At 48.3% G+C, this 64,810-nt stretch overlaps 1 protein-coding gene across 1 annotated transcript; it reads right to left on the minus strand.

The window, feature by feature from the left end:
* Window positions 1-7,435: 7,435 nt before the first annotated feature.
* DRGX (dorsal root ganglia homeobox) lies at window positions 7,436-36,405 on the minus strand. The gene is made up of 7 exons (XM_029915934.1): window positions 36,329-36,405; window positions 35,330-35,445; window positions 31,194-31,291; window positions 30,159-30,260; window positions 27,066-27,244; window positions 26,870-26,985; window positions 7,436-7,701 (listed from the first exon to the last, which is right to left on the minus strand). The coding sequence occupies exons 2-7, from the start codon at window positions 35,361-35,363 to the stop codon at window positions 7,436-7,438; spliced, it is 795 nt and encodes a 264-aa protein (XP_029771794.1). The 5' UTR covers window positions 35,364-35,445; window positions 36,329-36,405.
* Window positions 36,406-64,810: the final 28,405 nt, after the last annotated feature.

The raw sequence follows: 64,810 nt of genomic DNA on the forward strand, positions 1-64,810 counted from the left end.
CTCTATGATTGCATGTGTGTAGCAGTTTTGAAATAAGAAAACTATGATGATAGCAAACATCAGTGGCTGCAGGGCTTAGGGGTGGGGGGGTGGGGACAATCTCTGGAGTGATGAGCAGTTCTGTACCCTGACTATAGTATGGTCGCAGGAAAATATAAATCAGATTTCAATATCCACCCTCCTCCCAAAAAATTAGCACATTTAAAACCGGAGAAAATTCAGGTAAGGTCTGTAGTTTATTGTATTGTATGTCATTGCACTAGGGTTATGGGAACTCTGTCTTTGGGGTACAAAGGGTGATAGGTACAAGGGAATACACTGTTTTGGCAACTTGCATGGAAATCTAAAATTATTTTATAAGAAAAAGACTTTTTAAAAAATATGCACTGAATATTTGAAGAATTTGTGAATATTTGTATCTCTCCGGAGACAGAGCTCATTCTATAAGGTGTCTATAAGGTGTAGTTGCCACGTGACCTCTGTCTGCAGGATGTTCATGCCTTCTGAGGTGCACTTGGGGAGAAATCAAGGCTTTTCTATACAGTATACTTGGTGTCCCGGGTTCACTGCCCTCTTGCAAGCCCTACAAGGGCTTCTCCCTCAGACCACAGGGTTCTTCCTCTTCTGTCTGAATCTCTTCATCATCATCATCATCACCTACAAGAGCTTATGGTCCCCCTTTGCAGCAGGAACCCCCGAGTGCCACACAAAGTGCCCGGCATCGTCTCATCCCACCTGATTTTCACTGCCTGTTTTATAGATGAGGAGACTGAGGCTTGGGGAGGGCAAGGGACTTGCCAACCTCCCAAAGTCAATGGGTGGTACAGGGATTTGGATTCAAGAACAAGTCCGTGACACCCCAGCTGGGTTCCCACGCCCCCCTACCGGCCACCTCAGCTGCCACCTGCAGGCTGGCATGTGGCAGCAGGTGCGAGACGAGCCAGCAGGGACAGGGCACTAATTCAAGGCTGCCAGAGGAGCAGCTGTTCTCTGAATCCCGGCGGCCTGGGGCCATGCTGCTCCTATGTTCCCCGGTAGATAAAGTGCTCCACTTACAAGAAACTCTCTCCAGGCTGCGGGGCCATTAGCTCGCTGACTCCTGGAAAAACCATTTGGCCAGTGCTGACAGATATGGCCATTACACCGTCATTCAGCCTCTCTCACTGCCCCATCTAGACCTTGGGAGAGGGAGGGGCTGTAAGCCATGCAAAGCTCAGGGGAGGGTCCATGAGATTCACTTCCTGGCCACCCGTTTCCTCTCTGCCCTGAGGCTGCCTTTTGCCAGGCTGGAGTTGCTGCAGCAAAAGAGGAGTCAGTCAGCATGGTTTCAATGTGCTACCAATGACCTTATTGTCCTGAGAGTTGTTCACAATCTGCCTTCACATGTATTGTTTCCCTTGACCTGCACAACAAGCCCACGGAATTGAAATTAGGATTATTATTTCCACTATACAGATAAAGAAACTTGGCACAGAAAGGTTTGGCAGCTTGCCCAATGGCACACAGCTAATAGTGTTACCTGCCCCACACTGCTATGACCCCACGGGAGTGTTACCTGTTTGGGGAACTCAGCCTCAAAGCAGAGTCCCCAGAGCCAGGGGTAGGGCAAGGGCTGCTCCTCTCTGCCAAGTGGAGACAAGAGGCTGTTCCCTAGAGCACCTGCCCCATTGGCAGAGCCCAGGCAGCCCTTGACCTGGTAGGTCCCCAGCTCAGGTCAATTATCCTACACCTCCCACACACTCTAGATCCTTTGCTCAAGCTGGACGGGTGCCCCAGGCAAGGCTTCACAGCCATGGCACCGCTGGCAAACCTCCTCTCCCTGCCAGCAGCACAGGCATCTGAGGATAGGGGTTGCCATGACATCTGGGCCACCCAGCTGATCCAGGCCAGCGTCCACAGCCACAGCCCATGCACTGACCATGTGTCCGGGTCCCTGCCACAATTCTGGAGCCCAGAGGCAACCAGCAGAGTCCAGGGACCCAGCAGCAGGTGCCCGAGTCCTGAGGGAGAACACTGAAGCGCAATAGCCCACCTCCTGCACAGTGTCAGGCTCGGAAGAGAAGGTGTTTTGCCCAGTGGGGGCCAACCGCCCAGCTCAGAGGCCTGAGAGCAAATGGCAGACAGCAGCAGCAAGTGAAGGTTCAACTCCAAGGCCCAGCCTCCAAAGCGCTATCCTACAGAATGCAGAGAACACTCTTGATACTTCTAGGGTACCCAGGTGATGCCAAGAAGCCTTGCTTTGTTTTGAGGCAACTCAGAAAAAGGTGGTTTAAAAGTCCATGTCCAGGCAAGAGGCAGCCCCTTCCTGGTGGGTTTAGGGATAGATTCTGGTCCTTTCTATAGGACTGAGGTAGCATCTGGGCCTGGCTTGGCCAGAACAGCTCAAGCTAGGGGAGAGGATGTAGCCATTTCTCGTGAACACAAAGACGGGAGATCCCTGGGGCCTGCCAGCCAAGTCTCAGCTCTCTCTCCACCTGGGACAGCACTGATTGGTGCTGGGCCTCCAGGGGGTCCAGATTCAGAGTCCAGAGCTTTGTCATCATTGGGGGGGGGGGGCGCAGTTAGACATGGTCAGGCAGCTGGGGATGGCTCAAGGAGACACCTGGAATGTTCCACAGCCCTGGCACCCATGGGCTTCTTGGGTGTGGGGCCCAGATACCTTCTATCCCACAATGTTTCATGTTGTACATGAACTCATAACCAGGGTGCTTGGCAAACTCCTGGAGGGAAAATCACCAAACACTGGGTTCTCTGAAGACTGTCTCTGTCCAAGAGTGGGACCCAGAAATGGAACTGTGTTATCACTTTTCAAGTAAATATTTAAGTCTCTGATAGCCTCTGTCTCATCCTTGGGTTTTTTCTGCCTCCACTGGGCTTGTTTCTGCCACACCCAGGCCCTTCCTTTCCTCCGGTGTGGTCTCCCAGGAGTGGGCATACTTCAGATCACCTACCCCATGTCTGAGAATGGCGTCCCCTCCCCAGGGCGTGACCAGCCAGCCACAATTAGCCACACCTGATAGGACCCGGGGTGGATGCCTGGCCGAAGCCGGGTCAAGCCGATTCATTCTCTCAGGAGTCTAGCACAGGCTCTGAAACTACAGCAAACTCTGCCTGGGGCCCAACCTGAGCGAGTGTGACAAAGCAGAGAGGGAAGACCAGCAGGGGGAAGAGAGAGAAGCAGAAAGGAGGGAGGGGTAATGGGCCCTGGCCCTTGGTGCCTGTCCCACTAGAGTCCCAGGACTAGAGCCTCTGTCATACTGAGCTACATGGCGTATCTTGTATCCTTTTCACAGTCACTTTTTTTTAATGTTTATTTTTGAGAAAGAGAGCATGTGTGCAAGCAAGGGAGGGGCAGAGAGAGGGAGAGAGAGAATCCCAAGCAGGCTCTCTGCCATCAGCACAGAGTCCAACACAGGGCTCAGTCGCACGAACCTCAAGATCATGACCTGAGCTGAAACTAGGAGTCAGATGCTTAACCGACTGAGCCTCCCAGGTGCCCCCACAAAGTGACTTTTTGGCTTATACTGGCCCCAGTGGTTCCTATTACTTGCAACTGAAAGCCTTCACTAAGGCATTCTCTTTTCCAAGATCCCACCCCTGCCCCCTACACCCGCCCTCTGGCACCACAGACTCCCACACAAGAGCTCAGGACCCAAGACCCTGCTGGCGAGATGCCAGACTCCTGGCCTTCAAAGGGCCCACAGAGGAAGTGGGGATTGCCACGCCTACCACCTGAGCAAATTGTGGGCTGCGGGAGGGTAAGACCTCCAGGAGAAGGCATGTCCTCAGGCTCAGAGAGCCAGCCCACCCTGTTTCCTTCTTAAGACCATGAGCTTTTTGCCTGAAAAAGGTCTTCAAGCCCTCGAGATGTGCAGGGCTTGGTGGAATGAGAGCTGGCATTTATACTGCACTTCCTCTGCGCCAGGCACATTCTAGCACTAAATTCATGTCACCTTCAAAGAATGCCATGAGGCTGGTGCCATCCCCATTTTATATACTGGCGAACCGAAGCACCCAGTGGTGAAGTGACTTGCCCACAGAACACAGCCAATGAGAGCTGGGATTGTGAACAAGTAGAAGGAAGGCTAGAACACTTGACTCAGGTTCTAAATTCGTACATGTTTCACTTCTTCCAGTGAGGCCAGAAAATTAAGATGAGAACTTCCATGATGTGGAAGGGTTGGCCCCTTTGTGGGGTCCTTCTTGCCCAAATAGTCATTTGAGGGTCCTGGAGGTTCTGGGCACCATCGACACTGGGAATCCCTTCTAGGCAGTGCCCTTGGACAGGCTGGCACAGGTGGAAAGGCCAAGTGTGCCAGCACAGGGGCAGATACAATGGGGCCAGGCTGACCTCTGCACCTGCCGGGGCTGGGTGGCAGGCTCTCCCTTCCACAGGCCAGCCCAGGACAGAGCCCAGAGCTAGCGAGCAAAGGCAAAACAGAGTGGCTTCAACCCTCCACCTGCCAAACTTGCAAGGACAAACTGGCCCCACTCACACCTCAACTGCCCTCTTGGGCCTAAAAGACAGAGCTCAGTTCATTGTGGCAGGCAATGAAGCCACGTTCCCTCTCTTTCCATTGGTAGTTACCACTAATGTAACTGTGGAGAACTTGTCCAACCTTACTGTGCCTCGGTTTTCTTGTCTGTGAAATGGGGGCAGCAATACTTACCTTATGGGTCAGTCATAGGGACCTCTGTAAAGTTCCCAGACAAGGAGATGGCAGCGGAGTTTAATAAACGGGGATTATGAATAAGGGAGATATACACAGTTGAGAGGCCAAGCCCTGGGTTTTCCTAAACAAAGCACCAACTGAGGGATGAAGAAGGGGTCTCTGAGCCCTGTGTCCCATGCCAGGGCCACCCTCATTGTTGATCCGTGCCCCAGCATCATCCTCCCCAACGAAGAGGGCTGCTAACCCTGTCATGACGTCAACTCCTTTCCTGTAACCTGCAGGGCATCAGGGAAATTTCTTCAAAGGGCTTCAACTGATAAATGAGTAATACTAATAATCAGTTAATCAATCCATGGGGCCTATGCCTCCTTCTCAGACAGAAGCTCTGCTGCCTTGTTACAGTCACACTATGAACTTCTTCAGGGTTCCGACGACGGTCATTCTCACTGCCAGAAAGGAGACTTCACCCAGGACAGCCCTGGAGGGGATCCAGCGAGGCCAAGTACATTCATCCGTCTGTGTGTCCCAGGACAGAAGGACTGATGCCCACAGGCACTGGCACTCAAGGGAGGCTCTGGCCTGCACAGAGGCCAGGTCTCGGCCCAGCGTCTGCTAAAAGGCTCCTGGGCCAAGGCCTCAAAGCCGGCCACCTGTAAGTGTCGGAAGGATCTCCACTCGCACGCTGGCCAAAGTGAGGGAGCACTCCGCACTCCGGCCTGCTGCCTGGGGGCCAGGAGGAACAAAGAGAGAACCTGAGCTTTTCATGTCTTTCCTTTTTAACTCTTCTAAATTTATTCGGGTATTTAAACAAACAGAAACTACATCATGCATGGTTACTTTTTGCCTTTGTACAACAAAACTAAGTACTCGGTATCTCTGCAGAGGTCTGGTGCTGATTTTTTTTCCTTTCTTTCAGTAACATCAGGCAGACTTTTCGATGTTATCCAGTTTTGCACAGTCACTAGAGTGTCGCATCATGAATTATTAAATCAGTGCTTCGTGGTAATACATAATTTCTTATCAATTATTCATGCTAATGTGTGTGTAGTTTACTTAATTGTGTTATTGACGATCAAAAGTAATTTCCTGAAAGTCCTCAAGGACACAAAATTTAATCAGCGTAACTACTTTTCAGATGCAATGCTGTTAAGTATTCTTAATTTGCTCAACAGTTCACTTATTTATGTACCTTTCTGGAGGAAATACGAGTTTAATCAAACAATTAGATTGAAGAGTTAGTGTACATAAGGGCTTGCGTTTACATCGTTCAACCGAACATTCGTAATTACAGGGAAACGGAAGCGACTCTGCCGCTTTTTGGCAAATCGTTTCATCTTTGTACTCAACAAGCAAAATACAGCAGGAAGAAGGATTTGATTTTTTTTTTTAAGGAGACAGTGTATTTTATCAAAGGCTTTGCAGAGACGAGGCACAATACACTCAGGAGTATTAGTGGGGGGCTCTTGGGGGGCAGTAAAAAGGGGAGCAGGGTGATCCAAAGGTAGAACATTTTGATTATAATAACTGAGAGGAAAACAATTGTCATAAAAGCAATAACGGTTTTCATGGAAACGCCATCAGTAAGCCATCAAAGACTGCAACCTTTTAGGTACCAGACCCCCCTGCCAGGGGAGTGGACAGAGCTCATGCTATTGCACATTTTCCCCTGGATCTCTTCAAGTTCACTATCCACACGAGAGAAAACAACACCCATTAGATCGAAACCGAAATCTCTGTGAAATTTGGCCCTTGGGAATTAGTTCCATTCACGCCACAAGGAAGCCCTCTTCCCCATGCTCCACTTCTCCATATCTACCATTCTCGTCTTGTTTCCTACTTTCTTTCTCCTTCTGTAAAAATAAATAAAAAATAAATAATGCCACCGGAGAGGCCACCTCCCTGTTCTGGGGACCTGAGGAAAGGTAGTTCATCCGACGTGTACTCATTTCAGAGATGTTCGTGGGCAATGTCTTCCTTCCCCAGGGCTGTCGGCATGCCCCCTGGATCAGAGTACTGCTTGCCACCGGCCAACTTCCATTCAACCTGGAGGTCTGGTCCAGAGAGACAGGGCCCACGCTCACCAGGTGCCTGCAGTGTCACGATGGTGGCCCCAGCTTGTGGAGCTGGTGGCCTGTCTGATTGGCCCAGCCTCCCTTGCAGGAAGTGCCCAGTGGCCACCCTGAGCCCCTCCTCACCTTACATCTCACCTTCGAACCCAACCTAGCCTATAACCAGTACCGTTCAACAGGGGGAAAGGGGGAAATGCTGCTAGTCTTGATGGTGGGCAGTGAGAGTTGGTTGACTCTTAATGTAACAGCACAGCCCCCCTTTAGAGCACAGGACTTAGCCCTGGGCATCTCTCCAGGATGGCCCATGCCGCAGTTCTTTGGGTTGGTAAGACCTTCAAAAGCAGCCCAGGAAAGGGTCAGGAAGGCGAGGGGGTGAGTAACTCTACTTCCCTCTGAGACTTCTGGGCCCAGATGGAAACCCGAATGGTCTCACCACAGAGTGGGCTCTGGTGCCCACGACTTCCATCTGGACTTGTCACCAAAGAAGCCAGGGCAACACAGCCCTGCCAATAGGACTCCAGAGGCACTCTCCAGATGCCAAGGAAGCTGTGGGTCTCACTTCCCTTCCTGAGTCCGCGAGGAGGCCCTGGGCTGCAGGCTTCCCTTTGCTATTTGGAGAGTTTTCCACAGGGGCTGAGGCTGGGAGGAGCAGGGGGCAGGGGAGGGCACCTCGGGCCTAGACCCTCAGGATCCTCATACATTCTTCTCCCCCTCGCTCTGTTCCTTGGCGGGAGGGTTCTTTTCCTGGCTGCCATCCGGGGGCGCTGGCTTGGCCGCGGGGCTGGGGCTGCTGCTGGTGGAAGGCAGGAGGTTGGCAGACTGCAGGACGGCCTCTGAGTGCTCGCGAGCCTTCATGCGCAGGGCGGCCACGCTGGCCGTGCGGTTACTCTGGCAGCCATAGGTAGGAAGGAACGACAGCCCCATGGGGTCTGGGACACAGCAAGAGCACAGTGGGCCCCCTGAAAGGAGGAAAAACAACAGGCTGCCATCACTGCTCACATTCTGTCTCCAGGGGACACAAGGTAGGGATAAGGGGCCACATGATTCCATTTGGTCAGGACACCACAAGGAGAGGTGACATGACAAGTACTCAGGACCCCAAAGATGTGCAGCACAAGGGATCCAGTTGTCAGCCCAAGGGATTAGCAGAGCACAGGGGACACCTGACCAGTCCTGCTTCCCTCACCAACCAATGGAGTGGCCTTGGGCCAATGTCTTGGCTTCACATTCTGCAAAATGGAACGATACCTACCTCACAGGATTGTTACAAGGATCCAATGAAGTAATCCCATATTCCCCCTAAACTATGTGTCAAAGGAACCCTGAGGACTTACAGGGGCACTGCAGGGACATTTCGATCTTTAAAGACAAAGGGAACCCAGCCATTTTTCCAATGGCTACTAAGTTGTTGGGACATTAATACTTAGTGAGTTGCTTGGACCTAACCACTGAATGAACAAAACTGCTAGGTGTTACTCATGGCCCAAGAGAGTCATGAAAAATTAACTGAGATGCTCAGGGCACCGTGAACTCAGGTTTGAGGACCTCGGAAGGAATCAGTTCGGAAAGCACTTAGCATAGGTCCAATGTGTGGAACGGGACTTAGGAACAACAGGTTGGCCCCAGGCCTGCTGGCCAGCAGCACAAAAACCATCCCGGGATACAGTGAGTACATCCCTGCCATGTGCAGTCTGAAGATAGCACCTCAGACTACCAATAGGCCATCTTCAACTATGCGTTTATTCAACAACTACCCCATGAGCACCCAGCATCGTTCTAGAGCCTACTGACAATCAGCAGGAATAGACAGCAAGACCCGACATCATGGAGTGCAGCTCTAGTGGGGAGGCATGTCGGAGCCCTCGAGTCCCTGGGGCAAAGACAGGCGGTGGCATGTGCTATGGAAACCATGAATGGAGCACGATGTGTGGCAGAGATCTGAGCACAAGTAGCCAGAGTGACGGCCATGTGAATGTCCAGGAAAGAGCACGCAGCCAGGGAGAAGAACAGTGCAAAGGCACGGACACAGGAACTGAAGTGACCTGTTCAAGGAGCAGCGGCGTGCTCAGACTGACCGAAGCCAGAGACTGCAGGCAAGGGCAGTTGGCAGATGCGTCAGGGTCATCAGGGCCAGGCCAACCCCCGGGCTGTGCAGGATGCAGCACAAGGAAGCCTCAGAAGCTGGGAGTAGAGTGTTGCAGGCTTATCCACACCAGGGATGGGGTGGGGAGGCTAGTGGGATAGTGCTATCCTAGGGGAAGGGGGCTTGGCTCAATGTGGCTGGAGGGAAGGTGGTAAGGAGTGGCCAGATTCTGGTTTATATGAAGGTTACAGTCTGTGAAGACTGCTCATGGACCATAGGAAGGTGATGGATAGGAAGGAAGGGTTCACACATGATGCCTAGATTTGGGCCTGAACACCCAAATGAATGGAGGTGCCATTTCTAAGATGGGGGCAACCAGAGAAAGTCATCTGTGTGTGTGAGTGTATGTGTGTCTGGATGTTTGTGGAGGAAGAGGATAGAGAGAGTCTGGCTAGAGAATCCTGCGGTCCTGTTGTCCATCTGAGTTCCAGGGAGAGAAGTAAAGAACACTCAGCAGCACTAGCACCACCCCCGTCCTTAAAGGACACCCGTGGGCTCCAGCTGCCCTGCACAGCAGGTATGGGGACACGAGTCATATAGACTTTGCGCTGAGCCTCGGCTGTTGGAATGACGCATATTGAGAGACTCTCTGAGCTCCCAGGACAGATCAAGTGGTGTAATCCTGTGTGTAATCCTGTAGGAGACACACATCCCCACAGCCTCTGTGCCTCTCCCCACCCCTAGTCATCCCAGGCCAGAGCCAAAGCCAGATCCTACAAGGTGAGCAAGCGATGGACCACCGTGGCTCTGCCAAGGACAGTTGGGATTTAATGCCTGTCCCTCAGGCCTGAGACCTGAGTCAGCCATGGCCACGGGCCCATGTGGGTGGGCCAACCACTTCTCCCCTTCTAACAAGGAAGGGGTCCCAAAGCCAGTCCCTCATCTTTTTCTGAAAGTGCTCACCAGCTTTGTAAGAAGCAGCATTGGACATCAGGAACTAAAATCCGTATTTGTCAAATGAACCCAAATTCCTCCCAGCAGCCTCCAAGCCCTTGTGGGATCCTGTCGCCGCTGCCCTCCCCTCCTTCCCATGTGCTAGACAGGCCTCCCTTTCAGGTGCTCACAGTGGCATCACAGCAGAGCCTTATGCAGAGCTGTATTATGCAGAGCAAATGCCCATGTGCACTGGGCATGGCTCCGAGGGTGCCTCATGCCTCTTGGCTTCAGAGCAATTCTAGGAGGTAGGCTCTGTAATTATCCCCTCCCATAGATGAGAAGACTGAGGGCGAATGATAAGTGGCCGAACTGGACCTCACCAGGCACAGGGCCTGCTCCTTAACCATTGGGTCCCTCTGAAAAGAGGGCCCATTCCTCAGCCTGTGAGTGAAGAGACCCTCTCTCTGCCTTGGAATGCTCTCCTCACACCTCTCTCTTTCTTTAGGGCTCCATTTGACCACCACCTTCTCAGGGATCCTTCAGGTCCTCCCCATCCAAAGTAGGCTCCCTGGTTACGCTCCACTCTGCTCAAATCGTCATAGCATTGGCCACAGATGTGGGTGGGCTGATGACAATTTGTTCACATGTTTGTTGTCTGTCTCCCCGCCTACTTCCTCCCCTGTAAGACTGCAGACTCCCAAGGGGTCAGGTATCTTCCTGTCTCATTCACCACTCAGTATACACCTAGAACCATGCCTGAAATTGACCTGGAGCCTGCTTCAGATTCTGTGTCTCCCCCTCTCTCTGACCCTCTCCTGCTCACACTCTGTGTGTCTCTCTCACTCAAAAATAATTAAGTGTTAAAAAATTTAAAAAAAAAACCAGAATGGCATTTCCCGGGGACTGGGAAGAGGGGAAAATAGGAAGTTCTTATTCAATGGGCACAGAGTTTCAGTTTGGGAAAATGAGAAGTTCTGGAGCTAGATGGTGGGGATGGTTGCCCAACACAAGGAACATACTGAATACTTTTTTAAAAATTTGTTTTAACGTTTATTTTTGAGAGACAGACAGAGTGTGAGTGGGGGAGGGTCAGAGAGAGAGACACAGAATCCAAAGCAAACTCCTGGCTCTGAGCTGTCAGCACTGAGCCCTCACCGGGCTCTAATTCACGAACCGCGAGATCATGACCTGATCTGAAGTCAGATGCTTAACCGACTGAGCCATCCAGGCGCCCCCATATTGAATACTTTTGAATCGTACACTTAGAAATAGTTAAGATGGTAAATTTTATCTTCTACATATTTTATCACAATTTAAAATAAAGTAAAGTAAAATAAATTCTTAAACATAAAACTGTAAGAGCCAAAAGAAAGTTTAGGTCAAGGTGATCAGGAACATGAAGAAAGGAGGAAAGAAGGAAGGAGAAATGAAAAATGGAAGAACTGGGGTTACTTAGCTGAGCTGACCCCAGGGCACAGTGGATACAAGGTAACTGTCTTTATATCTCCCTTGGTGTAGAGGGTGAAATAGAAGCAATGGGCAGAATCATGGGGGGAAAAAAAAGGAGTTTTTCTTTTACCTCTGCTTATGCAGAGGACTTGCTAGGTTCCTGGTCAGCACACCATAAAGGTCCCCTGACACTACATTAGAGAATCTTCTTGCACGTATAGGCTATTGGATGAGAAAAGGTTTTAAAATCCCCCTCAACAAAGCAAGAGGGGTTTCAGAATATGAAGTGAACTATAAAGTTGAGTTCTTCCAACTTCAACATGTTTTCAGATTTTCAATTGTTTGCATCAAACTTAAATGATCCAACAACCAGACTCTCTCTCAACGCTTATAACCATTTTCTGAGAACAAGTGATTTCCACAAATAGAATTCTCATAAAAATAACTCTTGATTTCTTCATGATTCCACAGTGTCAAGAGCATCACCAGTTTTCCCCATATGCCTCCGGCCCAAACAACCTCAGCAACCCGCCCGGATGGATGCTGACTGAAAACCACAAGTGACAAAATGGGGATTTGTTCAGATGGCAGGTGAACACATGGTTACCAAGTAAAACCCCAGATCCCAAAGCACTGGCACCTTGCCCCTGCACAGCCATACCCCAGCCCCTCACCGAGTGCTTAAAGTTTCTTTCAAGAGCACTTCTCACATAAATTGTTCGGTTTACAAGATTGCCACAAACCAGAGAGGTGTGGCTGCTGGTGGCAGACATATCGATGGATAACACTGAGAAAAGAGGCAACAATTTATGACAGCTAAAAAAGTCAAAATGCACAAAACCTGGAGCCGATTAGTACAGGGGTGAGCAGGCAAGGTGGTCCACCTGGGGAGGGCCTGATGCCTCTGTACGACAGTAGGGACCATCACAGAAGATGAGGACTGAAAGTCTTTAGGAAAACTGCACCAAGCCTATCCATCACTGTCAGTGATGGGGTGACACTGAATGAACCACAGGAGGGGCTGAGCACCCCCACTTTGTTACCTCTGAGACCATTGAGATGTCTACCCCACAAGGAAGTCGTCCATTATCAAGATTCCATAAAATGAGAATGACCATAGGTCATCTCTGGGGTTTCTCAGCAGCCTGCTGAGGTGGAAGAAAGTGGGCCTGGCCCCACCGTTCCCCAGTCGTGGGGCTTCTCACCATCTTTCCATACTTCAGCTTCCTCATCTATGAGAGGAGATGAACTTGCCTGTGAGAGACATTCCATGATGCAGCTGATACTAAGGCCTCAAACAATGACTATTTCCAGAACCTATACTAATTAAAGGGTAATTCTAAGTCACAATTCATGGTTTCTTCCAATTACCGATTCGTTTCAGCCAGCAGCTGAAGAACACAACTTGTGAGCATGGCCCGGGGGCCCCAGGATGAGCAGTGAGCTCTGCCACAGCCAAGGATGTGCAGGAGGCACCCCACCAGCTCTGCTGCCCCACTCGCCCACCCCCACGCTCACCACTGCTCCCCCAGAGACCGGGCTGTCCTGCCTCCTGGCTGGAATTGTTCCCATCAAACCAAAAAGTAAAATAACTTATTCTGCCCACAGAATTGTAAGGAGTGAGACAAAGTTTAAAAGTGTCATCTTTTGGGGGCACGTGGGTGGCACGTAAGTTGAGCATCCAACTCTTGATTTTGGCTCAGGTCATGATTTCAGGGTTCATGAGTCTGAGCCCTGTGTCGGGCTCTGTGCTGTCAGCAGGAAGCCTGCTTGGGATTCTCTCTCTCCTTCTCTCTCTCTGCCCCTCCCTTGTGCAATCTCTCTCTCTCAACAAATAAATAAACTTTAAAAAAAACTTTAAAAGTAATAAAATAAAATAAATAAAGTGTCATCTTTTAGTTTCTAGATTTCCAGAGTTAAGGCTCTAGGGTTCCCCCCCTCCTTTCTTAAATCTATCTATCAAAAAGCTATAAATCATGAATGGGCTAAAAATTAAATTTGTTACAAAGAAAGTCAATCTGGTGGGGCATATAGTCACAAAAACTGTGACTAACCTCATGGTCCAACACTAGGGAATTGACAGGAGTTATAGTCACCCACATAGAACACACTAAAGCCCTGGCAAAATTCTATTGTAGGAAGACACTTAGTGCCATGAAAAAAATAATAATGAAACAAATAATGAAATTTTAAATTTAAAAAGCAGATTGAGAAACAATAAAAGTCAATATGATCCTACTTTGGTATATGCAAGTGCATGTATGCATAATACACATGTATATGCACATTGTATATACATGTACGTGTGTATGTACAGCAATGTGCCTTATCCATGTGGGGTCTTGGGTACAATGCAAATATAAATGTACTTATGAGTAGAAAATATTGATACATTTAAGCTTTTAGGTTTAAAATTTTTAATTTCTAAATAAGCTATAAAACACATAAATTCATTAGAAATACACATTTATAGATGGGAGGAAAATAAATGCACCACTGTTAGATATTCCTGCCGCTTGATTCTGGGGACTGTTTATGAATGAAATTTATCTTTTTCTTTGTGTTTGTATTTTCCACTCGTTCTATACTAACCAGGTATTCCTGTCATAAAACTGGTGTCCTTCTTGTGACTTGTGATTTCCGGTCTCCCTCCATTCAGATAGTGAGAACAGACGTTCTCCTTTAGAACAGAGTCCCACTGAATTTGCCGAGGAATAAGGGCTGTGTCCTCAGCACCCCAGTGCACCCCCATACTGCTAATGGCAGGTCTGCACTGACCAGTGAACATGGGGCAGAGGAAGAACCATGGAAAACCCACTGGGAACACTCCATCCCTTTCCCGTTCTGTGGAATTCGAGGTTAGCGAGTCCCTTTGCATGGAGTATGACCAACTTGTCAGCAAGTGAACCCCCTAAAAGGCTACAACCCCTCCCCTCTAGTCCTACCAACACGAGCCCTCACCAATGTCTGCGCAAGAGCCATCTGGCCCCTAAATGCAGCCTGAAAATGGTTTTGTTTGGAGAACATACTACCTCCTGGACACTAAATTAAAACACACAATTAGATTTCCATTAAGTTACAGCAAATTCTGCTGAATTGATCTAATCGGCCTACATTCCTATATGACATCATGCTTTAAAGGCTTGGCCTGAACATAAATACTTAATGTAATAAATACAGTCTGAAATATTTGATCTCCTTGGCAGTTTAATTGATCTACAACAGAGACTGACAGGAAAAATTAAGTTAGTTCTGTCTCATCTCTGCCAATAGCACATTTTCATCAAAAAGGCACGCGAACTACAATGTCGGTTACGTGTAAAGCCCTTGCACACTGATTTCTTGTGGAATGTTCAGGGTAAAGGTAACAGAATTGAACAAGGAAATGAATATGTGGATTTATGAGACGTTTAACACAAATGCTGTGGTTCATGTCTTTTTCTGGGTAGATGATAGAAAGATGATAGATAGATAGATAGATAGATAGATAGATAGATAGATAGATAGATAGATGATAGATAGAAAGAAAATGTAGTTTGTAATCCATAATATCAGTTCCTTGTCATTCTCAGGAGTTCTTGAGTGGGAGGTGTTTGTAGATGCCTACCATATTTAAGCACAGATTTTTAATGGACAAGGTCAATCTCATACCCAAAAGTCTTCTAACTCAGACTCCCTGAAGTGCTTTCTCCTATCTTTGTTTTAAGGTTTAAATTGCCTTTTACCATGAGTTGTGTTTATTTGTATACCCAGCTCACCTCCCAAACTTGCTGTAAGCACCCTTCTCCCACTCTCACTCCTACACTCCAGATGCCAGAACTCAAATGTCCTATTTGGGTACAAGGTAAACATTAGGCATTTGAGAAGGAAGAAAGGGAGGGAGGGTCTGTCTTTCCTGACTGAGCTGACATATTTTAGGTCCTCAGAGTTACCGTCTCCCAGGTTATAATCTTCCTCAGCACTTTGTGGAAAGAGAAGACTTGGTCATGGCAAAGTTGCTCAATCTGATTAATGTCAAAACCCCCAGGTTAAGTTGGCAGGTTATTCTGCTAGAACTGATGCTAAATCCCACCCCTGTCTGAACCCCACCTATCACTTGTACACTCGCTCTCTTGACATCTGCTCATTTACTCATCAAGCGCTCCTTGATGAGAGGCAGCCCAGCCAAACATTCCTGGGGCTGTGAGAGACTCAGAGTCAGCGCTATGGTCCCCTTTCTGCATGGATATCTTTGATGCAGCAAACAAATAATTACAACACCCAGCTCTAAGGACCCTGGCACAACCAGATGCCCAGATTCTGGGCAGCCCGATGCCATTTAGCACTACCCTCCCTCCTTGAAGCAGCATCCAAAACTCTGGACAGGCTGCTTCTCCCGCTGCCTCTGGGCTCATGCCAGAAACCTTCTGCTCAGCTCCCTGCACTCCAGGGCCCCATTGATTAGCAGGAAGGGCAAACCCATCAGCACCCATAGGAAATGGCTTCTGGAAAGTGAGTTGCAGTTTTTAAAGCCAGAGAATGACAGCAGGTGCCTGTAAAAGGAACAGAATCAATAAAGGGTGTGGGGAGCTGGCCAATGGGACACCTGGGTCCCTGACTTGTCCTACGTCTGACAGATGCACTATGTGACCTTGGGCAGTCCTATCACCTCTCTGAGCCTCAGTTTCTCCACTATATCCTGAAATGGTAACATACTCATTAAGAAGATTCCTTATAAATCTTAAGTGCTGGGATTCTCTACCCCTGTCTTCCTGATATCAATTAGGCATGGAGAAGAGTAGGGTTGACCCAACCACTTGCCCCATAAGGACTGACTATCTTCTACTCCCCAAGTTTCCCTCCTCCCAAATACCTATACCCTTGCAAACAAGCCAGAGGCACCTAGAGGGCTGTGTTTCTTTTCTGGAGCTGCACACACCCCAGACCTCATAAACTGTGTCTGAGAGGTTGAGAGGCTCTCCAATTGAGGAGAAAATGCTTGCAAGAAATAAGACCCAGAGGTCCAAAACCAAACCCTAATTAGATCCCAAGTGACTTCTCAGCCTCATCAACATAACCCTAACAATTCCCAGCACCTATCGGATGCTTGGATGTGCCAGAGCGCAGATACACACCCTACTGACCATAAGCCCTATTAGGTACGGCCATCATGATCCTCACAGGTGAGGAGACCAGGGTCTGCCCTAAGTTGACCCTATGATGAGAGAAAAGTAGTTCTGGGCCATGGCCAGTGTGACTCCAGAACTTGGGCTCACCTTGAGGCCATGCCATCCTCTCCTGAGAACATGCCTCCATCTAACTCCATGCTCTTCCGTTTCCTCAACACGCTAACCCTGCCCACCTCAGTGCCTTTGCTCATGCTGTTCTGTCTACCTGGGATCCTCTCATCCACTAGGCAACTCCTATGCTTCCTTCAAGTCCAACTCAAACATCTCCTCTGGAAGGCCTTCCTTATTTCTACAGGGAAAAATGTCCTCCCTCCTCAGGGCTTCCCCCACTCCCTGCATGCCCTTGTTGGCTTCTATGAGAGCACGTGGCTATGTCACATGAGATGGAATTCTTTGTGGACTATCTCTCCAAGCCCACCCTTAGCCTGTGAACCACTTGAGATAAGGATGTGTCTAATTCATTACCAGAGGCTTAGTCTCTGGTTTAGAGTCTGACAAAGTAGGGTACTCAGTGTATGAAGAATGAAGAAAAGGAGGGGAGGGCTCAGTTGTTTCTGGGGTCCAACAGGCAGCTAGGACTACAGGCTAGGACCGGGAGACCAGAGCCCCCCAAGTGAGGCCTGCCTCCCACACCAAAGCAGCATGATCTTCTTTCCTTCCTTACCTGAACCTCACTACCATTTACTTGGCATTTGGGGAAGAGGTGAGTGGCTTGGAATGTCCTAGAGGTGAGCCAGATATGGCCAGCACCCTCAAAGTGCTTGTAGTCAGGACTGGGAAGCGATGTAGGTTCAAAAATACCCCAACGCAGGGGTACCTGGGTGGCTCAGTCAGTTGAGCATCTGACTTCGGTTCAGGCCATGATCTCATGGTCTATGGGTTCGAGCCCCATGCCGGACTCTGTGGTGACACCTCGGAGCCTGGAACCTGCTTTAGATTCTGTGTCTCCCTCTCTCTCTCTCTCTCTCTGCCTTTTCCCTCCTCTCATGCTCTGTCTCTCTTTCTCTCAAAAATAAATAAACATGATAAAAAAAAAAACCACCCCAACTCAAATCACAATGCTGGAGTGGCTTTGATACCTCTGCCAGTCAGTGTCCAAAAAGGGCCTTCAATGAACCAACCTCCTGGCATGCATGCCTGTGTGCAGGCCCCTCCACTTTAGTCTGGGTTGGCCCTGTGACCAGCTTAAATCAATAGAATGCATCAGAAGCAACACAGTGCCTGTTCTGGGTGTAAGCCTTAAGAAGGTCTGGCATCTTCTTCTTTTACACTCTTGGGAATCAACTACCATTCAACCCCACCCCAAGCTCACCATGGCGGGGGGGGGGGAGTGAAAGAGAGTTCCCAGCCTCCCAGCATCCCTACCAAGGCCCCAGACAAGGAAGGGATACCATGTCGTCAGTAGCTGAACCCAGCCAGTCCTCAGAATCAAAAGAGATAATCAAACCGCTGGGCAGTTATGCTGCTGCTTTTATTAGGCTCAGTTTTGGGGGTAAGTAAAAAAAATACTAAAACCTGGAGTAGAAATTATAGAAAATCACAAGCCAATGTTCTCATGATCGTAGATGCAAAAGCCCCTGAACAAAGTTCTAGCAAACAGAATCCAGCTATAGGTAAGAAAGAAAACGTGTAACATCCAATCTGGGTTTATTCCAGGAGTGTACAGCTGGATTAACATTAAAAAAAATCAATCAATGTAACTTACTGTATTAACACATTGAGAAAGAAAAATCATGTGATCATCTCAATAGCAGCAGAGAAAGTATTCAATGAAATGCAATGTTCATTCATATTCATGATTTTTTAAAATCATGAATATGAAACTCTTAGAAAACCAAGGCAAGAAGAAAATATCTTTACTTGATAAAGGATATCCAAAAAAAATAAATAAATAAAAGCCACAAATATAACTGAAACCCGGAGATCAAAAATACGTAAGGAGGGGCACCTGAGTGACTCAGTTGGTTAAATGGCTGACTTCAGCTCAGGTCATGATCTCACAGTTCATGGATTCAAGCCCCGCGTCAGGCTCTGTACTGACAGCTCAGAGCCTGGAGCCTGCCTCAGATTCGGTGTCTCCCTCTCTCTCTGACCCTCCCCTGCTCATGCTTTGTGTATCTCTCTCTCTCAAAAATAAGCATTAAAAAAATATGCAAGGAGTGATCACAAAGACCACATATTGTATGACCCCATTCATATAAAAAGTCCACAGCAGTAATAGCAAAAATGTTCATGGTCAGTGGTGTCCTAAGGCTGGGGGCATTGGGAAAAGTAGCAAGTGACTGCTAACAGGTACAGGATGATGACAATATTCTGAGGTTGATCCTAGTGATGGCTGCACAACTCTTTGAATATACCAAAAATCATTGGGTTATACACTTCAGTGGATGAATGGTATGGTGTGCACGTTGTATCTCAATAAAGCTGTTATTAAAAAATAGAATGAGGCAAGGATGCCCATTATCACCACTTCTATTCAATACTATTCAGGGCTTCTGGCTGGCATAGACCAAAAAAAAAAAAAAGAAAGAAAGAGAGAGAGAGAGATAAAAACCATCAGGATTTGAAAGGGAAGGACCAGCTGTCTTTATCTGCAGATGACTTGATCATACACATATCATAGAGAATCTACCACTGAACCTAATTACATGAATAAATCTTCCAAACATAATGCTGAGCCAAAGAAGCAGACATGAAGAATCTGGATCTATACGATTTCATTTCTATGTAAAGTTCAAAACAGTCAAGACTCAACAGTAGTGTTTCTGTTTAAGAAACAAAACAGGTGAACATAGGGGAAGGGAAATAAGACAAAAATAGAGAGGGAGGCAAACCAACCGTAAGAGACTGTTAAATACAAAGAACAGACTGAAGGGTGCTGGAGGGGAGGTGGGTGAGAATGGGCTAAATGGATGATGGGCATTAAGGTGGGCACTTGTGAAAAGTACTAGGTGATGTATGTAAGTGATGAATCACTAAATTCTGCTCCTGAAACATAATTAGGATAGAAAGAAAGAAAGAAAGAAAGAAAGAAAGAAAGAAAGAAAGAAAGGGAGGGAGAGAGGAAGAAAAGTGTTTAGGAATGCCTGCTAGGTGTTGGCAAAACTGTATTACCATAAAAGTCAGCATAGTGCTCTCATTTAGGGGGAAGAAAAAGGGGCCCAGGCACTAGGGTACTTCTGGGGTACAGGCAAAGTCCCAGAGCATGGTTACATTAGGTGCTTAAAATGGGTCACTACACTCTAGATGCATGCTTTATGAACTTTTCTCATAAATATCATATTCCACAATAAAACAATTTTTAATGTTCTTTAATTATGGGTTTTTTTTAAAAGTCCCAACCCAGAGAAAAAAGTGATTAAAGAGGAATAGATTGAAATGTTTTGGGGGGGGCGTGGCTGGGAGAAGGAAAAGGCTGCCTCCAGCTCTGAGTTTAGCTTCCGTGGGCAGATGTTTATTGGGCAATAAATTCCTTTCCGTCCCAGACTCTGGATACTTTAGCCCCGCCTGAGCACCAAGGCCAAGGCCAATGTGAAGCAGGGAGGGACTTGCTCTCTTGGAAGGATATGGCCAGGCCCTTCCCCAGCATGGACACTCTGCTCTTCGCCTCCCCCTGGTACACACACACACACACACACACACACACACACACACACACACACGACACAGGTCAGGACTGCTACTCCAACAGCTAGCAGGTCCTGAGTGCCCACTGCACGCCAGCACTGTGCAAGTGCCTCACACAGATCACAGGCAGCTCCACCTGCACAGGGGAGATGGGGTCAAGGCCATCTGCCTCCACCCCCTCCAGCATGGGATGGCCGGGGCCACCTCAGCTCCCTGGGAGGGGATGGAAGGGGAGAGTAAGAGATCAGGCCTCATTCCCTTGCTCTGCCGCTGTTCCCTCACCTCAGGCTGACTCCAGGGACTGAATGTCCCCATGCCTGCCTTGCCCTGCAGGATGTCTCATTCCCTCCCCACCCCAGCCGCCCCCTCTAGCTGGGGACAGTCAGCTGGGATGCTCCCCCACCCCCAGTGCAAGAGAGTGACTGTGATCCCCCAGCGTGAGCCCGGACTGAGTTATGAAAGCTCTCCCCTGGCAGCTGTAATTAGTCTCCACCTCACACCCAGCTCTCTGAATCACAGGTTAGAGACAGCCTGGCTAAGTGCACCAGGGAGAGGGGGCCTCCGCTGACTGTGGCTCTCCTGCCCCCATCATGCTCATCCTGTGGCCAGCACTTCCCGGGAACAAACCCAAGCGCCTCCCTCAGCCATTAATAACCTCCTCTGCATTAATGAATTGTGAACGCAAGGCTGGCCATTAAGACAGCTCAGGAAAAGTCTTTGTGTTGCAAAGACTTTTTCTCTGGACACCCATTACTGCTATGCAAACCTTCCCTGCATGGGGTAGGGTCCTGCTGCCTTTTTATTTGAGAGTTTCCTTGGAACCCTCAATAAGGAAACACACTATGTGCCTGGCCAGGACAGGTCCTCTTCGACCATCCCAAAGTACCAAGCTTATCACTGCCTGTGAAGCCCCAGGGAAGGAATGGGTGCCCTGCCCAGGAAATCCTACCAGGCACAGGAAGGAGCCCCCATCATCGCCAAGGTTGGAACAATGAAGGATACAAGGAAAAGATAAGCGACAGCTGCAATAAACTTCAGAGAAATGGAAGCAGACATTCCACTGGCTGCTTTAAAGGTGAGTGGGACCCAGGGACTTGGAAATGAGAAGGGAGGGATCTGGTAATAATGACAGTATTTCCTGAGCATCTCCCATGTGCGACACACTGGTCCAAGAGACTCAGCTGCTCTAGCTCATGTGCTTCTCATTCAGTCCTATGACTTCAGTCTTATTATGATCAAGATCCCCATCACAGAGCTGAGAAGCAGAGGCAGAGACTCCCAGGGCTGTGCTCAAGACTTACATGGGTAGGGAACAGAAGGGCGGGGACTCACACCAGGCAGGCCACCCCAGAGCCCTTGCTTGAGGCCACTGTACTAGTGGGCTGCTTGATAATTAAAGGATAATTAAAGGAGGAAACCCCCACAGTGCCTGGTTTTCAATTACGTGGCTCTGTCCCCGGTGAGCAGTTTCCCGGCCTGAGGTAGCCAGCTGCCTCACTCCCTAATGGGCACAGCCCAGTGCCCATCCATGGGCCTGCCCTGGAGGCTAGGCTGCCACACCTCCACGTACGGACACTCTTCTTGACCAGCCTTCCTGGAGGGGCCATGACTTCCTGTCCTTCAAGGATGCCACCCCCACCTCCCACCCTTCCCTGGCTCCCTATTGCCTGAGCAGGCCTGCTGACCTATCCGTGCACCTACCACCTCACCCTCCCTCCACACCGAGCCTGCTAAATGAGTATCCCAGGCACTCCAGCTCCAGAGCTCTGTCTCTGCTGCCCTGACCAGGCCCTGGGACCTGGCTGGCAGGGGAGCACAACCCCCACAAACCCAGGACGATGGGGCAAAGCTCTGGAAGGTCTCCACATTCGGTTCCTGGCCCGGCAGGACGCAGTACCACCAAGTTGAGCTTCGCTGCCTTGGCAGTTCTGAGATTCTGGTGCAATTCTCTGTTTGATCTTGGTTTCCCTGGCTCTCTAGCTGCTTCCAAGCCCCAGACCCTTTCTTTCAACAGGTATCTCCGAGGAATGAGAATGAGTCTTTCTACTTTCCTAAGAAAACCATATTCCAGAGCTGTCTGCTACTGACCTCTCAGTCTGTGCACCACTTAGTCTCTGCAAAGTGGCTGAGAGACTTGTTCCCCTTCATATTTTCTGCCACTGCCCCCCATAGTCTAAATACAAGGAAGCAGGGTCTATATCCATTGGTCTTGTGTGGGCCACAGTCACACAGCTTCCTTCTCGCGTTGGAAACAGGATTTGGCATCACCACACAGCTCTGTATTCTGGGAGCCCGGTGTTGTGGAGGCCCCTGGAGCTCCTGTCCTCTACATCTAACATCCCTGCTGGCCCTTTTCCTTCCCCAAGGCAGCTTGTTCAAGGAGAAGATAGCCAGTATTCCAAGAATGCTCCTGTTTTCAGACCACATTCAAAGTCCAAAAATGTCCAGACAAGTGAATAGCCATAAAACTACGTTAAAGGACCTACAGACTTTCAGGCACTGCGACTTAAAAGAACTCAGCAAACTGTACTTCAACAACTCCCAAGCTATCCCACAAATACCCCTGGAGGCTCTCTTAATATTTCCCAGGCAAAGGCGTCATATCTGTCACAACAATGCCTGGAGCCAAAAGACCAGGACCCCCAACTCAGAGTCCTTCCACGTGTAATTATGCGTAATGCTCTCTAGGCAGTTAGCTCTGGGAACAGTAGCTGAGGGGCTCCAAACGCCCCTTGAGAGGACTGATCCTGCCCTGGAGCACGGAGAGCTGGGCATTTCCTTCATACTCTGTCCAGCCGTTGGCTGCAGCACAGGACAGCTTTGGCTACAGGTCCCAAGTGTCAGGGGAGTGGCACCTAAGTCCTGTCTAGGGTGAGGCCAGACCTCAGTGGCCCATCCAGGATACTTGCTGTCTCCAACCTAGGGTCATATGATCCTACTAGGACCACAGAGCCTAGGAAAGGAGACACGTGCACTAGTTGGAGTCTGTGAGCTGACACTGAATTTGATTTATTTCCTCTGGGTTCTTTGCAAGTTGCCAGAGGCCGGGAGACATGACTTGGGATTCCAGGCTGGAAGAGACTAGGGCACAAAGCTCACAAGGGTTTTAGTCTCTGATAGTCCTGGGTGAGTCTAGAGCCCTCCCCAGGGCTCATACTCATACCCAGTGGACTCACAGCTGTCCTTACTTGCTGGGGAAAAGGGGAGTAGGGGTCCAAGACCCCTACCAACAGGGGCCCATCCGAGAGGAATGAATGAATACATGGTGTCTGGAGGAAAAGGCACATCAGGATCCCATAGAGGGCAATTTAGACCCCAAAGGGAAGACCTAGCTATAAGCCATGTGTGAGCACATGACTCCCCCTCCCTGGGCTTAAAGCCCAGAGAGATGCTTTCTAGCCCCAGTAGACATGAAGCTCCTCCAAGTTAGGTGAGCAGTCCCCCTGTTGGCCAGCACCCCTGGGAAGCAGGGCTCAGGCTGCTAGTTCTGCCAGCATTGGCTGACCAGCCACCTCTGGGGGTGCACTTAGGGGAGGGAGGCCAAGTCATAGCCCAGAAGCCCTGGCACTGAGCTGGGCTCTAAAAAATTGGGGGTGCTTCTCTCTTGGGCCTGCGCACTTAATTTCTATAGCCTGGGGAAGCCTAGGAAAAGAAAGTGCAAGTGACTGAAAGCTGCCCTGTCCTCAAACCACTTAACATTGTTCCACAAAACAACCCGGTGTTGGACCTCAGGGTATCTAGAAACTGACTCACAGGCACACACTTGTTTCCCAGGCCCTGAGGCAGAGGCCGGGTGTCCCAGGCACACCTCTAGCAAAAGCAGAGCCAACCAGGACTAGAGCCCCGCCATTCTGACCAGCTGATTCAGAGACTTCCAGCTCAGAAAACCATGCTTCTAGAAGGGCCACCAGATGGGATTGGAGACTTCTAGAAGGCAAAGATGCCCCAGCCAACACCACCTGTTATCTCACATCAAAATATCAAGCCAGACCAACACTCAGACCAACTATGTGCCATTTTGGCCTAAAGACTTGGGGACTGCATTTAAAAGACGGGAACATCTAGGGCTACCTGCGCGGCCCAGTTGGTTAAGCGTCTGACTTTGGCTCAGGTCATGATCTCACAGTTCATGAGGTCAAGCCCCGCATAGGGCTCTGTCCTGACAGCCCAGAGCTTGGAGCCTGCTTCAAATTGTGTGTCTCCCTCTGCCCTGCCTCTGCTTGCTCTCTCTCTCAAAACTAAATATAAAAAAAATTTTAATTAAAAAAAGATGGAAATATCTCTTTAAAAAAATCCAGATTTCTAACTTCTTCAGAAATTTCAGTAGTTCTGGCAATGCTGTGTCCACATACCCACTTGGCCACCATCAGCTGACCCTCGAGTGGGCAAATGCTCCCACAGTCCACCCCCAACCCCACCTGTGCCCAGCTCGAATCTGACAGTGTCCCTTAACCTGCTCCTCAAATAACTGTTTCTGACAGTAGAGAAATGTATCTTTTTGCCACGCCTTTCTCAAAAGTATGAAAATGACCATTAGACCAAGAGGGTTATTTCGCTCAAGAAAAGTGAGTGAGAGCTCATTTGTATTTGGTGAAGCGAAGACACATTCACTTCCCTCACTGCCTGCCTGGCTCTGGACACATCTGAGCATGTCACCTGACCCAACACACGACTGCGGTCAGGGAGGACTTCTCATGGCCATACTCAGGCTGCGCAAGCAAGCGCCATTACAACACCCCAAGACACACCCAGTTGTGTGTGATTCCTGTCACCTCTGCAAGCTCTTACACTCCCCAAGTTCCACCCCGTGGGCCCCCTTAGCAAGGGCAGCATCAAAGGAAAGTCTGTTTCTAATGAGGCAGGCACAGGACAGGCCCGAGGGGTCAGAGCCCAGCCAGAAAAGTTTAGGGAAGGGTCAGAAGGGAGTGTATACCAGTGAGGGAAGAAAAGGAGAGGGTGACAGATTTACCTTTAGCAGCCCCTCTCACCAGCCCCTGCCTCTGTCCTCAGTCATCACTCAGAAGACACAAGCCCTGTCTCCCATTCACCACTGCCCTGGGCCTCTCAGCTGCAGACTCCCTCCCTGCCCAGCAACCGGGCCTCTCTTCCCTCCTCAAGCTACTGCAGGCCTCTATGTGGGCCCCAGCTTGACTAGCAGGAGCCCTGCCATGGGCTGCCATGGCACAGACATGGGAATCACCTCCAAGGCCTCATGAGGCTGGAGTGGGGCCAGGACAGGACATTTAGAAATGAGATGGGTACTCTCAGGAGCTGAGCTGGCCCCCGTCAAAGCAAAGAGGATTTGGCAGACATACACAGGATCGCCCCTCTGCCCAGACCAGCCACTTAAATGATACCCAAGTCCCACTGGTAATCTTCCAGAAGCCCCTTCTAATTGGGACTTCACCTCCGTAGTGCCCCATTGGCCTACTGTGTCCTGTAAAATATGTTCCAAGGCCACTCTGCGAGGGGCTCTACATGGCCCCCCAGAGCTTCTGGGCCCTGGAGCTGAAGAAAGCATTAGAAAGGGCGCGGGGCCCAAAGTTGGACAGAGGTGGGCCTCCCCCACTCACGCTAGCTTTCTAAGGGAGGGGATTGGCCCAGCTACCTAGACCACTCAGAAGTGGCTCCGGGCCTTAGGGCCCTGCCTCCCACCATGGAAAATCCAAACCCAAGAGCATGGCCTTCAGGGCTTTCAAGATTTGGTCCCTGTGTGGCACCTCTTCCACCTTATCTGCGGGCACTCTCCCATGGGCACCCAATATAACAGCCATTCTCCAGACAAGCCTCATTCTCCTCCCCTCTCCCCGCACTCTGCATGTGCTGTCCTCTATGCCTAAAATGCTCTTCTCTCTCTTCTAGAGACTCTCCAGGGAAGCTCCTTCATGCCCTCATTCAGCTTCCGGAAACCACATTTGCAGTGCAGGTTGTCACTGTGCATGTGTGTGCATGATTTACCAACGGGAGTGGCACCCCCCTCAAGGGAAGGAGACCCCAGATTCTAATGCAGAACAAACAGGGAACACCCTAGGAGGGTCCCCTCCCACTGCCCATTTCCAGGAATAAGCCTACAGCCTACACCTGCACTTGTAGCTCCCAGAGCCCTTGTGACAGACAAGCCCCATGAGAAGCAGTAACCCTCGCTGCCCCAGACCCATGGAGGGACCCAGCCCTGCTTCTGCCCAGCTCCACTGCCTGGCCTCATCACAGAAGCAGTACGTTTGAGGCCAGGAATTGAGAGACAGTGGATGGGCACCTTCATCCAGAGGGGATGCCCAGAGGTCCCCAAAATTCCTCCCTCTGGGCCTGACAAAGCATCCCTGGTAGTTCACATCCTCCAGGCAACAACAGCTAATAAGAAGAGAGCAAATCCTGGAAAGTCAAAAATCCTAACAGTTCAGACTCTGCCATCAGGAGTCCCCAGGGAGGCAGGTGGGCGAGCCGCACATAGTGAGAGGGTCCTCACCAGCTGGGACAACCGCCCCTCCAGGCCTCACCCATGAGCTGCCGGTTAACACCCAAAACTGCTCCGTGAGAAGCAGCAGCCTGTGAACATGGAGCTGTCCCTTCTGAAACAACCTCCGCTCAGACAATCCCCCGTCGGGTGCACGGTTACCTACGACATTCACCTACACTCGCAGGCCATGCAGAAATCAAACAAGACAGCATATTTTGAAGCAGGTGCTCTTTGGGGCCCTGGCTGTGTCTGGCAGAAGGAGAAAAGGAGTTGCACCAGCCCGAGGTCCAACGATGGATGGACCTGAGAAAACGGGATGACCGCACAATCTCCACAACGCTTTCGGGACAGTGCCAAGCAGGCAAAGCCCCAGCCCTGCCCTGCCAGCCAACGGAGACGAAGCTTACCTTTCAGGGAGGCAACGTGTGACAGAGCCTGGGCGTATGTGGCCGTATTCAGGAGGGTCCCTGGCAAGCAAGAGGGGAAGAAGGGTCCCGTGGGACCCACGGTTCTCCCTAGGCTGCTAGAGAAAGAAAAGCACACTGAGTTCCCAACCCCATGTCCCCGCCAAGCCTCCAGACCCCAGGGTTCAGCCAGCCTCACCTCTGTTGGGCTTCCAGGACCTCTTTCTTGCTCCGGGCCTGGTCCCCGGGGGGCGGGGAGTTGATGTTTCTCACAGGCGGGGGTGTCACCTCTGCCATGGGCTCCTTGGCTCCTGGCTCTTGGTCGGAAGCCCCTCTTTCTGTTTTCCTCCACTTGGCCCTTCGGTTCTGGAACCAAACCTGAGTCCCCAGCAGAAATGCATACCCAGTGAAGGCAGAAAGTAAGACAGGAGGAGGGAACGAGACCCACACAAACATGCCTGATTCCCACCCCCAGGGCTCACCTTGCAGCAGTTGTGTGGGGCACAGCCTCCTCTCACACCAAAAGATCTCCCAAAGCAGTGCCCTCTGAACTACACCTTCAGACCCAGAGAGGGGTTGGAAGATCAGTGTAGGAGGCATGACAGGCATTTTTTAATGAATGTTAAACCATAGGAAGCATCCAAATGCATTGCCCACAGCAAGGGTAAAAGTGTTGTCTTGTAGAAATGCTCGATGTATTCAAGTGCATTTATTTGATATGAAATGTACTTCCTCTGGTTGGGGAGAGGGAGATGAGGGAATCAACCTCAAAGCAGTTTGTAAAACACTGCCCTGGGGCTTCCTCATCAAAAATACGCATTCATTCTTCCAGCAGGTTTGCCTGAGCACCTGAGTGTATCTGGCCTCATACCTGGGACTTAACCCTAAAATCATCATGACAAGCTCATGACCGTCAGCCCAGCACACCCATGAGAAACAGCGACTCTGGAGTCAGCCCTGGTTTAGTGTGACTGAAACCACCCCAACCCAATAAGGCAGGTAGATCTATCCCTGTTATTGAGATGAGAAAATTAAGCACAGACAGGTTAATTCATGACCTGGCCCAAGGTCATTCAGGTGGTAAGTGGCAGACACACAACTTGGAGACCAGTGTTTGGCTAGGAACCATGATCCAAACTCCTTGGGGGCAATAATGGTGGCCACCCCTAAGCACTGTTAGCACAGAGATGCACAAGAAACACTGCACACTGTGACTGACACACAGCCATCAATCGGTCACTCAGTAAACATTAGCTAGCGTTCTCCCTGCCAGCCTCAAGTTAGGAGGAGACTTATGATTCATCTGCTCTAAGTGCCTTCGTAGAGACTGGTGTGGAAATCTTCAAGCCTTGCCACCCAGGACAGCATCTGCAAAAGTCCAGCCTCGTGGCAGCCAGGCAGATGGGGCCCAAGGTGTTCCCAGAGGTCAGTGAAATTCTGCTGCTCTTTACCCAGCAAAACCTCTTCCCTCCTCTCCTGGGAGATAATTCCTGGCTTTAAAAAAAAGGTTTGGCTGGACCTCCCTCCTCCTCCCCCCGGGGAATTTTCTCCTCCTCTGCCTCCCGCTGACCCAAGAGAGAGCCTGGATCCCTGGGCTAAGTCCTCTGCCAGCCCACCCCACTTCTGAATTTTCATTCTCCTCTAACTGGGTTTCTTTTTTAATCGAGTTGGCTTTTAATTGCACATATCAGCAAGCGTTGAATAATGATTTTATCTATATTCTAAATTTAGGGCAGTTAAATGCAAAGCAAAATGCAGACACTTTCTTGTGTCTTAATTGAATGAAGGTCACAGCTATAACAACATTTAATTGAGCTATTTTTCATTATCATATTTTAATGACTTTGCACTGACAGTTCTCCTGCTTCTGAGGAAAGAGCATGATGGAGTCGTTTATTTCCCTATTTAGTTATTGTTTGACAACATCAGCTTCGATTAAGACCCTGCTTTATAGAACATTAATCATATTTGAATGAGCAAGGGGTATAAATGTAAACACATCTCCCTTCCCGAAGCCGCGTCCCGAACGAAGGCTCACGAAACAAATACTTCACAGCCATTGTCTGTTTGCATAATAGCCAACAACAGCCGGCACGACAAATCCCCGCTTTAATTGTTACCACCCCTATCTCACCCTTGCACCTTTCAGGGAGAAGTTATGATCTTCCACTTCTGAATGCTCAATAATTGTGTCATTTATCTCAATTTGCAGTTCAGTCTTTAGGCAGCTATTGGCAAGCTGGCATTAAAAAAAGAAGGGGTAGACAACATCCTGGCCAAAGGAGATTTTCATTTCCAAATAATAATCAGTTTAATTTGCCCGCATATGACCAATGATTCATGTTCAGATTTAATAATCAGGATCACATAATCTGATTATAGGGGAAATAATTTGTTTACAACCCCCAATTTACTGCTCAGAATTCCATTATCTCTCTTCAGCCATTGGTTTTTAAGAGATACTAACATGACCCAGGGGAACTGAAAGCAAACTATTATATTTCCTACAATTAGATCTTTGCATAGTCTTAACCCCAAGCCCCTACATAAAAAAGAACAGAAACAGCATGGAGGAAACCCCATAAATAAAATGAATATATAATTGTGCTCAAAGAATAGCTCTCCCGGAGAGGCGGCGCTGCGAATCTGTTCCTCCCGCGCTCAGGCACATCTGCTGGGCTCGGCGGGTTTGTGCACTTAAACATAATCACCGCGTGGCTTCTAAAAAGAAATCCTGCTTAGAGACAGCCACCGCCGGCCGGGCGTGCTCGGCTCTGAGGCAGCCCTTTCGCTGCCGCCGTTTAAAGATTTTTAAATTGCACACGTTCTTCGGATCCACTTCACTGAGAGAGTCCGCGCCCGTCCAGGGGAAAAGTTGGACATGATGCAATTTCTGGAAAGCAGAGCCTACCCTGTTCCCATCTGAAAACACAGTTCTCTGCAATTGACCGGTCTTACCCCAGAGCGGTCAGAGCTGCTTTGAGAATAGCATCTCAGCTCTTTTTTTTTTTTTCCAAAGCAAGGAAATGGATGTGCATTGATGTAATTTAGTACCTTAGAGACGCGGACAAATTAGTGTAGAACATTATCACTAGTTAATTATGAATGACCGATTAATCAACCTAATCTAATATTCCACATTATGTTGATGTTATTAAAGTGCATCATGAAAATGACAGATAGTCTTCATTTGCTTTCTTTGGCCAAATGTGCACTCTGCAGTCATGATGTCAAAAAAAAAAGTTTGCCAGTTTTAATATTAGAGAGTTAAATAATTAAAAAGAAGGTTTACCTGCACTCTGGCTTCTGTGAGGTTGATTTTCATGGCCAGCTCTTCTCTGGTGAAGACATCGGGGTAGTGCGTTTGGGCAAACACTGCCTCAAGAGCTTCCAGCTAGTAAGAGGAAAAAATACTTACTGGGGAGTGGCTGTGGCTAGGTGAGAGGAAGCAGATTCATATTTCAAATTTGCTAAGGGTGATGAGGAAGTAGTTTCATGGATCCAATAGGGGAGGAAGAAGGAGAAGAGAACTCTTAGAAAAGATGCCATGGAATTAAAATTTTAGCCATGGATGCCTTCGTAGCTGAGACTTACTAACAACATTGGTGCTCCCCCAAGAAATAAGAATAAGAGGAGAAGCACACATATGTATAGGCTTTTACATTTATGTATCTTCATAGGAGTCAAAGTCTAAGGGTGGCCTTATGAATCAGAGCAATCCACAGAGCTTTCCCCGTAAGACAGAGGAGAACAGAAACAACTAGCAGATGTCCTTGCTGTGTCAATCCCACACAAACAAGCTAGAGGTATTTGCGTCACCTTCCAGACGGCACCAGTTTGCTCCAGGGGTGGCACGGGTCTAAGAGGAAGAGTCCAGGTTCAGGAAGCATGGTATGAGAGTCCTGGTCCTAGCCTTTCCGTCTATGGACAGTAATACCTTCTACAAATCAGTCAACTTCTTGGGCCCCAGACTTCGTATCTATCTAGTGGGAAGAAGAATGTCCTACCTGCATTTCTCAAAGGGTTATTTCAAGGTTCAAAGGAGATTGCTGATGAGAAAATGTTCCCCAAACCACCAACCGAAGGCAAATGTGAGTGATCACTATTACCGATTCACTTACTGTCTGGGGTCATAAGGTCCAAATCCCCTGCCCTCTCCCCAGACAGATCTCTTGACACATAAAGTGTTCGAGAAAGATCCAGTTACCATAGTTGGCTTTATTTTAAAAGACAAAGAAGCGCTTCTCAAACTCAGATTTTTTTTTTTTTTTTTTTTTTTTTTGAGGCAAGAAGTAGCCGACTCTCAGAAAGGGAACGCCATCAGTACCTGCTGAAGAGTAAATGTCGTCCGGTTCCGGCGCTGTTTTCTACGCAAAAAGCCATCATCGAAATCTCCTGGAGAGTGGTTGCCAAAGGGTGCAGTGCCTACTGGAAGCAAACTGAATCAGCCTGAGCAGAGGGCCCCCCGTCCTCACACCAACCCCAGACCCACCTGCTCTCTTCGGAGGTACCTCTAGGCAGAGCCCTGTCTGTCCCAGAGCCTCTTTCTCTGCTGTTCTCATGAAGGCCCCTTCTTTATCACTCTCTCTTGCTTTCTCTCTCCCAATAACCTTTGCCTTTAGGCCTAACTATGCCTATTTCATAGGGCGGATGGCAACAGGACTCCCCCAGGAAGGCCAGATTGGCTTCTTGTCAAATTCTGGACTCTGCCAGGAAGACTCACTGGCTTGAGGCAGAGCCTTCACCTGCCCTCTGGTTTCCAGCTGCACCTCCGTCCAATGTGTTTCTATCTCACCCCCTGCCTCTCATTCTTTCATAGAAGCCTCAATGTCTCCCTAATGCTTAACTGTTAGTTTACTTTCCCTTGTTTCTATAAACAACGAGGCTTAACAGCTGGGGGGAGAGCTTTCACTGCACGTTTCTCCTAGAACTTCAGGACATGACGAGGTAAGAAGTTTATAAATGAGTATTAATTTTCATCGGTCACAGCTCATCAGCACCATAGTGGATCTGTTATATCGATGTCAATTAACCAGAGGTCTGTACCAATAGCTACTGTCCTGAATTCCAAGCAGACTTAGACAGGGCCACTCTCAAAGGGCACCCCACCCTCTGGCCAGGCTCATAAAGGACCCATTACTCTCCACTTCCCTGAAAAGAAAGGCCTCTTTTCCACTGTCCTCCCCAGCAACCTCCAAGGGTCCTATAAAGCCAGAACAGAGTTTGGCCCCAAACGTGTGTTCAAGTCACGTTCCAAATATGCACCACGTACTCAACCGTCTACAATGGCTTCTTAGAAAAACAAATGAGCAAGTGAATGCTGTACCTGCCATGGGCTCTGGTCTCAGAATCACTGCGTGTTTGGCATTAGCAACTGGCAAGCCACACAGGCAACCTCCCTCAGAAAGACCGGAGTCCCAAGGAAGAAAGGTTCTCTGGGCTTTTGAAAATTGTTATCTACTAACAGGGGTCCCTCCTACGTATTATTCTGCTCTGTAAAGACACATCCTTCGCCATAATACCCCACACCTCCGTGAAGCCTTATGTTCCATCTTCTTGTCCAAACTGCACTCTTCCTAAAAACCCTAGTTTCAAATATTTCTCTCCAGCTCATTGGAAACTTCAAAAGGACAGCCTCAAAGCAGTCTTATTTCCAGTATTTGCAGGAAACCAAACCATCTCCTTTTGGAACAAAGCACTTGATTGGTGAGGACAGAATGCAGACTCTGAGATGCTCCAATAGTTCTCTGCCTCAGCCTTCTAACTTACACCTGCTGGTCCTAAATTGTTTCACAAGGCATACACATAATATCTGTAAGTGAAACATCATATGTCCAATTGGACCCTAAAAAAGACTCATGGTCCATCAAATTAATAAGAACAAATAGAAAAAAGGAAAACATTTGAAGAGGCTTTTTACTTAAAAATAAGTAGACGTGTTGATAATACTATGAAAATGTTAAACATTGCCGATAATTAAACACAACAGAACAATGAACTACAATTTTCACCATCTTGACAAAAAACATAAGATGCATAATGCTACCCAGTACAATTAACAGTATAATAAAATGTGCATGTTCATTAACCATTTGTAGAATTAATAGGTACAGCCTTATTAGAGGGTAATTTGACAATATTCATCAAATACTTAAGGGCACATGCACATATTTAATAGATGAATAAGTTAAAGTGTCCCAAAATAGAAATAGAAGAATGTTCCTGGCAACATGGCAGGAGGGGGGAAAGAAATTCCAATCAGTGCAACATATAATGGAATAGTACACAGCTGTTTAAAAGAAATCAGTAGATCTCTATATATTGGCACTCCCCAAAACACAGGTTACAAAATAAAAAAAATACAAAGTCCCAAATGATATAGCAAAATGATCTCAGCACAAATAAAGCATAACATATGATGGGGGGAGTGTGTTTTTCATGAAGGAATCACAAGAAACCAATAATAGGGAGTATCTTTAGAAAGAGAGGTGGAGAAGAAGGATTTAACTTTGGAATGCACAGGCCTCTGTTCTATTTGAATTTCCTTAGCAGGTATATGTAGTACTTTTTAATTCAATATCAGTAAAATTATCTGAGAAGTGAGATTATAAGCCAGGCCTTGCTTTCTCCTTTATGTCTCTCTAGATGAATAAAAATTGAAAATTAAAAAGCTGAGAGGCTGAGTGAGATGTCATCTTCCAAAGGTCTGTTCTCAGCCTTCCTATCTGCCGCAGATCACCGCCTCCTCAGCAACATTAAACTAACACAAAACACCACTTTCTGCAAAACTGACTCAGAAACACATCTGCAAAGGGATAAGAAAGTCTTTAAAGATACACCTCCTTTTCCTCTGGCCGCACAATCAGCACTGAGGTGGGATGTGCCTTTGTGGAGGCAGAAAGGAAAGGTGGGCAGCAAACAGCTCAGTGCACGGGACCCATAACGGGCTGGGCCAGGACCCTCCCTAAGTGACTTCTGCAACCCACGCTGCGGGACAGGGCTCCCCCTTAGGTTATCCAAGCAGCCCACCACCTGCTAAATACCCAAACCACGGCCTTCCCCTCTTTAACCAGAAGAGTGAGCCACATTATATCAATCAGTCCAAATCCCAGGTTCCGAAGTGCAGAGGTGTATCCTCCACGCATGCCCCGGGTCTCCCTCCAGACCTAGAGTACAATGTCAGGGAGTGCGCCTTTTAACCTCTTCATAAAACAGATCAGCATGGGTCCTTGGAGATTAAAAGACATGAAATGTAGGCAAGTGTCTGGTCTTCCCTTCTTAGGAATGCTGACCCAGCTAGCGGGGCTTAAACACTGATCCTTAACCTCCTTTAGAAAATTCTATTGAATTCTTAAACGCTTCCTTGGATAAGACAACCCGAACTTTCTGAAATCCCTATGCATGCCGGCCAGCTGAGGCTCAGCTAATGCTCTAGGTGACTGGAGAAAAGGTGGACCAGTGTCCTCTGATGGCTCCGGTCCCTTGGTGCCTCACCACCTTTTCCCTCCCCCTCAGTTTCCTGGACTCCCAAATTCTCCCACCCCACAAATAAATCAGAAGGGTAGGTTGTCGAAGCCAGGTCCTGGTATTATTCCCAGTTAGAAAAGTTCTAATACTGCATGGCAGGGACTCCTGATCTGAGGAAGATGCTGTTAAAAGGCCAGAATGTATGGCTTTGCATTTGTCTGATGCCCACTCCTGGGGGTCCGCCGGGCCCTGTGTGGGGGCACCAGACAAGCTGCCCCCTTCTCACAAACCCACTTCTACCTAACAATCCAGTGCAGAGACCATACAAGGGATCCCGAGCAAAATTTCTTCTAAGGCCTGGAGACCCTCAGAGTCTCACACCCTGGCCATGGGGCTCCCCCTGGGAGTGGGGAATGGCTGGCATTTGGGATCAGGAAATTCAGTGAGCCACAGGGCACTTGAAGGGTGTGGGGGTGGGTGGTCAGGATCACCTATATCCAGAGAGCCACTGTGGCCCAGGACAGACGTTACAACCTCCCTGGGCAGCACTACCCTGTGCTCCAAGTGAGAGCAGACTACCATGGGAGAGTAATGGCTCACGGTCCCTGTCAGGCGATGCCGGCCAACTCCCTAGTCTACCTTGGCTTTTCTGGATGTTTGCAAAAAACCGTGAAAGATTGATGCGGCCCCCAGGACGGGGAGACCCGATTAGAGGCGTAACACCAGCATCTGTGCTGGGAGGACCCAGCGGGTCCCTGCTGTGCGAATAGCCCCGGGCCGACAGGCCCGGCGGGGAGGGAGGTGGGAGGCAGGTGGCGACAGGGCGGAAGACTGGAGAGGGATGTAGGGAGGAGGCCAGGGGCACCCGTATCCGCCGCCCGGCGGCTGGGACCCTCTCGGAGCAGGAACCCAGTCACCCACCAATCACACCGCCACTCGGGCCCTTCCTGGCTAGCACCGGCCGTTCGGAGCAGCCCCAGGCGCGGAGTTACTCACCCTCTAGCTGTGGCGGACAGTGAAAATAAAACATCGCAGACGGCCGGATCAGCTGGACGGCGGGACCAGGGGAGGATGATCCCTGGACAGACAAGGGGCGCGTAGCTCCGGCCTGGCTGCAAAGCAAAGAGCGATAGAACCTAAGTCTCCCTCTGCCCGCGCTCCGGACTGGCCCTAGTGCCCACTGGGCGCCCTCCTCTTGGAAACCATCCCCCCAACGCCCTAAATCCACTGTGGGGACTGGAAGGGACATGGCAGCCCCGTCTCAAGCCCGGTCTCCTTGAGACAGTTCTTCCGTTGGGGTACACCTCCCGGACAGCCGTGCTCCCCACCCCAGCCCCCCGCCCCAACACCAAACTCGTGCAATCTGGCTCCCGGCTTTCAGTCCCCCCCCCCACCCCCGCGCCTTCCCCAAGCCTTGCATCCAGGCCACCGCAGCCGGGTCCAGCGAGAGCGCCAGGGCATCTGTGCGAGCTGCATCCCGGGCCCGGAAGGCAGCCCAGCCCCAAGGCCGGGCGCGCGGGGCCGGGTGAGTGGGTCGGAAGCCGCGCGTACCTCGGCGGGCTGCGGGCGAGTAAGGCCGGAGCGTGACTGCCTCCCGTCCGCACGCCGGGCTGGGCTGGAAGCGGGCGGGGCTCGGCGCGGCTGGCGCCCGCAGGACCAAAAAAGTGACTCGGGAAGTGGCCAGATGTCTTGCTGTCTGTCTACAGCGCGCGCCGCGGCTCAGCACTCGCCTTTATAATCTCACGCATAATTGGCCTTAATCTGATTATTTCCAGCGCTGTCTACAGCGAGTAACTTGGATAGGTCTATTGGGCCTTACAAATGGCCCACGTGGTGTAAAAAAAAAAAAAAATCCATCATTTCTCAGCAAACATCAGAAATGTTTTTCTTCTTTTAAGAGAAGATAGAAACAACCAGGACTACCACCACCCTCAAAAAGGCATTATTTTCCGAACACTCCCCCCACACCCACCCCAAGTCCCCTCTCACTCCAACCTTCTTTCTCCGTGAAAGCTTGGATTTGGACTCGCCCTTGTCAGAGGCCTGGCGACTCCCGGGCTGCGAATTGACAAAGCGCTGATAATTGTAGCCGCCGGATGGGTTTTTGGGGGGACTCTTTGCACACGGCTTCCCTTTCCAAGCGACTGTACAAAAGGAAAGTTTGATTTTGTTCTCAGCAAGGGGTCCCTGAATTTATGTTCGCTTCTCCATGCAAATGATATGCGATGGGACCCCTTCGCAATTACTTTTAAAATGCATCCGAGGCAGACACTCAGCGGAGAGAGACCGCCCTTCCCTCTGCCTGGGTGAAAATTAAACTCTAAAGTACCGGGCTGAAATTTTCAAGTCAGGGGCGCGGGATTGGATCAAATCACATAAACTGCAAAAAAAGCAAGTCTAATGGCACATAATTGGTTCTGTTATAGCATTACACCAGGATAATAGCCCGTTACGGCCCCCTGCACTATTAAGTGCTTCCCTGGCGGAAAGCCTTTATGATATTAAAGGGGGAATATAATGATATTTTGGTTATTAAATGCGTGTAATTAATTTATGCACCACTGAAAATAAAGTTGGTATTATGACCCACTCAAGATGCATCAGAAGATGCAAGTCAGACAACTGTTGATAAGTTCTGGTGTCTGTGTTCCGTCTAGACTGCTGATTTTATTTTGGGAGGATGGCTTCTTGGACAGACTGCATAAATTGAATATTTTATAAACATTCTAATGCTGCGTTCGGGAGCCCTGGCGAGGCGGTGGGTCGGGTCCCTGCACTGCCTGGGATCCAGCCTTGATCTTAAAGATACAGCGTGTTGGAAACAAAAGGCCTGGAGGGCCCACACGTGGACACTCGCCGTGGGCCAGGCGCATCAAGCTGAAAGGCAGAGTGCGGGGGCCTTGGGACACCGGTGGACACCCCTCGGAAAACCACTGGGAGGAAGAACGCGGCACCGCTCCAGCGGAGGCAGTTTAGGGCCCAGGGCACTTCAGCGGCCCCTCCTGGGCTCGGCCCGCCCCGGCGCGAGGAGTCGGCCGCGCCACAAGGAAGAAACCGCTGGAAACTCTGGCTCAGTTTAGAGCGGAGAGAGCCGGTGGCGCCAGCTCCGCCAGGGCCACTGACTCCGAATCAGGCGGCCGGCTTCGGGGAACACGCCCGGAGTACTGGGAGGCGGGTGCGGTAGCCAGAGGGTCTGGCCGGGCAGCCAAGAGAGCCGTTGCCACTTCATCCAGAGAGGGCCGGAGCCCCAAGAGCAGACCCTCTGTCAACCCAGGCCAAGAAGCTTGGCGCGCTATCTCTGTCCCTTCCTCTGTCGTTTAGAGGATCCGGGCTCTCTGGAGACCTTTCAAAGGGCCTGAGGCTACCCTAGCGTGCCCTGGTCTGCCAAAAGCCCCCTCGGGTTCCCATCTGCCCTGGGCGGCAGCTCCCCGTCTTCGCGCCCTGTGAGCTCTAAGATACTGGTGCCTATGAAGCGAAATGAGGAAGGTATCCGGGAGGGCTTGGCCAAGATGCTCCAGGTGCATCTGGGTATCTGTCCGGGAACCCGCGGCACCAGGAGCCCGGTGCTGCATTGGCCCCAAAAGCCAATGAAGTCCAAGCCTCAGTCTCAGCTCTCTATCCCTCACATCCGCCGAAGCAGATAGATCCCCATCAAGGCCCGGAAAGGTCCCGGGAAGTAGACAGGCTCATCCTGGGTCTGCGGGCAGAGCACTACCCACACCTCCTGGCCAGTCAGAACCCTGGACAGCGGCCCCGGACCTCCCGGGGCCGCGAGAGAGAAAAGACGCCGGTCCCGCGGGCCCCTCTGGGGCTCTGTGCTGCGCGGCAGCGGGACCCGCCCTGCCGGATCCCAGGTTTCGGGGGACTGGCATCAATCTGCTCCCGACTCAGACCTGCGAAAGTTACTTGGGACGCGCGCTCAGCGCTCAGGGAAGGGACCGAACTCTCGACTCTGAACCCCAAGCGCTGCTCCTGCCGCGCGGCTCCAGCCGGGAAGCCGCCTGAGCATGGCGCGGCGCGGCGCTGCCTGACCCTGGCCCTTCCAGCGTGCCCGACGCGAGCCTGGCCATCTCCCTGGAGTGACAAGTAGCCAGGCTCCCGGAAAACACCCACCTCGCGCGCGGCTCGTAGCCAGCTCAGGACCCTCCGCCTCGCCTCGCCTCGCCTCGCCTCGCCCAACGTCCCTCTCCCAGAGCCGCGAGGCCGGCTCCTTCCTGTTTGCAAAACAGCGAATAAACAAACAGCCAAGCAACGTAGAAACGAAAGCCAACAACAAACTTTGATGACGCGAGTCCCCTTTTTCTTCCGATTGTCTCTGACACGGGGCCTTCGGAAGTGACTAATACGCATTCGCTACCGTCCCCCCTCCCCCACCAAAAAGGGCGTTCGAAACGAAAAGGTTATTTTTCCTTAATTCTTGTGCGGTAAAATGTATTTTTCAATTAACCAAATTCACCGATCTGTCCCGCTTGGACACTTTGATAATTTACAACCTAAAAGTGTACTTTCTTTATCTAAAGACCAAGGTGACTGCTTTTAATTTTCTCTAACCTCTTTACACTTGATGTTCACCAGACTCATAATGTTAATTGGCTTCATATACGGATCATCAGTTTAATGAAGAAATAAATCCTGTGTTGCTTTATGTTTTAACAGTGATTGCTTTAATGAGGAATGTGACGTGTTCCAAAATCAAAGCTGCAGGAGACATTAGAGGGGGCTTCTATTAGGATGGAAATGCTTATTTAAAGTTAAAACCACGGGTCATGTTTCAACAGATTTTTACAGGCAGGCCCTCCCCACCCCCACCTGGGTTGCTTCCAGCCTGTGGAAGGAGACAATTCTGTGGTTGGTCCTCAACGCTCCTTCTTCTCCGTATTTAATTCACAGCAGCCGCAGAGTCTCCATTCCCTCTAAGAATCGTTTTCTGGTTACTAAACAGTCCATGCTACTTTACCTCCTGTCCAGCAGAGCAGAGAGAAGCCAGAATAGGGTGGATTGTTCAAGTTTCAAGGTTGTTCGCTTTCTAAAATATAAAACAAAGTGGGAAGAAAGTATCTCACACATCTTCAGATTTGTGTACAGATGTGGCTCCCTACCCCTGGCAGCCAGCGCCTCTCTACCACCGAAAATTCAAGCCCCCACTCCTAAAGACAGACAGACAGTCAGGTGGCTCCTGTTTAGGTTGAGTAGGCTGGCCCCTGGAAATGTCTGCAGGGGATGTGCTAGGCTCCCGCCTGGGTGATGGGACCTTTATATCTCACATCAATTAATAGCAGAGTAAATCTGCTTTCTCTAATGGGTGTTTGATTTTTCTAATTTTAAGCTTGTTCTATGAAGGGAAAGCTGTCATCTCAAAAACACTGAGAGCAGCAATAAAATGCTGGAAATTAGAGCATCTACATCTGAAAGCCCTAACTTGTGTGTCAGTTGAATTAGGAGTTATTTTAAATTGATTCCTAAAAAGAATCCCAAATCCTTAGAAAACGTAGTGTTTTGAGACTCCAGGTTGATGTCTCAAACATCACACATGGTATTCATTTCTTACCGTTTGCTCTGTTTTGGGGAGAAACATTTCAAGATACCAGGGTCAACATCTTTTGAGACCAAATACATGAGCATACGTTAGATCTAACATCTTAGTTGCACTCAGAAGAGATTTTCCCAACTTTCCTTTTAAACCTTTCTTTCACAGAAACAATTTTGGTAAGCATGGTTTGAAACCATAACAATATTTCAGGGGCACCTGGGTGGCTCAGTCCGTTAGGGGACCAACTTCAGCTCAGATCATAATCTCATGGTTCATGAGTTCGAGCCCTGTATCGGGCTCTGTGCTGACAGATTGGAGCCTGGAGCCTGCTTCAGATTCAGAGTCTCCCTCTTTCTCTGTCTCTCCTGTGCTCATGCGCTTGCTCTCTCTCTCTCTCTCTCGCTCTCTCTCTCTCTCGCTCTCTTTCTCTCTCTCTCTCTCTCTTTCTCAAAAATAATAAACATTAAAACAAAAATAATTTTTAAACCATAACAATATATCAGTTTTCAGGGAGGAAAAAAAAACACACCAAATTCCTAATTATGTGTTTGGAAAGGGTCTGGGTGATTTGTAATGTTGTTTTGTTATTAAATTTTTTCAAAGCCTCCCTGATGTAATCCCCAGTGGCCACATAGCTCTCCCAAGGCAGTAGATAAAGCATATGTGCACTCAGTATGGACACCACATATTATCTACTTGTCAGCTAATCTATTGTCATTTTGTAGTTTTGGAAATTGCCAAGAAAACTTGAGTTAGCTAAACACGACAGAATATGTTAAAAAAAAATAGCAGCTAATTGAAATTCCAGATGAGCAGGGAGTGATGAACAGAAAAAATATATATACTACAAGGGATAGATATGCATTTTATTATCTTGGAAATTTCCTATCATTCATTAGTTTTACTGTCATGTGAAAGTAATAGCTACTTAAATGCAAGCCAACTTCCAATAACTTCAGCTGTGACGGCCACAGAACAAAGTGTATTCCCACGTGGTTCCCAGGGAGCCTGACAGCCCAGCTCAGATCACCTAATCCTCCCAAGGGCAAGAAAGCATTGCACCTGACCAGGCCCGCCACCTGCAGTCTGTGTACACTAGCTTCATAAACGGGGTGGACTTGAGCCAGCTGCTCATTCTTTCAGGAACTCCACAACTCCCTCTGAGAAAGGAGGATAAAAAAAGCCTAAGTGCTGATGAGGGGATTAAAAACAGCACTGTCCCGTACGTGGGTATGTGCCATTATACTTTTGCCAAAACCCGCCGAATGGACAGCACCGAGAATGAACCCTAATACAAACTATGGGCTCTGGTGGATGATGATGTGTCAACGTACAACTCTGGTGGGGGTGTTGATAATGGGGAGGCTGTGCCTGTATAGAACAAGAAATATATGGGAACTTACTGTTCTTTCTGCTCAATTTTGCTGTGCATTGAAAATCCCTCTAAAAAGTAGTCTAGTTTGTAAAATAAAGGGAGGGGGGAAGTGCTAAAAACAATTCCCAAGCACATAGCAACCACTCAACCCCAGCCAAGACTATCATTCTTATTATTATTATTGCCTCACCACTAGGGGGCACATGCCTGAAGAGGTGCTGTCCTGTGCTAATCGATGGCACTCGCTTTTTCTGGCTGTCTCCAGGACGAGGCCACCCTGGGCCAAAGCAGCACCACTCCGGGGAGAGCTGCTCTGCGTCTCTTCATCCTACCTATATCTGCCAGTCTTCCATTATCAGGTTTTTGAGCTTCACTCAGCACACAGCTATTTCCCCAGAAAACCTAAACCAACGGCCTTTAAGCTGGATCAGGGGTATTTTATTTGGCCAACAGAACTTTTTTAGAAATTCAAATGGATTGCCTTCAGACTGAGCATGTCAACTCTGCTTGGCCACAAGCCCCACTATTCCATACTATTTCCCCCAGGTCACTTTATGCATTTGTGTGACCCCCCTGGTTCCTGCAGGCATCTGACTTCCCAACCCCAGACTTATGTTCTGTATGAGACTATCATAACTTTCAGACTGATAAGGACTTCTTGGCAAGTGTTAGGATGGGAGGGGAGACAGTCCATAGCCTCTGAAGCTTCAGAATTGAATTCAGTCCAATTCAGCAAACACATACGTAGCAACTTACTCTGTGTTAGGTGCAGAGGACACAGATCTGAGTTTTTGGTCTTGGGAGCCAGCCCCTAGAGATTCTAGCTGGGAAAGGAGACGAGATAGCAGGAAGAAAAAAGACCGTCACTATCTGGTACCACACCAAACGGCATTGGATTCACAGGGATGTCTCTCCACTGTCCTATGGAGTTTTCTGGAAGGACAGCTGTCAGAATAGAGGCTACACACAGCTGGGGGTGGGGCTCCCACCCTCACGTATCCTTATGCAGCTTTAGATGGAGAAGCACCCTTTTATTCACTAGCTTATTCAGACAGTTTCCCCTCTGTCCTGAGGGGGTCCAGGAGTCTTGACAAGGCTCAGCCTCCCGCTCCCCAGTTCCAGCTGCAGCGAGCATTTTGGGAGACAGATCATACATCAGTCTGGGATATGTCTTACAGGACCACCTACAGTTTCAATTTCTAAGATCCCAACATCCAGGACTACTCTGATGAATCTACTGGAGTCACCGGCTTGGGGCAAAATCATTTAATAAACATTTAGTTGGTAAGTCTAGCTGACTATTATTAAAAATGTAATAATGAATTGCTAACAAGAAAATGAAACCAATCCAAGGAAATCTCAAATAAGATCCAGCCAAAAATAGAAGAAAGATCTCAGTCTCCACGTCTACATTACCTCACCAATAAACCCAGGAAAAATAACTTTCAAGGTCAGCTCTTTGATGCAAAACAATTCTCCATGAGGACGAAATAACAGAGCTCTAGAATGCTATGAGTAGGAGCAGAGAGAGAAGGTGCGGCAGCAAATAGTAGGAGCGATACTGGAGCCCAACCCTCGCAGCCCCAAGCCCAGTGCTGTCTGCTACGCTCTCTTTAATCAGACGTGTTTCTCTTGAAACAAAATATACAATCAATTGGCCATGCTAAGTGCTCAATAAATGTGCAGAATGTAATTGAAATGACTATTGAAGAAATGAACTAAGTTTGCTACATGAATGATTAGTAAACACAATGGAAGCTTTCCAATTTCTAATAGACTTGAATTAGGGAAACATCTACAGTGAATGGGGAGTGGGTTTTCAGTCAGGTGGACTTGGGTCAAATTTAGCTTCTTCCTAAATGCTCCTTTCCTTGTCTATACAGCTATCAGTACCTTAATCTCGGTCTTCCATCCACACACACAAAGTAAGTAGTTCATAACTGTGACTTCTCTGTGATACTCTTGCAAACCTAGATTTGTAGGACCCTCCCTCTTCCCTTCGACCAGTTGGCTTCTGCCCATGATTCGAACCCACCCCTCCAGGATACTGCCTCCCAACCTGCCCACTCCACTGCTCTACTTGTGCCGTACAGGTTCTCTGTTTGGACTTGGTTTGCTATGACCTTACGTAGCACAGCAGGCCATGTGTATGCATAACAGGACTTTCCTGCACACCCCAGGGGTAAGGCACTCGCTGCCTCCCTTTCCTCCTGCCGGCCTCAGCCTCCTCTGACAGCATCCTCTCAGAGCATATTTAAATCGCATATAAATATTTATTGAATGAAATTGATTGATGTCTGAGCAAGGCTGGGGCAGGCAGTTTCTACTTCTCAGTCTTATTGCCATCTAGCCCACAGAGCCCCACAGGCCAGCCAGGCAAGGGGCAAAGCTCAGCGCCACATACTGAGACATATTAGAAGCCTTCTCTATTTATCTGTGGACTCATCCATTTCTTCATTCATTCCATAAATAACTGTGGAGCACCAGTTTTGTGCCAGGTAACATTCAGGGAATGCGCCTGTAAACAAGATCCCAAAGACCTAGGAGGTTTACATCAGGAAAGCGTCTCATAACCATTGTACTGGAGCTTGCCAAAGCCAGGTCTCCAGCGACAGGCTGCAGCCCTAGAGAGGACCCCAGCTATCCAAGGCCACCCCCACAGCCCCCCAGAAGCCCCAGAAAGTCCCAGCCATAAGGAATGGGTTCCAGAAGCTGCAAGAGGGCAGCTAAAGCAGGGATGGACAAGGCCTCCCCTTTGCTGGGAAGGTGGAGGTCCTCAGTACAGCTCTGCACATGTCCATCCTGTAGCCCCAACATTCCTATTCTCCTTCAGTCTCTTATTCCCTCAACAGATGCTCCCTGAGAACCATGTTTGTGCCAGCCTTACACTAAGGGCAAGAGAAAAGAGATAGCTTTTCTTTCATTGTACTTAAAACCTTTTAATAGATGTGGGTGTTGTTGTTTTGTTTCATATTTGCTAGTATTGTCGCCCCCAAGTAGACTATAAATGCCATGAAGGTAGAGAGCAGGTCAGTGTGGGCTTACCATGATATACTAAGCACTTAGCCCGATGCCTGGCACCTAGTAGGCATGCAGTACGATCCTTTGAGTGCATAAATGAATAAGGCAGGATCTCTGGGCTCAAGTCTCCAGGACAGAGACATGAACAGACGTTTGGTGATCAATGCCTCTCCCTGCAGTGCTGTCTTACGTCCTTCAATGCTCTCTCGGACAAGTCAGGGCATAAATAAGTGCATGAATCAAGGGCCAATCAATCGTCCCTTCTCTCCTGTATCTCCTACTAAACCTCTCGATAGTCACAGCGGTCACCTCCAAGGTGGTCATAAATGACTCACAGTTTGCAGAGCATGGCAAATGCACTGCCCCATCTTGCAGGAAAGCACAACAGAATGAGAGCACTCTCCTAAGCTGTTTTGCCAAACTTGACTCACAAGCCATTCTCGAGCTTTCTGTCCCCACCTCTGCAGCCTGAAGTAGTAGAATGGATATGGCATTTCATGTCCAAAATAGCAAAGTAGCAACAGTGATTTAGTGTTCAAAAAGTCATTTCCCCATCTGCAAAGAGAAATGATTCCCATCTCAGAAGAAGTCGTTTATGAAAGGGTAAAATGCTCCGTGGACGTGGTGGTGGTTGTTACCAGGTGTAGTCTCCCTTTCATAAAGGTAAAGGGGAGGGTGGGGATGAGAGGCAGGTCCAAGCCTTCTCCTTCTGCTCCTCTGTCAAGACCCCAGCATGCCTGCCTTCTCTGGCATTCCCATTCTCTCCCTCTCCCTCCTGCCCCCACCCAAAGTCTTGCCTCCATGTGGCAATGCCTATGCTAAACTCTGTTCTGTCCAAGGGATACCTACCCCCTTTCCTCTCTGCTGTAAATAGTGTTTAGATGGGGGAGATAGGACTTGGGAATGGGTTTAGGGGAAAGAAACCCTCATTTCTTACTTTATGCAGAGGTTGCCACTTGGGCATGAGAATTTTTCTGTTTGACCAGAATTGATATTTGCTTTCTTTTGTATTATTTAAAATGTGAAAACAGCTGTACAGAACACCACTGGCCATGGCTCCTTCGCACAATGCTTTCTGCCTGGCCTCTGAAGGCATCTGAATTTATAACCACTATATATATATTTTTTTCCTAGATAGATTTTTTAAGTAGTGGGCTTATGGCTGACTTTCCTTTTATTGTATTCTTAGAAAAAGTTGTCTAAAGAAAAAAAATCAATCAATCAATTAAATTTTTGTAAATGTTTATTATTTATTTTGAGAGAGAGAGAGAGAGAGAGAGAGAGGGAGAGAGCCAGCTAGAGGGAAAGGGCAGAGAGAGAGGGAGAGAGAGAATCCCAAGCAGGCTCCACGCTTAGCACAGAGAGCCTGATGTGAGACTCAATCCCACAACAGTGGATCACGACCTAAGCTAATATCAAGGGTCCGATGCTTAACTAACTGAAAGTCCCAATAAATAAAATGTTAAAATGTTTTTCAAGTAGCACATAAAACAACAAACTAAAACCATCAAGAATCTCACAACCTAAACATAACCATTATCAACATGTTATTAAATAGCTTATGATGTTTTACTTAAATTTATCATATGCACACTTTTTAAAGAAAAAAATAGGATTGTACCATTACCTGACCTTTCAGTTTCTCATTCACTTAGTAATACTGTAAATATCTTTCAATATCACTGAATGTTTCACAATATTCTTAGAGGTTCTTTACATAGTTAGATATACGTCCAGGTGCTATACTAGGGAACCAAAATAGGAGCTTACACAAGACAGTTTACTTCCCTTTTATCTGGACATTCAGTATGGTGCTCTATGAAGTGGCAAGGCTCCCCTTGATCTGCTTTCTCCACTATTTTTAGGATGTGGTCCTTGTTCCCATGGCCCAGGAGGACCCCTCCCCAGCTCAGCACTGCAGTCAGCAGGGAGGGTAGAAAAGGAGGGGAGGAGACACCTTCTTCCTTCGGAGGCACAGCCTGCTCAGGGTCCACATGGTGCACTTGTTACCTCTGCTCTCCTCCCGTTGGCCAGAACCGTGTCCACACCCAGCCGTCAGACTTCGAAACAGTTCTTATCTAGATATCCCTGTGAATGTGACAGGTTCTATCGTTAGAATAGGGGGATAGATCATGGGAGATGCTGTCAGTTACTACCACTATCTTATTTTGGGGACTATTGTGGGATACCCATACACCTGTTGTTATTTTCTGAAGACAAATTTTCAGTAGACAAACTGTTTAATCAAAGACTAAGCACATTTAAGTTTCAAAAGAGCCATTCTCACTTCTTATTTCTGTGAAAGGTCATAACCACTTAAAGATTTTTCTTTATGGCTTTCCTTCTGCCTTGAACACACTTCAGGTCTCCATCCTTTAGAAGGGGACCAGCCTGCACGGGTGGTAAGCATCAATGAACATAACCCCCAACTGAAAGCCATATCCATCAGCCCCATCTAGTTGGGGGTGCCAAAGTCAGAGCCAGGCAGGGGGTCGGGGCAGTCTGGAATGTCAGGTACTGCTATTGAGAACACCTTTGCGAGGGGATGGAAGTATGAATGGAGCCTCTGATCCCCCAGACAGGTTCTTAGGTAAAAACACTCGTTGGGGGCAGAGGTCACAATCATGAAACCTTAGGCAAAAGGACCCTGGGATGTGGGCTGGAATGTGATGGAGACAGGTCCTGGAACAGGCAGGCAGTTAGAGCTTCTTTCCCAGGGCTGGAGAGAAAGATATTCACAAGGTCAAATCCCAGGGAGTCAAGACCTCAGGCCACTGGCTGATTTCTCCCCAAGACAGATTCATCTGGTAGTGGTCCTGAGGGCAGGTCTTAGAGGAAGCTGCCGCCAGCAGTAGGGACTCTCTTTTTACACCCCTACTTCCTGGATCACTGGTCAGCACCATAAACTCCATGAAAATCTAAATTCAGATTAGCCACGGGTGCCTCAAAAGGAGACTGGGGAGGTAGAAGGAAGGCAGGCAAGGAAATCCTAGACAAATCCATCTTGGGAAGCAGGGAAGTGGAGTGGGTCTCTGCGTCCCTATTTCTTCCAGCCCAGTTTACTCAGATCTCTGCAACAAGAGAGAGAGAAGGAGTCACCAAGCAGCAGGGCAACTTCTGAAAAGACTGTTGTCCTGAAGTCTCAGGAAACCACTCAACCCAGAATCTTCCCACAAATTTCAGCCAGAGCCAACAATTGCCACCAGGAGGCACCAAGCTGCCAAGGTGGGTAGCTTGTTCCTCAGCAGGAAATACTGCTGAGTCAGCTTCCTGATTCTTCAGAGAAGCCCCTCCGGAAGCCCTCCCAGCCCCACCCAGCCGGGCCAGTCTGCCCACCCTGTCCTTGCCCTTCTCACTGTCTGGGAAGCCTTCGGGCTCTGGCCTGCTCTTCATCCGCCCTTAACTCAAAGTCATCTCTTCATGAGAAGACTTCCAGGGACACCACAATCCCACTCTCCCCAACTCTCTGCCCTTTTCCTACTTTTATTTCTTTTTTAGCCATCAACCCCTTCTCACAAGTTTTTTAAAAAATGTTTTAATGTTTATTTATTTTGAGAGAGCTGGGGAGGGACACAAAGAGAGAAAGAGAGAGAATCCCAAGCAGGTTCCACACTGTCAGTGCACAGCCCAGTGTGAGGCTCCAATTCATGCTCATGAGATCATGACCTGAGCTCAAACCAAGAGTTGGTCACTTAACCGACTGAGCCACGTGGGTGCCCCAATACCTTCTCACAAGTTTTAATGGCACATGTTTAGTGTCATCTCTCTGATGGCATGCAAGCTTAATGGTGTATCCAGAGTCTAGAACAGCACCTGCTACACAGCATTTTGCTGACTGTAGAGACCCCATCTCTCCCCCTGGCTGGACCAGCTTCCAGCAGCCCCCAGTCCCCTTGACCACCAATGGCCAGGACTCTCCACCGCCAGTAGAGTTTGATGCCCCCTGAGAAATGCACCTTCTCACTGCAGACAACTTCTTAATTATCCTGCTAATTATAAACCCTGTAGTCCTAGCTCTGCCCCACCACCATTGCAAACCTCATATCCTTATGAAGTCCAGGATAAACAAATCCAATATATTTTGTTTTAATTATTGCTGTTTAATGGGCCATAATGAAACTATGGCCAGGGTGCACAAAAGGAGATTATTTAGAGAAGGCGCCGGTGCAAAGCTGCTGTTGAGTGAGGGCCTTGCTGTTCAGATTTCATTTACTGTAATCCTGGCTGCCTCCCTGTGCCCAGAAACCCATCACTTATTCATCCCTCTTCGCCTTTGGCTCTGAGCCTGCCACCCCAGCAGGACGTCCGCCCTTATGGAGAACAGTGAGGAGCCCAGGGAGCAGGGGACAGTGGAAGATCCCTGTGGCCGGGTACCTGGATGTCTTCCCCCATGCTCACCGAGGCAGGAGGAAACTTCTTAAAATAATTTCGCAATCTGACAAGCCACACATAAAAGCCATCTTTTTCTATCTTTTCTTCTCGCTCTCTTTCTCTCGCACTCTCTAAATTATTATATGGTGTTAAAGAGTTTGCCATACTTATATTGCTTATATTGTATTATATTTCTTTGGGGGCTTTGGGGGGGTCTTCTCACTCCATGCCTGTTTTTCTGTTGGAAGTTTCAAATGTTCTACTGGAGGATTAATGCTTTGTAAGAGCTCTGGATGCTGTGAGATTTTACTCTTCTGTTTGGCCTCCACATTGCACAACATTTTTCTTGGTGTTTCATGCTCCAGTGGTGGTGTGTCCACTCACAGGACAGTCCCAGTGGCTCTGTGCTTTGGCCTTGGTGAGGACAGAGGTGGTCCCTCCCTGCTCCCCCCCTCCCGTGTAGAGTCAGTGGGAGGAGGCACCCTCCCTCCTCATTCAGCTGGCTCTCTGGCTGCCTAAGAGGAACGACCCCCCTCCTCTCCAGCCCCCAGAAGGACCCTGTGCGTCCCTCCTGCACTCCCTCCCCACTCCGGCTTTTCCAGCTTTAGGAAGTAGAAACACTCTGTTCTACTCCTGCATTCAGGCTCCTGCCTCCTTTGAATCTTTGTTTCTGCTATAGAAGAGACTGGGGGAAAAACAGCTCTGGGCATCAGTGAGAGAATTCGGGGGAAAGGACACATCCAGACAAAGGACCCTGAGGAGCCCTGGAGGCGTGGGGAGGGGGTATCAGCTGCAGAGAAGGTGGGGGAGCCTTGGAAACAGCCAAGGCTGCAGGTGACACTGTGCTTTACAGAGCCACACTGGGCCCTCCAGCTGGATCCTGGGAGGAAGGGCAACCCCATCCCCACCCCGCAGGACTTCTAGAAGCAGCCAGATGCTGATCCTGGGCACACAAACACTTGGAAGGGCACAGAGACAAACTGGGGGCTTGTCTGGCCCCTAACTATGGCCAGGGGATTATTTGAAGACAGTGGATATCGTGCATGCTGCTGTCTAACCAATCAGTAATCTGGACCAGGCCAGAGGTGCCTAGACATACCCAGAGGAATCCTACTGTCAGGGCACCTGTGCCATCAAATAACAGCAGGCTCTGGAGGTCTATGGAAGACTCCGTGCCTGTTGTCTCTGCAGACAGCTAGTGCTCCCGTAGACTCCTTGCTGTGCTCCCTCAGCGGCTGGGCTTGCTGTGCAGGATAATGAAGCTTCTGTCTGGGGTGCAGGCTCCGGGATGCTGGTGGGTGGGAGCTGGGGGGCCCATGGGCCAGGGCCTCTGACAGCAAGCCACTCTGCAAGACCCAGACTCACATAGGGTGGGTCAGGAGGGTAAAACCACAGAACTGTGAAGAGACTGAGCTGGGGCAGGGCAAGGCATTTCCAGTAGCCCCTCAAATCCATCACGATGGACAGGTGGGCAACACCCAGCTCTGTGGCTCAGGAGCTGTGCCCTGTGTCCAGGTGACCCAAGAGGTAGGACTGCCCTGGGTAGAGGGGTGGTTGAAGAGGGGGGAGGGATCAAGCGCAGGGGGTCTGAGGAAGACTGAGCACTCCTTCCATAGCACCTGCTTCCCTCTCACCTCTGAGATCTCCCGTTCATCCTTCTAGACCCGTGGTTCTCAACCAGGGAAATTTTATCCCCAGGGGACATTTGGAAACATCTGGAGATGTTTCTGGTTGTTACAACCTGTTGGGGTGAGGGGCTGCTACTCTCCTCTAATGGATGAGGCCAAAGATAGTGTTAAATTTCCTGCAATGCAGAGGAGGCCCACACTCACAGCAAAGAATCATTTATCGGGCCCTGAATGTCAACAGTACTGAAATCCAGAAACCAGAAATTCTAGACTCAGCTCACTCATCCATCTATTCATATCCACTGGGTGCCAAGTGTGTGCCAGCCTTAACGGCCCCTCTGCTGACTCCGGGCACATGTAGGCCCCGTCTCTTTCTTCTCTTCATCCCATTATTTCCCCAATGTCTTCATTAAGTAGTAGACAAGTCCCAAACACCAGCTCTGTGCTAGACTTTGCCCTGCAGAAGAGGGGCCCATGAAATCCGCTCCTAGACGCTCCTAGCCTGCCCCACACCATCTTCTCTGACACCTTTTCTGTGAACTCGTCCTTGTTTCATCTCCCTCGCCAGTGTCTCTTTACTTTTTACTTCCTTACTCGGCATCTGCTCCTCCACTTACACTTTGAGAGATGTGCCAATTACCTCTCTTTACAGATAAGGAAGCTGCCATTCAAAAAACTTGGGGGACTCTCTTAAAGTCACACAGCTAGCTGGCCAGGGGCAGAGCTGGGTTCAAACACAGGACTCTAACCACATTCTCAGTGTGCAAAAGGCTGTAGGCTGACAGCCTTCATTTTTAGGTCTGCAGAACACCAGGAAAAAAATCCTTGAATGGGTTCTTAGGTTGATCTGGGAACCCCAAGTTGTGCAAGGCCTCAAGGTCACCAGAACCTCATTTGTGCAGGCAAGAGCCCACCACACATTTGTAGACAAGGCCTAGAGATGTCCCTGTTTCCCTGACCCTCCCTGCTTCCTCCAGCAGAAACACACATCTCTCCTGGTCAGTGTTCCATGCTGTCCAAATCAGAAAACACATCTGCTTTGCTATAAAAAAGTTGTTGTTTGTCTTGTTAATATCTTCATTGTAGGGGCGCCTGGGTGGCTCAGTTGGTTGAGCCTCCAACTTCGGCTCAGGTCAGATCTCACATTCGTGGGTTCGGGCCCCGCCTCAGGCTCTGTGCTGACAGCTAGCTCAGAGCCTGGAGCCTGCTTCCGGTTCTGTGTCTCCTTCTCTCTCTGCCCCTCCCCCTCTCATGCTCAGTCTCTCTCTGTATCAAAAATAAATAAAAACATTAAAAAAATTTTTTAAATATCTTCATTGTAGAAAAGGCAGGAAACATAGTTAAGTAAGAAGAAAACAAAAAGCACACAAGATCTCAATAATCAAGTTTGTAACCAATTTTTGTAACCAGTTTGTAACCAATTTTTTTCTCACCCAATGATGCTGTGAACATCTTGCTATGAACATCATCTTCTATTTTTTCTCCACAACTTGGATGGAAGAATGAATGAATGGGTGGTAGATGGGTGGATAGATAGATGATGGGTGGATGAATGGATGGGTGGATGATAGATGGAAGGAAGGAAGGGAGGAAGGAAGGAAGGTCTTTCATTCATCAGTTAGTTCCCTATAGATGGACATTTAGTTCCCACCTATTCTTAAATTTTCAAATAAATAGTTTCTTCTTAATAAAATACTAAAGAACTTTCTGTCAGGAGTTTTTTCTTTCTTGTTTGCTTCATTTTATCTAAGCAACACCATGTACCTGCAATGGACTATAGAGGATGACTTACTTCTCTTTCCACTACCTGGTTGACAGTGATAGCTTATAGGAACGGCAAAGTTCTTGTTCTGATTCCATTAGACCTCTGGTGATCTCACCTGGGATCCAGCTAAGTTTGTCAAGGAGAAGAGTCAGGATCAAAGACACCTTTCTCTTTACTGCTCTGTCTCAGCTGCACAGGGATGCAGGTGTCCCTGGCCCCTTGGCTTTGCAAGGTCTCAGCTGTGTCAGTGACCTACTTCCCTAAGCTTCATAAACACCACTGGTGACCCTCCTTCTAAGACTGACTGCCCCCACCATCCACTCTCTGGTCAGCTAGGAGAGGGGAAGACCCCAGGCTAGGACTCAGGACCCAAGCAGTGGAGGAGATAGAAGGCAGGGAAGACACGTCTGCTTCCTCCAGACATGACCTGGTAACAATGACTACAGAAGCCTCTAGTTCATTTATTATTGATTCAGTACTATCAAGGGCTGACTCTGTGCCCAGTCTGTGCGGTCTGCAGGGACCCAGCAGTGAATGACCCTGCAAGAGAGGATGACACAAGCAATAACAGCCCCTCCCAGAATGGAACCAGCCACCCTTTCCTCCCCAAGCCAGTACCATTCCCAAGTCCCTGTCTTATCCTGTGAGGTTGGTCAAGATTCAGCTTCACTTTGCAGATGAATACACCAAGGCTGAGGGAGAGTCTGTGCCTCACTGTCACACAAGGAGTTCAGTGCATCCTTAGACAAGACCTGGTGCTCCTGGCTTCCAGGTGGATTGTTTCCTCCCATGCCAGCTTCCTGTTCCCCCTACTCAAGGGAATCACATTTATGCCAGGGTGAGACCCCAGAAAGAACTGCAACCCGCCCTTGCCTGCCTGGCAACCACAGTTGTCCACCAACATGCCTGTATACTGCCACAGTGAAACTGTCTTCTGCTCATTGCAGTGGAGGAAGCCGACAGCACTGAGCTTATCGGAGACAAAGGAAGGGCTGGGGATGCCAGGGTTCACCTTACAGTGGGAGAGGAAGGACATGAAGGAGGCGTGATTAGAAGCATGGATCCTGTGGTCCAGTGGATGGACACGCTGTCCCTTGCAGTAGTTGACCTGGTAGCTGGGGTGGGCAAGAGGACCCAGCCTCCACCAGCTGATATCCTGGAGCTCCACATAGAGGAGGTGTTTCTGGCAGGCCACAGGCCCCTTTGAGCTGCCTCTCCCACTCCACAGCCACCAGGGTGGCCAGTGGTGATGTGAGCAGGCGGCTCCTGCCGGGCAGCTGCAGAGCTGTGGAAGCCTGCACACCTAGCCTTGGCCTGAGCCTCATCTCCCTGCACCTGCCCCAGCCCCCACCCTCTGCCTGTTCTCCAGGGACAGAAACCTGTTGTTGTGACCAAGCACTCTTGTTGCCACTCAGGTGTGGGTCCACTTCTTCCCTGCTGGGTGGCCGTGAGCAACACTGGTCAAGTGTCAGACATGGTCCATGCATTTTACCCATGTGCTAGGGTCCAAATGTGTAGGAGTTAAATAGGATGGCCCTGTAGCTACACTGCCTGGGTTCAAACTCTGGCTCTGGCCTTTTTGTGCCTTGGTTTCCCTCCCCTGTACAATAGTAATAATAATGCATAAATCTCAAAGGCCTGCTGATTTCATTCAAGTCATTTGACTTGGTATGGATGGGCTTAATTCAATAACTCGTTCAACCCTACAAGATCCCAAGCTGACCCAAGTTTTTGCAAAAGGAAATGAAGGTTAAAGCGAGTGAATAGATTAACCAAGTCATCAAGAGGTAAATGGCAGAGCTAGAATTTGAACTGAGGCAGTGAACCTTCCAAGCCCATTTCTTTTTTTCTTTAAATTTTTAATGGTTTTTATTTATTTTTGAGAGCCAGAGAGAGACAGCACGAGCAGGGGAGGGTCAGAGAGAGAGGGAGGTACAGAATCTGAAGCAGGCTCCAGGCTCTGAGCTAGCTGTCAGCACAGAGCCCAACGAGGGGCTCGAACCCACAAACCGTGAGATCATGACCTGAGCCAAAGCCAGACGCTCAACCAACTGAGCCACCCAGGGGCTCCCCAAGCCCATTTCTTAAACATTATGTCATGCAGCTGGCCTCTTGATGTCTCAGTGTCAGATGTGTAAAATGCAGAAATGCAGACAGCACCACCTCTTGGCAGAGATTTTCTGCTGGCGCGTATGATCAAAGAGGGGATATTGAAGGGCCTTGTAAACGGACAGGCTGCCTATGGACTGTGGCCAGGCTGCATCACATGGCTGCCTGCGGATGCCTGGGCTCTGCGTCGCCCTCTGGCCAGGTCTCCCTCCTAGCCCACCAAGCCACCTGCATGTCTGATGCCTCCCCTTCCTGGCAGAGGGGCCTGTGACACCCAGCGCACTGTCAACAGAGCTCTGGCTCACTCAGGCTGAGCGTGGTTCATCCTCCCCAGCCGGCGGGGACCCCTGTTGTTGGTGTAGACAACCTGCAAAAGGCTCCCATTCCCTTTCCTGCCCCCACTCCGTGTCAATCTCGCCATAGCTTCACTTCTTGCGCTTGCCCACGTCCTTTGTGGTCAGGACCAGAAAGCTCCTGGCCAAGCCTTTTCTCTGGATCCAGGTAGTCACTGGGGGACAGCCTCCAAGTGCCAGGGGCCAAACAGGTAGGAGTTAAACAGGATGTTCCTTCAGCCACACTGCCTGGGTCCAAACTCTGACTCTGGCTCTTATTAGCAGAGTACTTTTCTTTTAATAATTACCATTATCTGAAACCAATCCGCACAATAGCCTCATGAAATAGGAACCATATTTATCCCTATTTTGTATTTAAAGAATCTGAGACTTGTAAGATATGTAGAGACAAGTTAAAAGTCCTTTATAGGCACCACTTCCCCTTAAGACAAACTGAGAGAGCAAGTCATGGTTTTCTGCTTAAACAGACTCAAGTCAGGGTATGTTTTTAATGGAAAGACAACCCCAATAAGCAATAAAAATTTATCTTTGAATATTAGCATTAGAAGAGACTTTAAATTTCATGCAGTCTGACACCCAAGATTAGGAAAGCAGAGATCAGCATCCTTAGTTACCATTATGGACTTGAATTACTCCAGCACCAAGGAGCCCTGCTTCACCGAGTAGTCTTTTGTGCCTCAGTTTCCCCATATGTACAATAGCAATAGAATGGCATAAGCCTCACAGGCCTGCTGAGAGCATTGACGCCTATGACTTGGTATAAAGGAGCTATTTTTCTTAGCCTAAGCCAACTTTCCCATGAGCTGGGCATTGTCAGTATTCAGTGTTTTATAGGGGGCGGGGGTAGGGAGGAGTATTCTGAAGTGCTCCTTGGTGCTCAAAGCCAAGTCCACGACCCTGTGGTCTGGGGCTTCCCTGATTTCCCTGACTCAGATCCCACCCGCACGCTGTGATACAACCAACCCACAGCTTACCATCGACTTCTGTCTTTTCTATAGATTGCCTCATCTAGGTAACCCCAAAATTTACTTTAAATAAACACCTTAAAGCACTATCATAAATCCGTTATCTTTCTGTTCATGAGGACAGACTTAATACAGAATACAAACAATACTCCAGAAGCAATGAGCACATTCAATGCTTGGTTTCTAAAGAGCGTTCCCCACTAAAACAGGAGCCAGACTCCCAAGTGCTGTGTATGTTTGAAATTATTTCCGAATAAAAGGTAAAAAAAAAAATAGAGAGAAAGAGAGAGAGGAACAGAACTCCTCAGAGAAATGGCTTATTCCAGCTCAGGCAGGGAAAGTTCACTATGAGCCTGAACCCACTTGTTGTGCCAGGAGGTAAGGAAGTGGCCAAAAATGATGGGAACATGTCAAAAGGCCACAAGAGCTCACTTAAAGCAGCTCCTGGCCAAGACTGGGAATATCTGAGCATCAAAATAAATGAGGATACTAATGGATTATAATATACTGAACAAAATAAAATTCTATGAGTTTATTCTGCTGTAAATAAATAAATAAGCACTGACAGCTCTTCCTTCCAGTAAATGCCAATAATAAATACAGAGTTAGCCCATTTCTGGCAACCATCGTAGTAATCACAGACTCAGGCAAAGCACTTCAATAAAGACCAAAAATATTGGGCAAAAGTTTGATGAGAAATAGCCACAGACTCTCAAATAATTTCTTCACAAATTACTTACTGAGCTCAAAGGGGGGAAGAAAGAGTGATGCAGAGTAGAGGAGCCCACCGTCCCCAGTGGTCAAGTTGGCATGACCTACGCGGGGCCAGAGGCCCCTCATGGCTGCCCAGGCGGTGCCCTGAGGGGACACCACATCACCTGACAATGCTTCCCCTAACCCTGACCATGAGGAAACACCCCACAGGCCCCTACGGAGAGACGCCCTGCCGAGTTTAGGCTGGGATGCCCACGAAGGCAGAAGAAAGATGGAACTGTAAACACTGAAGGAAATTAAGGCCGGAGGACTCAAGGCAGCGTGTGGTCCTGGACATATGTGCAGGGGACAGTGTGGGACAGCTGACAAAATTTGAAGATGGACTTTGTATCGGGTGACAGTATTATTTCAATATGAATTTTTTGACTTTGATAAGTGCACTGTGGATAACTGAGATACTTTCTTTTTCTTGGGAAAAACGCACTGAAATATGTAGGGGTAAAGGGGCATGATGTCTGCAGCCTACTCTCAAATGTTCAGGAGCAATAGGTGTGTGTGTGTGTGTGTGTGTGTGTGTGTGTGTGTGTGTGGAGAGAGAGAGAGAGACAGAGTACACAGAAGCAAATAGGGCAAAAATGTAAACGGTTGGTGAATCTGGATCAAGGGCAATGGAAGTTTTCTGCCATTCTCATGACTTTTCAGTTAGTTGGAAATTATTTCAAAATAAAAATATTTTAAAATTAAAGGTGTTGGTCTGTGTGCTGACCCCGATTCTCTGCTTTGGGCATCCTTGAAAGAGTGAAAAGAGCATGTGGCCAGCGGGCACCCTGCTACCCAGCACCCATGTTCAGTGTCCAGCGACCTCCAGCCCTGACGGCACCACCTGGGACCAAGGGCCATAGAAGCCTGGGCCTCAGGCTGGAGAAGGCTAGAGGAGACGCACCTGAGACAGGGCGTGCGGTAGCAGTGGGAGCAGTGCTTGGCACATGGTTGGCACCCAACAATGCTGCCTTCTTGTCCTCAAGCCCTTCCAGCCCAGAGAGTTGAGGTCCTGCCCTAACCATCCAGGTGACACCAAGCACCCACCAGTATCCGAGTCAGGTCCCTGGCTGAGAGGAGGCTCCCTCACTCCAGCTCTGGGGTTAATCTCAGGATCTCATGAAGACATGCCAACCTGCCACAGCTGTGCTCACATTCCCAAAAGAGAAGAAGAGAGGCCGTCCTCGGCACCATTAAGAAATATGACCCAGAGGCCAAGGAACACCACAGCGCTGATGACCAAGGAGCTAGCCTCCTCCTTTCTGGGGAAGTTGAAGGACCACTGACCTGGGAATCCTTCCAAGAAACAAATCCAAAGTGAGAGGGGAGATAAAGCCTCCGTGCCTGGAAGTGTCCTTCAGTACTATCTGTAACAGGAGAAAACGGGAAACTGATGTTAACTATGATACAGCTACACGATACAATATTATGTGACCAAAAGAATTTTTAACGTGGGAAAAGAATTTAGTGAAGACATCAAATGAAAAACATATTTACAAAATGTAATCTGCTATCAAAGAACAGTCATGAGAGGGAAGAAGAAAAAGATTAGACATGAATACATCTAGGAGTTAGTTATAGTTGCCCATGAGAAGTATGATTATGGATTTCTTACTGGCTCTTCTTTATACTTTATATAACTTCCAAAGTCCCTGCATATGTCTCCTTGTTACCTATGGAATAAAGTCCAGTCTGTTCTCATTCCAGGCCTTCTACGATTGCGTCCAACTCACCACCCCACTCATGTTCCCACACAGCTTTCCCTTCCCCTTCCTAGAATACCTTCCCTTTTCTTCCTAGTGGCGTCTATGCATATCTCAGGGCCAGACCGGGTGGCCGGAACTTGTCCAGGGATGCTGCCCAGTAGAGGACTGTGGAATGAAGGAGTCCAATGGCGTTCCCATACGCGCTCCCTTGGAATCCATCTGCTTGTCTGTCTCTTAGACTCTTACCAGGGCATTGGCACAGCCTGCCTCTTAATGGTTCATTGAGAGCCTGTCTCCGCTAGGATTAGGGGCACTAAGTACAGAGTCTTTACCCTCTTTTCCCTTAGAGAATGGATTAATGGTGCACACTGTTGGGGCACCTGGGCGACTCACTCAGCTAAGCATCATCCCATTCTGGGTTTCAGGAGTTTGAGCCCCGCATCAGGGTCTGCGCTGGGGGTGCAGAGCCTGCTTGGGGTCCATTCTTCCTCCCTCTCTCTCTGCTCTTCCCCCACTCACATTGTCTCTGTCGTTCTCAAAATAAATATTTTTTAAAAAATGGTACATACAGTCAATACTCAATAAACATGACCAAATGAAAGAGAGGAAGGAGGTAGATTGGGAATGAAAGGTACATTTGGGGACTTGTTAAATTGACCCCAGAAACCCAGAGCACCTGCCCTCCGCCTCCTGGATTCCTGCTGCTGAGGATGCCTACGTACCCTGCCTCCTTCAGTAGGAGACCCACCATGGCTTCTCTCCCCACAGGCCTCCCCAGTCAACCTGAAATCAGCCTGGGCCCCTTCCTCTCCAGCTTATCCCTCCCCCAGTGACCTCACTTCAAGCTCCTGAGGGAGAGAAACACACTCAGCCTCTCAGCTCTCCCAGAGAGCCCAGCGAGCGAGGCCCTACTCATTGCAGACAGAAAAGGCCTGTTGATGAGAAAACCAAATGACCTCAGGGATACCTTCCGTTCAGTCTTGTGGGGGTTCCCTTGGCTTCTCCGTGCACAGTCAGCCCTCATTTGGGAATATAACCAAATCAACAAGCCCCTGGGCCCTGGGTTTCCCCTATAGCCTTCACCACTAGCCCAGACAAGGTCATGAGACCCAGCCCGGGTGCCACAGGAGGTGCCACATGTCCATTCTCCATCCTCCATGCACACCTGGCTCACTTTGACGGGGCCCCAGGGGTGTTTGACAGGGATGCTGAAGCTCTGTTGGGACCACTCACTAGAGGGAATCCCTGTGTGGTTGGAGGAGATGAAAGAGCCCCTCAGAGCAATGGGGCTCTTTTGTCTTTAATTTTTCTCTTTTAACAAAGCAATATGCGTATATGTTTTCAAAGTCAAGCACTACTCTAAAGCTGGTAATTAAACAAAAGCACCATATGCCTTCATTGGGGTAGGAGTACACAGGTATGCACGTTGTCCTCAAATGGTGGGTCTTTACTTGCCTGTTCTTACTGAAGCAAAAAGAGGTATCAAAAGCGGAAGCTCCATGTGCAAGGACAGAGCTTGCTGGGTGATGGCCTACCAGGAGGGGCCCCCACTATTTGCAGTCCCCTCTATCCTGAAAGACATGAAGGGTGAGGCCTTTTGGTCATTCAGCTTTTCCAGAAAAGCTTGCCAATTTCTTGTCTAGGGGATGAAATCTGGCCACTGGGATTCTGGGCCCAGGTCAGAGAAGGTGGCTTAGCTCTCACCATTTCCACAGATGTCCACCTGATTTCTATCTTGCTGACATCTCCGTGCCCCCAGTCTCTGCTATGCCTCATGCCCAAAGCTGACAGGTACCCCAGTTCATTTCTGCAAAAGGTCAACATTCCCGCACTGCCTGGTAGCAGAAGGGATCTGGCATTTCCAGATTTGGAGGAGCTTCCTCTGCAGTTAGTCTCCAGCAGGCCCTTGTGCTTCTAATTCAGAGCCCTTCTCACCATCCCCAGCATAGTCTTCCTCCCCACTTCAACTTTATTCTGATAAATTACTTACCCTCCTTCCCTCATCTGTGTTGTCTTTTTAAAATGGTTTTGGGGGTGCCTGGGTGGCTTAGTCAATTAAGCATCCTACTTCAGCTCAGATCATGATCTCACAGTTTGTGAGTTCAATCCCCACATTGGGCTCTGTACTGACAGCTCAGGGCCTGGAGCCTGCTTCAGATTCTGTACCTCCCTCTCTCTCTCTCTCTGTCCCTCCCCTGCTCATGCTCTGTGCCTCTCAAAAATAAATAAACATTAAAAAAAGAAGAAAACATTTTTGGTATTTCTTATCCACTCTTTTCTGTTCTTATACCCTTGTGGGTCTACACCATGGCCACAGAAAGGAGGAGAGAGCACTGTAACCTCAACCACATTTTCTAACTAGATGTCTCTGGTTCATTTTCTAAGTTGTTATATTGCTTTGAATAATGTTTCTTAACTTCTCTGGGCATGAGTAACCACCTTTGAAAGCCAAGAATGCAGACTTTCAGTCATCTTTTATGATCTCAGAGTGTTTGATGACCCAAGTGCCTGGTGTGTTGTGTAGCCAGGACTCAGCTCTGCCTTTGGAACAGCAACCTCTCAGTCATCACTGAACAAGGCACTGAAAATGACAGCATGGGGTAAAGTTGCTGCACTCATGTTTGACAGTGCTGCTGAAAGAAGGCTCTAAAAAGAGGGAAAGAAAGCACACCCACTCTGCCTCAACACTGAGTCAGTCACCTCCTGTAGCCTCAACTTCTTCATCCTTATGTTGAAAAGAAAATCTACATACAGGCTGTAAGGACCAAGAGAACAAAAAGACATTAATGATAAATGGATAATGGTGAGTGGAAGTGGATGACAGATGGTGAATGGAAGTAAATGGAGGTGAATGGTGGTAGAGAGTAGAGGTGGCTAGTGGATTTTGAATGGAGGTGGATGGTGAATGGAGGTGGGTGGTGGATGGTAGGTGGAGGTGGATGGTGAATGGTGGATGGTGAGTGAATGTGGATGATGGATAGTGAGTGGAGGTGGATGGTGAATAGAGGGGGATGGTGGTTGGTGAATGGAGGTGGATAGTGAGTGGAAGTGGATGGTAGATGGTGGATGATGGATGGAGGTGAGTGTGGAGAGTGAATGGAGGCAAATGGTGGATGGTAAGTGGAGGTGGATGGTGGATAGTGAATGAAGGTGAATGGTGAATGGAAATAGATGGTTGATGGTGAACAGTCGTGGTGGATGGTGATGAACGGAGGCTCAGAAGCTCCTTCCCATCTCTGAGAGAAGGAAAGACTTTTTCACATTCCTGTAATTTTCAGATCCACCTTCAAAGTATTTTTTTTCCTCCAATCCATTTGAAAGAATAGGCATTGGGGATGCCTCTCAGAGGGCCTAGGATGAAGGAGAGGAAAGGAGACAATATCCCACTCCTGGAACAACTAATCCCCAGAACTTTGCTTTAACCCCTAATTTGAGTTCCAGGGACATACCTGGCTGTCATCGTCCAGAATATATATAGAATTGGTGGCTCTCAAATTGAGATCCTCAGGCAGAAGCCTCAGCACAGCCTAGGATCTTGTTAGAAATGCAGATTCTGGGCTCCACCCTAAACCTACTGAATCAGGAACTCTGGTGGTGGGGCCCAGAGCTCTGATTTAAGGAGCTATTTTAAGGACATAGTTATACCCACTCAAGTTTCAGAACAAACCAATGAAACCCCTGCTTTGAAGAAGGTGTCAATTTAAAAATTCCAAAATATACAGGGAAACAAGACATGATGAGTAAAAATTAGCAGGAATATCAACCGAGAGGATTAGCCTCCCCTCCCCCACCAATTTTGAGTGAGGACAACATAGTCTCTAAAGAGAGACTATTTTTTTTCTTTTTCAGCACCATTTGCTGAAAAGATTGTCTTTATTCCATTGGATATTCTAACCTGCTTTGTTAAAAATTAGTTGGCCATACGTTTGTGGGTCCATTTCTGGGTTCTCTATTCTGTTCTATTCATCTGAGTGTCTGTTTTTTGCCAGTACATACTGTCTTAATGATTACAACTTTATAATGCAGCTTGAGGTTGGGATTGTGAAGCCTCTAGCTTTGGTTTTCTTTTTCAGGATTGCTTTGGCAATTTGGGGTCTTTTCTAGTTCCATACAAATTTTAGGACTGTTTGTTCTAACTCTGTGAAGAATGCTGGTGTTACTGTGATAGGGATTGAATATATAGATTGCTTTCGGTAGTGTCGACATTTTAACAATATTTGTTCTTCTAATCCATGAGCATGGAATATTTTTCCTTTTTTTGTGTGTGTCTTCTTCAATTTCTTTCATAAGCTTTCTATAGTTTTCAGTGAATAGATTTTTCACCACTTTGGTGAGGTTTATTCCTAGGTATTTTATGGTTTTGGTGCTATTGTAAGTGGGATCAGTTCTTGATTTCTCTTTCTTTTGCTTCATTATTGGTATATAGAAATGCAACCTATTTCTGTGCATTGATTTTATATCCTGTGACTTTGCTGAATTCATGGATCAGTTCTAGCAGTTTTTGGGGGGAATCTTTTGGGTTTTCCATATAGGGTATCATGTCATCTGCGAAGAGCGAAAGTTTGACTTTTTCCTAGCCAATTTGGATGCCTTTTGTTCCTTTGTGGTGTCTGATTGCTGAGGCTAGAACTTTCAATACTGTGTTGAGTAACAGTTACAGAGGAGACATCCCTGTCATGTTCCTGATCTTAGGAGGAAAGTTTTCAGTTTTTCCCCATTGAGGATTAGCAGTTGGTCTTTCATATATGGCTTTTATGATCTTGAGGTATGATCCCTCTATCCCTACTTTCCTGATGGTTTTTTATCAAGAAAGGATGCTGTATTTTGTCAAATGCTTTTTCCGCATCTATTGAGAGGATAATGTGGTTCTTGTCCTTCTTTTTATCGATGTGATGTATCACATTCATTGTTTTTTGAATATTGAACTAGCTCTGCATCCCTGGTATAAGTCCCACTTGGTCCTGGTGAATAATTCTTTTAATGTATTGTTGGATCTGATTGGCTAGTATCTTGTTGAGGATTGTTGCATCCATGTTCATCAGGGAAATTGGTCTATAGTTTTCTTTTTAGTGGGTCTTTGTCTGGTTTTGAAATCAAGGTAATGCTGGCTTCACAGAATGTTTGGGAATTTTCGTTCCATTTCTATGTTTTGGAACAGCTTCAAAAGAATAGGTGTTAACTCCTCCTTAAATGTTTGGTAGAGTTCCCCTGGAAAGCCATCTGGCTCTGGACTCTTGTTTTGGGAGAGATTTTTTTTTATTACTGATTTGATTTCTTTACTGGTTATGGCTCTGTCCAAATTTTCTATTTCTTTAGTTTCAGTTTTGATAATTTGTATGTTTCTAGGAATTTGTCCATTTCTTCCAGATTGTCCAATGTAGTGGAGTATAAAAGCTCAGAATATTCTCTTATGATTGTTTGTATTTCTGCAGTGTTGGTTTGATCTCTCCTCTTTCATTCTTGGTTTTATTTATTTGGGTCCTTTCCTTTTTCTTTTTGATCCAACTAGCTAGGGAGTTATCAATTTTTTTAATTCTCTCAGAGAACCAACTCCTGGTTTCATTGATTTGTTCTACTGTTTGTTTTGATAGCACTGATTTCTGCTCTAATCTTTATTATTTTCCATTTTCTGCTGGTTTGGGATTTTTTTTTTTTTGCTGTTCTTTTTCCAGCTTAAAGAGACACTGGTTTAAATGATTAAAGAATTAGAAGGGCAGCTGGGTGGCTTAATCAGTTAAGCATCTGGCTTTGGCTCAGGTCATGATCTCATGGTTCTTGGGTTTGAACCCCATGTCAGGCTTTGTGTTGACAGCTCAGAGCCTGGAGCCTGCTTTGGGTTCTGTGTCTCCCTCTCTCTCTCTCTCTCTGCCCTTCCCTCACTCTCTTTCTCAAAAATGGATAAACATTAATTTTTTTAAAAACCTTAAAGAAAAAAGAATCCTGTAAGAACAAGACACTTTGAAAAGTATTAGCTAAGAAAAAGGGAATGAAATAAAATATTTAAGATGTAAATCACTGAAATTAAAAACGCAATAGGCTTAAGAGTAAGTTACATGCCTGTGAGTAAGAGTGAGGGGACAGTCCTGAGGAAATCACCCAGCAGGCATCACAGTAAAAGAAACGGAACTCTTTGAGGAGTTCAAAAACTAGAGACCAGGACGAATAGCTTTGACACACATCAATAAGCATTCAGGAAGGAAGGCATGTGGAGAAGGGAGGAGAGGTGACCTTTGAGAGTTTGGCCACTTTAAGAAATTATTTTTAAAAAGATGAGCCTTTAGGTTGAGGAAGTAGAAACAGTCCTGGACAAAAAAATAAAAAATAAACCCACAGCTATACCTCAATAAGAATCATTTAAAAAGCAAAAACAATAAGCAAGTCTGGAGAGCAACCAGAGAGGAAAGACCAATGACTTTGCAAGGCAATAACAATCTGACTAGCAGCAGGGGTCTAAAGAGCAATAGGGGAAGCCAGAAGACAAGAGAAAGACATCTTCAATACACTGAAAGCACATACCTATTAACCTGGCATTCCATACCCTGCTGAAGAAGAAGTCCTGAGTGAAAGGAAATAGAGCGACTTTTCACTCAAGGAGAGCACGGCATTATAGTCACTCATTCACTCATTCACTGTGAGAACTATTTAGAAATATACAAGGAACTCACCAAACTTCACACCCACAAAACAAATAACCCAGTGAAGAAATAGGAAGAAGACATGAACAGACACTTCTCCAAAGAGGACATCCAGATGGCCTACAGGCACATGAAACGATGCTCAACATCACTCATCATCAGGGAAACACAAATCAAAACCACACTGAGATACCACCTCACACCAGTCAGAGTGGCTAAAATGAACAAATCAAGAGACTATAGATGCTGGCGAGGGTGTGGAGAGA

Source organism: Suricata suricatta, chromosome 2, assembly GCF_006229205.1.
Source record: "Suricata suricatta isolate VVHF042 chromosome 2, meerkat_22Aug2017_6uvM2_HiC, whole genome shotgun sequence".
Classification (NCBI taxonomy): Eukaryota; Metazoa; Chordata; class Mammalia; order Carnivora; family Herpestidae; genus Suricata; species Suricata suricatta.

Excerpts from the sequence above, each read along its gene's own strand:
- DRGX (XM_029915934.1), bottom strand. The coding sequence starts at position 35,363 with ATGTTTTATTTTCACTGTCCGCCACAGCTAGAGG. Across the intron at positions 31,292-35,329 it reads CTGTCCGCCACAGCTAGAGG|GCACTGCACCCTTTGGCAAC; the intron begins GTGAGTAACTCC and ends TGCTTCCAGTAG. Across the intron at positions 26,986-27,065 it reads GTCCTGGAAGCCCAACAGAG|CAGCCTAGGGAGAACCGTGG; the intron begins GTGAGGCTGGCT and ends TTCTTTCTCTAG.